This window comes from Pollachius pollachius (genome assembly GCF_949987615.1).
Source record: "Pollachius pollachius genome assembly, chromosome: 12".
Taxonomy (NCBI): domain Eukaryota; kingdom Metazoa; phylum Chordata; class Actinopteri; order Gadiformes; family Gadidae; genus Pollachius; species Pollachius pollachius.
Window position 1 is genome coordinate 12,141,672 of NC_136945.1, and position 60,948 is coordinate 12,202,619.

Consider the following 60,948-nt stretch of genomic DNA (forward strand, 5'->3'; position numbering starts at 1 on the left):
GAAATAGTAATATGACAGTATGTCAGTCTTAAGTACACCTGGGCTATACTACTATATGACCAACACTAGATGGATCAAGTTGTGGATGACCCACATATGAAGTTATTTGAACCTATAAATCTTCACGTCTACAAAAGACAGGCTTGCATAGTCCTATTCGTTACTTTTTGTTCTGTGGTACGGTCGATGTAAGCGGATCTTAAATGATATACGCGCATTTGAAATGTAACAATCTTTTTTGTGTGTGTGTGCAAAGCCTCAGAATCAAAACACACCTATGGCCAAAAACAAACGCTTACCTTCTCTGCACAAGCGCATGGCTTCTCGGTTCCTCCCGAAGTCTTTTAAACTTTCCTCCGAATCTGCACCTGAATCAAGTCAATCCGATGCACACAAATAAATAGTTGCACTTGCTTGCTTGCTCATGCTGTTGCTACCAGTAGCGTTTCTTCATATTCCCCAAACTGCATGCAATCGGCCAAAAACACTGGCAGCCGTCATGTTAATATTTCGCCGATACGCCCATTCTGGACGGCCCGCGACTTACCGTCGTTGACGTGAAGTTTGGAAGCATCGACCCAGTTGCTCCAAGGCTGTCCGAACATTATTTCTGGACTAGGCAGGGATCTCCGCTCCGCAACAGTCGCCATTGCTGTGGAGCTTTCTCCCCGCTGGATATGCTGCTGCTGTTGCTGCTTCAGCTGCCTGGCCACTCTGCGCTGTTCGCCCCTGACGTCATCATCGGCCCTTTCCGACATTCTTTCCGCTACAATGTAACAAACCAGGAGTCATCTTAACGTACATCGTCGCTCGTGAGAGAATTCTATAGCCCGCTGATGGACACCAGCGAAAGTGGCTTTGTGCATACATCTTCTAATTCCGGTTAGGCAGCGTGTTGTTTTGGTCCCTTTCGCGTAGTACTTATGCTCGCTGAGCCCCTGTGGTTCGAACTCGGTTGTTTCCGTGTACATCTATACATCTTAAGGCAGACATGTATTGACGTAAAAGTTGTCCGGCGGGCAATTCAACTTCTCACTTCTCTGAGTTTAAATTAGGAAAGCTCTAAAAAACATGTTCAATTGAATAGGCTGCTACGGTCTTTCAATGAACAGCACATTGCCCGAGATATTAGTCGTTACTCGGTAGATGGCCCGTCTATTATGGCACGACGCCTAGGGGACAGCCTGATTATTGGGGCCCTCAACCCGGTGGACCCCCTAACATGCACAGAAAATACACGAAATAAAAATAATTATAATAACGTAAAAATTCCAACCTCGCTCAGAAATACAAAAGTATCTATATACGTTTCTCTTTTATCAGCATTTCTCTTAAGCCTCCCATTTTTTTCAATGTGACATGGACATGAATTAACTGTTTAACATGATGGTGCTGGGTCAGTAGAACAGGAGAGGTACGAAGGGGGGCATACATTTACGTTTAAGCCCTTCAATTTATTTAATACCTGAAAATGCCCTACCTGCATTCTAGAGACTGCATGAAATGGCTGAATGGAAGTTATTGCTAATAATTAAAAAATATTATGCAATTATATATTATCTAATTTAATTGTATTCTTGCTTAAAAGGTGAAGTGTGTAGAATTGAGTGAAATCTTTCAGAACGGGCTTAGCAGAATGGTAGCATAATATTAAACCCGCATTTTCCAAGTGTATAATTCCATGAAAATAAGAATCGTTATCCTGGAAAGGCACCTTTACATATTGATATTAACGTCTCCTCTTACAATGCCCGCCATGTTGCACGGCCATGTTTCTACAGTAGCCAAGGATTGACGGCTCTGCAACCTCACCACTAAATCCAACACAATGCACTTTTACAGATACAGTACTGCCATTTTCTTTTGTTGCATACATGGATAATGTTTGCATCATATATATCAAACAATAAGCAATACGATAGTTCTCTGTATTGCCTTGACCTTACCAGTTACATTCGGTTTTTTAATTACATTTTGAATAATTTGAGAATATTGCTGCAGTAATATTTTGTTTGATTAACAGGTCTACTTTTATAGATAGTTTTGCTCGCCTTATCCTTTTCATTCAATATTTCTTCCAAGCTGAGGTCCATTTATTGACACATTTAATACAGCTTTTGTAACATCACAGTTAAATCCTTGTTGTCCCAGCTCCAAATGGTATAGTATGTAAAGTAATAATAGGCCTAGTAGTCCCAATTTCCACCACTAGAGGGAGCTATATGGTTGGCGATTTAGCTGGGAATTGATGAAGTACAATTATTTCAGTGAGGGGGGGGGCATCAAGATATCACCTAGGGCCAAAAAGACCTATGGCCATACTCTGATATAATAGAGAATCATGTTTAAAGCGTCTTGATTTAGTAGTTTGAGACTTGTATGCCCCTCAAATGGTATTCGAAGAAATTATCAGTCATCACATAGCAAGTGAAAATGTGACGTTGAAGATCCAATATCGACGACTGAGTAGCTGCTTTCAGTCGTGGGATCTCCTCCGATTACTAGACTAGGCACGACTTTCAGTTTCTAGATGAGCGGAATTCTGTGTAAGGTTTCTCTTCCGGGAAATAAATACATAAATTAAAACAATTAAAGAGACAGTGCCCTCTGGTACCTTGCCAAAGCACTGCAGAGTAGTAATGTGGGAGATATTGTCAGAATTATGCAAAACTAATGACGATCAGGTTTCATGCTGACATTACACAGAAACTACCCTGAAATCATTAATTGTGGATACAAACATTAGTTGTAATTTTTTAAAGATGAATACAACTTATTGTCTATGAGAATATAATAATAATCCAAATAATTATATTATCACCAGTATATTTATCCCGTTGTAGCATAGGGGACTGTCGTCATGGGAACACACACATTGCATCTTAGATCGGCTAGGGAACTGGCCTATTCTCTATGGACAAGAAAATTAATCAGCACCCTTGTGGTGGTTCTAAATCTTCAACGATAAAAGTGTTTAATTATTATTTATTTTTCTGTATTGACAGGTAGTTCTCCATATGGGCAGGATTAGCCCCTTATGCGCCCCCTGCGCTGTCTGAACCATTTAACAAACGGCGCTACAGTCACAATATTGATTATAGTGCTGGACCCACAGCCCAAACGCAATATCGCCATATAGATTCACTGTAAATTATTCAATAATCAGTTAAATCACCACGTAGGATTAAAACGTTGTTGTGTGTGGCCTCTCTTCTATAATTTGCTGTGCCCTGTAATGAACTCAAATATTTTTTGATTTAATATTTATGATTTCAAAGGTCTTCATACATGTCAGATGCAGACTCTCACATGTTTAGCCTTCCTCAATCCCTCTGTGGATTAATGTGATAACCTCTGAGAGGTGAGACATTGTACCTAGAAGACCTTGTGTTACCTAACCATCACTTAGTGGCCGCACTGGGCTTCCAGAGCAGGTCTCTTATTTCTTTAAGCTTGTGACAGCATCAAAACTATACTTAAAACCACAGCATTGCTTTTCAGCTCTTCATTGTTTGGGAGTGATGCTAATTGTCTCCATTCAGTTGAACAGTCAACTCAGTGGTAGCTTGTTTACTGCAGCTAACTGATAAATGGCTTGATCGCCCCCACTATGATACACCTTGTTGTACCTCACCATGTATCACCTCTGCCTGTCACTTTTGGGCTGTGTGGTGTGCATGAGTTGACCTTCCTTGCCGTCTCAGGCTGACACCTATTGTCCTTGACTGTAGCCTAAGAACATTGAAAACACTTATATGAAGAGCAAAGACACAACACTAGTGTGCAGAGCCCCCTCGAGAAAAGGGTAAAAAAAATACAACATCATTTGTCATCCATCACATTTCACTACACTGGGATTAAAGCATGCCAGAGGTGGTTTTCAAAACACATTCCAAGGAAGCGGGTCCAGGTTAACACATGCATGTGCTCCACAACATGAAAACAATGCTCTGATAAATTCAACAGAAATTTCGAGAGAAAGTAAAAGTATGAACACTTTTACTCACTTCCCCATCACCACATAAACACCAGTAAGCATATTCAAGACATGATGTGAAGGGAATATTGTATCTTATGTAACGGATGGAACTGCACTATATTATAGTTGAAGGCATGAGTAACTCAGAGCATGTGTTGATACTCAGATTCCATCATTGATTTTAAATCTCTGCATCTTCAGGCCACAATGTTAAAACATCCATGTGTCTGGTTGTTGTGTCAAAAGACTTCTAAAATCTTTTTTTCAACATTGTGTTTTTCATAGCATCCATATCCTTCAGACTCAATCTATTTTTCCATTAAGCTGACACTATCAACTGAGGTCAAAACATACAAAGAAATATTATATAGTAACAAAAGTATAATATATTACAATATTACTTAATTTACCTATATATTTTGCTAATTGTAGGATTACAACATTTCATATAAGGTTCACAGTTTCATATAGTTGGCTTTGGTTGAAAATAAATGCTTACCGTGTCAAACGTGAAAAAGTTTCTCCGTCTTAATTGAACTAGTGGATCGTCATTAGTTTTGGTGATTGTTGCCTTCCACAAGGACTGAAAAGGAAATAGTGAATATTTGAATTTTTTTTAAGATTAATTGTTTATTACCTTCTTTTGACTAGTTGACGGGAACTTATTATTGGTTAGGGAATTATAAAAGCGCCTGGCAGGAAGATAACAATGTAGAACTTCTGTATCTTGATGAGCTGCTTCTCTGCTCACTACTTAAGAAGTTACTTGCCACTGCAGAGTAATGCAATAAATTTTTTCCTTGATTTGACAATTTCTTTGCCTCAAACTAATCAATTGATGAGATTAGAAATTGAACCAGCATTACATGTAGGCTTATTTGTTATTCAATACATAAGTTCTCATTTGGTTTTTAGGGTAGAGGTTCCCAGTGAGTAAAGGTTCCCAATGATTCATATTTTCTGTAATACTATCTTCTATATGCCTGGTATAGACATACTTTCTTCACAGTAAATGGAAAACACAGGAATGTCCACTATGAATGTAATTGACCAAATCAATGTGCATTTAGATATCCAAGCTCACTTGCATATCTCGATTTACTTAACACTTAGCAACATTTATGTGAAAATCTTAATCTCAATCGCAGCTTTCAAATATTTTCAACAATAACAAACAGAATACTTACAAAACTCTGGGTTTAGTCCTGAGTCAAAGCCTTTGCCAGATAGGCCGAATACCCATAAAAAAGAAATGCATACATGTTAATATGAAGTAGATTGAAACTTGATTAAAACTCTACACACACACATACATACTGATGTTTTTCTCACAGCTACTAGACACAAATAAATGTAATTCAAGCGATTCCATCTATTAGACACAGGAATACGCATACTCAAACGCATGTTCTATTAATTAAGACTGGTGCATAGAGTTTAAAGTTCACTTCAAACTGTGAGTACACAATCACTACAAAATATATTTTAGTGTCACCAATACATCCAATTTCGCTAGTCAATGTTGCTGTCATACATTGTTCTAATTTACAATATCGACATCTGTTAGTAAGCCAACGACCACTAATGAAGAGTAAGTCAACTTCACCACAAGCACTTTGAAACCATATACACAGCTTGACAGAAATAACAAACATGAACTATTCAGCAGTTGTTATCCTAGCATCCACAGTAAAAGTTTCATTGCCATAACTGTCGCCACCCATACACCACGACGTTGTCAGGAAAACAGTACATCGTGTCGAAATGTAAATCGATTGAAGCAATTAGAAATCACTGATAGCCCAAATTTACATAAACACAGTGACATGAGTCAAGGCTCCTTCTAGTCTGGCCAAAACATTACCAGGTCTCCTACAAGTACTCCTTGAGAGGAGTGGCTAAATTAGCTCGCTAGCTCAAGCTTGTGGCCAGCCATGACTAGCCTTAGCAATAAAGCTGGCAAAAGCTTGGCAACACAGCAGAAGTCATTGCTAACCGTCTTCGACTAACAACCACTTTAGTCTTACCGAGGCTATACACGCTGTATATGCAAGCGTGACTTCGGACTGACGCAAATCAGCTGGATGTATGAAGTAAAGAAGAAGGAAGATCGTGAAAAAGAGCGAATGCAGTGTTCACTGCTGGCTGTGGAGGTCTTCACCAGGTGCTTCCATGTCTGTTTACCAGACTGCATTCTGGGGGACGAACGTCACCGTTCGACTACAACGCATGTTATCAATAACTGCTGACACATACACAACCTCACCTCTAATTATAAAAGTAAAAGTAAAATAATTGCATTAATCCCAATAACTGTACTTTAATACCCGACAAGCAGATAATCAGAAGCACCCCCTATGCTGTCAGGTTAAAAAGAAACACGTTTCCCACCGGCCAATCGCTACTGTCCCTTTTAGAGGTGGAGCGCATTGTTCGTTTCCGGTTTAATAAAGTTTGATTTGATGCGAGTAGACATGGGTGCTGTAACAGACGGTAAGCCTCCGCTCTTTTTTACTTATTTATTTTCTAACCACACATTTCAAATAAATGTTTTGCTCACCCGACAGTGTGTTGTTCGGAAATTAAGTTATAGTACAGGGTAGTAACGGTAGTGCAAAAGCATTTAGATATACCATTCATAAATAAGCGTTGGTCGGGGGGCTTAAAGGCTAGCTAGCAACATCACAAGGATTTTGCATCGTGCTGAACCCTTTTTTTCCTTAACCTTAGATGAAGTGATTCGGAAACGTCTTCTTATTGACGGGGACGGAGCCGGGGATGATCGGCGTATCAATGTACTCCTGAAGAGTTTTACTAAATGGTGCAACTCCCCTGCTACACCGGAGGAGGGGTAAGCAAGTGATTGGATGTTTTAATGGAGTTGTTCACAACAATGATACACGTTATGATCATGATCCTAAGATTTACTCGGACTTGTCTTCCCCCTTGCAGGTTTACACAGCACCAGAGGATGCATGGAACATTGGCACAGTGTGAATTCTCAATGCTAAAAACATTGATGGTTTATGACATGAATATTCGGGAGATGGAGAATTATGAGAAGATATACTCCAACATAGGTATGCAGATTAACCAACCCCTTTTTAATTGAAAATTGTGACAATGCAATGTTTTCGAAAATAAATGTTTTGACCATCTTCACTTTCACAATGTAGAAGAAAACATAACATCTGCCCACGAGAAGATATCCGAATGTAAAAAGGAGATTCAGCGGGCAAAGAGAATACGTAAAAATCGACAAGGTATGTTATATTCTGTCCCTTTTCCACTTCAGTATCCATTCAAGCATGGGCGTCAGTTTGGTTTGAAATGTGCTGGGGACAGAGACGCATTCGGAAGTGCATTTTCAGAAGTGCTGGGTACAATGAGGATGCACTTTTTTTTCTCTCTATAGTGCAGGAAATGAAAGGTTCTGAAAGACGGCATACCCATGTAGCTAATTACTAAGGAATAAAATGTATACAAAATCTGTCTGGCACGTTTAATGAAGAAAACGTTTCCAAAAAAGCATCGGACATATGACCCACTATGTTCTGCTCCATGTATCCAATGTTGACAACGTGACATGACATGGCTAAGCTACCAACATAAACAAGAGGCGCTAGGAAAGGAAATTAACTGCGTGTTTAAGTTCAGAAGGGGCAAACATGTGGCTACACACAGCACTACAAAAGTCGTCAAGATTGAAAAAGAAAAAAAATATTTGTTGCACAGCTGAACGCTGTATCACATCATGAGCTGGCTGTTCTCAATTCACAACACGCATTCCCTCCAATCTAGCCTACATCAGGCATTCTGACCAAAACTCATGCACTCCCCCCACACAATTATTCCAGAATTCAAGCAAAGCAAGAATGACCAAAAGTCACCTTGTGTCAACAAGAGACTGACTCCACCGACTATCTATTGCAAGTTAAAACAGCCGACCACTTGAGTGCAAAAAACACAAAAGACCTTGTCACAGCACCAGCAAATCTTAAGCAATAAATATCGCGTCTCACCTTTATTTATGTGGCAGTGGTCATAAACAGACATTAGTTCAAGTAAGTATGTTTGCTAACAATGCTATGCTGGACAGCAGCTCCACAGCAGGGGTGGATTATGTACAATATGAGTGCACAATGTGGATTCTGCGCTGCTTAAGCAAATACTTACTTAATTACTGAACTGTTGTTATATCAATACTGCATTGGTTGCTGTCGAACTCATTCTATATTTATTTTTTTGCAGAGTATGATGCTCTGGCCAAAGTTATCCAGCAACACCCAGATCGACATGAAACACTAAAGTGAGTTGACCGTGTGCGTGTGGATTGCGTGTTTGTGTGGATCTTATGTGTGTGTGAATGGATCGCGTGAGTGTGGAGCGTGCGCGTGTGTGTGTGTGTGTGTCGCTTGTGTGTGGGTGGATCGTGTGTGTGTGTGGGGGGGTTAATCGGCTGTAGGGGTGTGTGTGCGCAATGAAAGTGACACTACATATCTTTCTGCTTTTCAGGCAGTTGGAGGCGCTCGACAAAGAACTTCAACAGCTGTCTGACATAAAGGAAAATGTGGATGCAAAGGTAAAGTGTGGCATCCATTTCATATTTTTCATTTATGATCAGAATTCTAATTGTACATATATTGAGGTATGATGTATCCCCAATTAGCTCGAACTGAGGAAGAAGCAGTTTCATGTTCTTCTTAGCACCATCCAGGAACTACAGCAGACACTTGATAGTAAGTGGAACAACAAAGAGGTCACTATACGGGCTACCCAACAGAATCATTATTTTCATCGCAACTATTTTGTATATAATGGATTAAAGTAAGTAATTGAATGATGTCATTTTCCCATAGATGACGATAAATTGGAGACTGATGGAAACAACCAGGAGAGCCCCATGGAGAACGGAGAATGATTTAGTTTTTCTGAATTTGTATAATTTGTTTTGTTATTACGTGATTCTTTTTGTTTCTTTTTCTATTTGATTAAAGCTACCAATTGACAAGGTTATAGTCATTCATATTTTTGTAACTTCATCTACAGCACACGTTTTTATAACTGTTTTACCTATGAATAGTACAAAAAATGTGTACAAGAATTACTAAACCAAGAATACGTTACAAATTAAATTTACTGGAGACCTGGATAAAAAGGTCACCAAGATGTCATGACTGATTATCTTTGCAAAGGAGTGACACACTGGAGGTACAAGATGTAATCTGAAAGTGAAATATAATCTATTCATATTACATAATTACACATCAAATGGGTTCAAACGTGAACAAACACTTTAATAAAGTTACCGTTAATGACTACATCCGCCAGGTATGTTGTTACTGACGTCAAGTCAGAAGTTAGGTAAGCTCAGAAAGTATACTTTACCTATCTTTAGGCTATTTGATTCAGCATGACCGAATATATATATAGCGAATATACCAAAGGTCTTTAGGGTTCAAATCCCATTCCATTTGTGGTTCAAACAGTAGTCATACATTTTATCCACAAGAGGGCCTCATCACACCAGTTATGTAAAGTAATGTCAATACTAACTGAAAATGCAGATTATAGGCAATTTTTATTATATGCGATGTCTACGTCCTTAATAAGACTACGATAATGATGAATAACATTAAGCGAACCAAGGAAGTTAGCAACTATTTTGTATATAATGGATTATTAAATTGATTAGAGTAATATGAAGTTCACTTTTTGTGAAAATATGTATAAAGCTTGTCTGTTGAAGACCGAAGAAAAAGGGTTTGTTTTCTTTAAATGCATGAGTCAAAACACTGCACAATATTATCCACACAGTAGGTTAGTTGTTAGAAGTCCCATTTAATCGACATGTCCACATATTCCTGTTACACGCTTAGGAAAGGCGTAAATATAAATCCATGAAATCCTTTTTAATCATAAAGTTCATATTTTATACCAGCCACATGCTTAAAGGAAGTCAAAAAACAAGGTTACAAGGTATTGTTGTACAAAAACCAAAGTTTATCAAACTCAAATAAATAAAGTACCCAGAGCCACAATATATACAGATAATTGTTATGCATGGAGATCGTATTATGATACGTAAATTTTGTCTTTATTCTATAAAAATGTAAATGTCTTATTGGCTACACTTAAGGTTTTAAGTTTGCCCTCTGGACATGTGGTAGCATTTCATTATAAAGTTATAAGCTAGTGTTATGTATGAATAGGAAATAAACAGATATTAACATAAAAAAAACTGACAAAATATGACTTAATATCCACTTTAGAATATCTGTTTGAAAAAGACTTGAGTTCAGTGATACATTGCTGTCTTTTTTTAAACTTGCAATTAGAGAGCACACTATCGCCAACAAGTCATGCATGTGGTCAACACATCCCATTAAATATTATCAAAAAATGAAGGGGGAAACGCACCAAGCACTGAAAGGTAGATTAAAACACATTTCTACAGAATACAATCACTACAACAATTAACAACTCAAACTAAAATACTGTTTGTGACCATGTTTGGTTCAAGATAGCTATCAATACCTTTACTGTCACAATAGGGACAACTTTAACTTCACGTTAGTATTCTGCATAACGCTTTTCTCTTCAACACAGGCCACTCAGAAAAGGATGAACCAAATTGAGGGGTCTGCATTATTTGGATTAGTACTCTTCCTTTTTATTTTCTTAACTCTTATCCTGAATAGCCTTTAGATTATAGTACAGCGTTTCTGTTAGCTGAAGTATAGAGATGCACCTACATTGGATTGGGGTATAAGGTGGAGCCCCCAACCTGGCTATATTCAGAGGGTGGGGATTGGTCTCCCTGGGCACCATAGCCCCCTGATTGGTCAAAGCTGCTCGGGTTGTAGGCCTGCTGACCGAAAGAGCAGGGCTGTATCTCTGGTGGGCCTCCTTGCTGCTTCACAGCTCCTTTGTGCCACCCTGTCTCCTTGAACACAAACCAGATGTTGCCAGCCCATAGCACAAAGTTGAGGAATCCAAACACCTATAACATCAAAGAGAGACAGAACCAGAATGGTACATGGAAATGGAAAATGAAACAAAAAAAGTCCACCGATCTCAGCATTGCACCACACCTGACAAGAAATAAATATCTAAAACAGCACAGCAACCTACCACAGAGGTGTTGAGGCCAGACCAGCGCGGGCCTTGCACAGAGCCACAGGTGTTTCTTTGATCTTTACAGGCGGAGACGATTAGCTGCACCTCGTCAGGGTCTGTGGCCATCTTGACGTCAGACAGAGCCTTGGCCCAGGCGGACGAACTCACCAGCCACAGGAAGGAGAACACTACCGTCACAATGAAGTCCTGGTGGTAAAGCAGAAGGGATCATTTTAAAACATTCCAACACACACATGTAATACATGCCATGTGGTGGATCCAAAGTGTCAACCATACCATTATACATTCTTACATCCATACACTCTAATGCCCCATTCGGAATCAAACCCCTAACCCTGGTAGTGACGCAATCCCCTACCGGTTGAGTCAGACAGGACCAAACAAATATCATATATTTGAATAGACTTTCACTTTATAGATATGCATTATTTTTCCTATTTTCCATTTTTATATAGCATTTCTCTGATTATATCTTTTACTTCAATTGTTATTATTTTGAGAAGAAATAATAATTCCCCTTTGGGGGATTAAAGTACCCTGAATCTGAATGGACTGCTCTCAGCAGGTCAAAGGTCACAGAGGACTCTGGCAGACTCACGATAAGGGGCCCTCGGTTGTTCTCGCAGTACTTGTTGTGGTAGAAGATGTACACGACGGTGGCCATGAGGGAGTAGAGGAAGGCGAAGACCGATATGGTGACGAAGAACTCGGCAGAGGAGGAGTAGTCTCCAGACAGGAAAAGGCGCTCGCTCCTCATTTCTTCGCACAGCGGGGCTTCAAAGGACACCTGGTGCAGCCTGACACACACAGACGAGGTCCAGGGGGTCGCGGTCAAGCAGTTTCCCCGCCACCGTATGTCATCGGAATTCAAACGCTATCCGGATATCTCGATATGGACTATTTGTATCGGTTGAAGGTACAATAAATAGCTCCCTGCATGCATATTGTCTATTTTAAAAATATCAAGGCTCAAAATCCATATGGAATATGGAATAGTGAAGAAAGAAGATTGCATTGGCTTTAAAAGGAGTAACACTTGTTAACATTGGTTGTGTTTTGAATGGCAAAGGCGCTGTTAAGTGTCCAATTCAAGTTGTGCTTTTTTCAAGTAAGGTATCATTGTTAAAACTTGTCTAAAGTTCAACACGAACGCTTACCTGAAAGGATAGGAGAAGTCTATGGCGATGCTGAGGTTGCTGCTGGCCTTCTCCATGCAGTCAACACTAACCCTCAGCTGCCCTGTGTAGCCACCGCATGTGGCAAACGCAAAAATGGCAAAGAGCTGTATGGACACAGAAGCACGCATTACTTTGGTTACTGTCAAAACACAGTCAAGCAATTCACTCTCTTTTTCTCAAAGCGACAATGACAAGATACTTTACAGGTGATAATTGCTATAAGAACTCCCTCTTCCATTCTCTCTGCCTGTGAAAAGCTACAGATATTGTTGACAGGGGCCTCATGCGAGAGCATCCACTTTAAGGAATTGCATTAGTGTAGCCTTCAGAGCAGAACTGACGGTTGCACGGAGGTGAAGAAAGCATATTGAGTCTCTCTCTCTATTTCTCTCCCACAATCTGATTACTATCTGCATCATGAGTCTGACTCAATGCTCCATTATCAAGCCATAATCTGCAGCATCGGTACCATTCTATACAGAGTAATAGGCAATGCTAAACACAAAACATGGCCGCATACCTGTAGCATTGTTTTAGTCCACATTGTTTTTGTCTTTTTAATTGGGGAATACATATCTGAGGTACTTGATGGTGTTTGATGATTCCAAAGTATTTTTTTATTATAACACAATAATGATTTTATAGAGGACTTTGATGGCTTAATAAAATAGTCCATTAGTCCCAGCATCAATAAGATTAGAGAGCCATTAAGCCAACCAAAGAGTTTCTGAATGTCTACAATGCATCCACATGTAAACACATTTCCCCCCTCCAGGATTATTGCTCCAATCACAGATCTGTGTTAAGTGTTAAAATAGGATTACCTCATCAGCTCTGAGCCCATCTGCTCATCAAGCTCAGTAAACCTGGTCTGTCCAGTTATGGATAAAGGTATCGATGGAACATAAGTTAATCTTGCAATTCACAGTAATGTTCTCTGTAATTCACAGGAATCTGAGGGTCCCTATAAGTTAACTTTGGGATAGGTTAAAGGGATATTGCATGCAATAGTATGCAATATTGTCAAACAATGACAACATATTTGATGACAGGTTAAGCTCCAATACAACTGACTGCATTGTGTTTGGTAGCACTTTGATTGGCAGGTTAGTTAAAAATAGTTATAGGTTAGTCATTGTTTTTGTTCACACCAAGTTCATATTGTTTTTGTTTGGGATGTCCATTGCCCAGGATACCAAAACCCTTGGACAAATGGTCTCTCATTCTAACTAATCAAATGAATGAGGTTTCAGCCGTGTTTCCCAATACATATCTGTTGACATCGTACTGACCACGAGTCCTATCTTCACAATGGAACAATGGCAGAGTCATGGTCTGAAATGGTGTTCATATTAGCCAGACCGCAAACATTCATGAGAGCCATCCTTTTGCCAGTAGTTGATTCTGACTTCTCCACTACATTCACAAATCTCCTCATTGATCCTGTGTGCTCAACCCGCTAGTAGAATCACATCAGTGGTGAGGTCCTATAACAACATGAAATTAATGGTATCAATATGGTTTCATCATGTTATATCAGGGCAGAGCTATTGCCTTGTCTAGGCCGCTGAACTGTGTTATAAACCATTATTCAGCTAGATGTAGATTTTCCAGCATTCAATAAACACAGGATCCATATGACCAAATATTTATTCAGTCTTTGGAATTCTACTTTCACAATAAATAATTCAACTGTAATCTGCAATAAACCGTACAATTAAATAACTACTTATTATGCTTTATGAAGGAAGATTTGGATAAAGTAACACATTAAAGAAATATTATGGGATAATTATAAGTATGTTTTAAATTAAATGTGAACCTTTGTGACAATACTAAAATCCAAATTCTGTAACTTTATAACATGACCCTCAACTGCCATCTCTTCACATATTATCTGTATATAAACATCAGCAATCGTAGAACTTACCGGTGCAAATATGACCATACACATTGAAGAAAATAATATCCGATCTGGCCTCTATGCATCAGTGCTGCCAGAAACCTTAACTCCCATTCTCACACTGAGCTCCTACAATCTAAAGGGGACTGACCAAGGAAAACCATGAGGTGTGTGTTTAAGTGGGTGCGGGTGTTTTGTTTGTGTGTCCGTATGTCTGTCTGTGCGTTACTAGTTCTGTCCATTCCTCTTTTCCCACATGTTCTCCTGCTACCTTAGTCTGCATGAAATGGGTAGAACAGGAGAGACGCATGAGAGAGATTAATTGGGAGAAACAGTTACACAGGGGGTGAGCTAGAGATATAGCCATGGGGATTTGACAAAGCAGGAGGCATACTCAAAAACCCACAATTTGAATTGTGATCAGTATCTTTGTGGTGCACATAAAAGTCTCAATTGACATTAGGATGGCAACTACGGAATAAGCATTTTTAACCTAAAGGTGTTGACTTCTTATCAATATGTCTTTTACATACCCCTATTAAAACAGAGGAAATATTGAATGGAATAACTGAAATGTCACTCTGCGTGAAATGTAAAGCTTTTTATTAATGTTTAATATTGTCTAATTATTCTGGTGACCCAGAAAACCAGTAACTAGAAATGTATTGTTATACACTAGTTTGTAAGGCTTACAGATGTGTAAATATATATATATATATATATATATATATATATATATATATATATATATATATATATATATATATATTTATAATTTAATAATAATCAAAATAATATTTTTTGAAAGGGTTTTGTATTACAAAAATAATGTTCTTTGAGGGATTAACAGGAATATCTAAAAAAGGATTTCAAATGTTTCATCACAGAGTCTAGCTAAATGTGCAAATGGGATCGATTTTCCGTTTGAAAGTGCTGGATAAAAATGTGGGACTAGGGCTGAAATAAAACCCCCAAAATGTAATTTTCTTGTAACATCCTTGGTCAGGTTTGCAAAACTTTTATCATGTATTAGCTAAAAGAAATGATCCCACTTTTTTGCCGGCATTCATCAACGCCAAGAGCAGCTGCTCTCAGACCCAATATCATTACAGACCCAGGGTCTGTAATGATATTGGGGGGCTGGGGACTATGGCATGGCAGAAATGGGGTCATTTATTAGGGCATTCAGGTCTGAGAAGCAAATCTGAGGTGAAAGCAATTTGTACAGTCACACGTCTACTCTCTTCAAGCTTAATGTTACCATATAAAGTTGCCTCACCCTCCAGAGGTAACCAAATCAGGTACCCTATCATCACCCTAACCAGAACTGACCTCTGCTTAGAAAAAAAAACACCTCCCACTCTCTGTAATCCAAGCAGCGGAGTATGTGATTGGCTAACAGAAGGAGAGTACACGGCTGTGCTTTCAGTGGTCCTCCAGGCCACTAGGAGCCTAATTCACTGTAGTTATCCATTATTATCTGCCATCAGTCCGCCTCACAACACACACTTATCCTGCTAAGATGTGTTTGGGAAAGGAAGTGGAACAGATGCCCAAGGGGTGCATGTGTACAATGAATCCATAAAGTACAGTTTTATGTCTGTGTTGATATTCAATATTATCAAGTCTCACTATTAAATACAAAAAGTAAGCAAAGGGTTATTATAGTGGGGACTATGCTTTGGTTAAGTCTTAATTGTAGACTTTGCCGCTTGGCTATCTGTAACTACAGATTCATTATTTCTTTCCGAAAAGTTTAATTAAAGAGGGCATTACAACTCTTCTGTATTTCCCATCTCACAAAGCATCAAAGGCAGCTTTTATTCTTTATTGACGTCACTGAACAGGACACCAAGAAGATCGATAACGATATGAAAAGGATGCTCTTAAACCAAATAGTCCAGAACACACTAAACTTCTATAGCTAGAATTGTCGCAACTTCTCAGTTAAGTTACAGAAAAAAGCTGTGAAATAGGATTAAGGCAGCCATTAGATAATCATTCTAGGCTACAATTTGTGGACTCTGATCATCAAAACTAAACAAACAAAAGCTTTGGAATATAAAAATGACCATGATCATGATCCATTGGAGTTTAGGAACCTGATCAGGTTTTGTATGCCACCTAGTGGATAAAAGCAACTACAGCAAGTTCTATCACGCATGGTTCACCATACACTCAATCAATTAAATAAAATGCAGAAATGCAAAACACAGAAGTGTTTCAGGACTGTAAAGTAAACATTTTATTGAAAATATTGAACTGTATATTAAAAGTATTTACATAACACCAATATTAATCGAATAGGCATTAAAATAGGGAATGCCTGGCTTTCTTCGGCCTCTCTTCTTTGGCCACCAATAGAACTGTCACAGTGATCACAGTCAAAGTTAGCATATATCTCAAGTCCAAACAAAATGTCACCACTGGTACAACATATTGTTTGTCGTAGGCCGTCACTGTTAGTGGAGCTAAGAATTAGGATAGCCATGTCACGGTGCTGAGTAAAACCATACACAGACAGGCTCTCCCTCTCTCTTTTTTTCTCTCTCTCTCTCTCTCTCTCTCTCTCGCTCTCTCTCACACACAAACATCATTTTGAGGTACTACTAGGGAGAGTTTCCCAACAAATGATTCAGAATTCAGAAGGACACATGCATGCTCCAGAGTGCCGTCATTACTAGACACAGAGTATGGCATCAAGCCATGCTCAGCACCCGTACTCTGGCTTGGTGGGGGTAATCTAGGTCACAGTGGACCCGACAGGTGTGGACAGCGTGGGGTAGCCCTCATCAAAGCCATCATGGTGAATGATGCTGAAGTTACACCATCATGGTGATGGCAATGGATGTCTTTTTCTCATGGCAGTCCCTCTGACTCTGGTGTGTGTTTTTTTGTAGGGAAAATGCAGACACAAATCTATTAACATACCAATGAATACACAATGACAGACAAATAAAAAAACACAATATTGCACCCACAGAGAACCACAAACACACACAAACATTCTCTACATTTTCCATCCTATGCCCTCTCTCTCACTCACTATCTCTTTCTCTCTTGCTCCCCCCCCCCCCCCGTCTCGGGTTAAGTGGTGTTTGTGGCCGTGGTGGTGGAAAGGCAAAAGGGAAGTGGGGGGATTTGGTTTTTTTGGCCGGGAGTCAAGCACACAAACCACTACACCATCATGTCCCCTCGTCTCTTGAGGGGCATAAAGAGATGAAGAACATTGTGTTTCATGGCTGGTTAGGTGCTGCTCTCTAGGTTAGCACAGTGGGCACGGACCAAACCTCTAAACGTTGATTAATACCATGCAGGAATACGCAGGGATCAGAGATCATTTGATGATGAAGCTGGAGATGAGAACCGTTCCAACCACAACCTGTTGAAAATGATTACAGCTGAGGAGGAGGTTGTGTCAAAGAGCAGCAGGACACCGAATAAAGGGCACCCTTCTCTGAAGAGCTACACTTGTTTTCCTTTTCAGAATACATCTCCTGCACACCTTCCTGCCCTTTTAGAGATCAGTGAAGTGTCAAGGTGGCAGTACTTGCCTACAACAATGTGCTGTGATTTGACATCAGGGGGTGAAGAGTAGCGTGAAGGCGTCTCAGACACATCTCTCCACACTGTTCTGTTAGTTTCCAATGGTGGAAGAACTGCTGAAAAGTCTGGTGTCACTCGCAAGTGAGCAGAAATGATTAATCTGTTATGGATGACTTTTTTACAAAAAAACTGCTGCACAGCAAAAACCACCATAAGAAACAGAACACAAGGTGGATCCATGTGCTTTTTATTGAATTCTTGTATATGAATTGGTTACTGTGTATGTTCTATTTTAATATGTATGACTGTATACATATGCATGTCTCATTTCAGTTTATATAGCTATGCGAGTGTTTGTGTATGTGTGTGTTTATAGGGTGAAAATATTCCTCTCTCTCTCTCTCTCTCTCTCTCTCTCTCTCTCTCTCTCTCTCTCTCTCTCTCTCTCTCTCTCTCTCTCTCTCTCTCTCTCTCTCTCTCTCTCTCTCTCTCTCTCTCTCTCTCTCTCTCTCTCTCTCTCTCTCTCTCTCTCTCTCTCTCTACTCAAGCAGAAGTGTTTGCCAGTATCAACACACAAACAGCATGTTACTTTCTGCCACTGCAATTCTCCCGCCAGCTAGTTATGATAGCAGAAAACCAAATGCAAAGGGACCATTAGGGACCATTTGAGAGGAGCAGCAGGGGCCAATAATACTAGAAGCCCAGGAAGATCAGCCAGTAAAACAGTGTTATATTCAACGTTTAGACAACTGAATAACAGAATAGAATGTAAAAGTGGTTAAGCATTGACAACAATGATAATGATAATCAGTTATAGAGAAATACATCTGTCATCTGAAATGTACCTCACTGAATATATTTTGCCAGCGATGCAAGGGGGTGAAATAGGAAATGATGTTCTTGGTCGTCCCCCTTCTCTGCCATAGGTAGATTGTATGGCTAAATGGTCATGTGAGGATAGTTAACTAGCATTAAAGTCCTGGGTTTTGGGACAGGTGGCCTTTCCTCTGATTCACAGATGGTTATTACATTGTTTTTGACAAGCTCTAAAACACTACCTGCATGGCAAAAGGAAGCTTCTAAGACTTGACTTTCGATATTAAAGCTGCAGGATAGGGTAGCCCCAAACCTTCTTTTATTAGCTGGATGTGTAAAAAAAATGCCTCCCATCTAGTGATGTTGATGATGACTCCTGAGCAATGTGTGCTACACAACAGGCTCCTCCTGTGTGTAGAAGCCAGACACACAGCAGGGCCGATTCATTGAGTTTGTACTCTTGAGCTTCATGGAGCAGTGCTCCTGTGTGTGACGACAAACAGTTGACACACATACAGTACATGTACATAAATTGCATCATATGCTCAATCTACCATGCAATTTCTAGCCCTCTCTCGCGCTCTCTCTCTTGCCCTCTCTCCCAGACACACGTACATAGAAACATATGAAAGCACATACACACAGTGAAGAGTTTAGGCGTATCTCGAAGGACAGCTTCCGCCTCACTTGTCTAAAAGAGGAGATTGGCAGACCTTACAGCTGTGTGTGTGTGTGTGTGGGTGTGTGTCTGTGTGTCTGTCTGTGTGTGTGTCTGTGTCTGTGTGCATGCGTGTGTCATATCATGTGATCATTAAATCATGATCAAATATGGATTGACTTGGATAAAGTGCCTTTAACACCTAAACATACCTCATTGGTAAGCATATGTTTTGAAGTGTATCTCACAAAGCGACTCCTGCAACAGTAGAAATAAATGGCAGTTTGACCAAAAAATAGCCAGACTAGACAGAATCTAATTATTATTCTCCAATCTCATGTTGATCATTACATCCTCCATCCTCAGTCTCCTCAAGCTGAGACGAAGCCGACCGCACTCAAAGATGGACGGAGAGTTGAACAGTTCCTGTTACCTTGTGTCCCTGATGTCATCCTTTTCTCCAATGGCTTTTTTTTTCTATTATCATTGTCATTTGATGTTGATATGTGTTAGTCACCAAGCAAGAACATTTGAGTTACCACACCTAGCTTTTAATAAGATATATTAGTTATTTTTTTGATATTATGTGTTTGTTTTTTTTTTGGAAAAAAGCTTAGTAAATCAGGAATGAACTCTCTGGCAATCTCGAATCCTTGTTCCTGCCTGGGTCAAGACTGCCATTACTGACAGGACTCAGGAGATATAACATATAAATATAAATATACCATATATATCATTATTGCAGAGAACTACAAAATGACGCATACAGACTCAACCAATATGTTGAACATATTTGACACACACACACACACACACACACACACACACACACACACACACACACACACACACACAAACAGACACTATCACGTAGCACACATAAATGCAGGGGTGTTATCTATACCATGCAGCTGGTGGTTTGGTTAATCAGCCGTTTGAGGTCTGACCCACCAAATTTCCATGTGCATCTAAATAACATGACAGACATCAGCCTTATCACCATTGTGTTCTTTCAGAGCTGAAGAAAGATTCGCTCCTTTAGAAATGCTTTGATTTAGGCTAATATCTCTAGACTTGGACTTAATTAGGAAATACAAACACGTGATCTGAACACATACATACACACTTCACAACATCTGTAAATAAGCCTGAATGCCCTATGTTTAGAGCAATTTCTTTAAACTCACATCAAAGCATACCACTTATCTCTTCCCCTTAGGCTATTTTGAACTGTAATATGAATGACACTAAAAAATAAAACAGCTACATTTTAAATGTAAGGATGCATTTACGGAGTAACGGATACATGTATAGGATAATTTTTCAAGTGAATTTTCAAATGAAAAACCATCTAGTGAAAAAAAAAATACAATAGCCATTTAGTTATGATGTTTAACACGGCGCTAATATAGTCTAGAGTCCATCACCAAAGATGCAAAAATAAAACCTTTTTTTTTTTTCAAAACAAACTTTGTACTTACCCATTCCAACACACGAATAAACCCCAGAGGTGATTTTAGGATCTGAAATGTTGCCACCGATGCAAGCTGCAGAAAACAAACGGAATAAGTAGCCTATTCATCTCATGGAATGTTCTTGCTAAATAGGAAAGATTATTGAAATTGTGTTTCTTGATTTTGACTAACCTTGTTAGCGGTGTCCATTTCACGTCCAATTTTAAATAAAAATCGAAAATTAAAGCAACCCAATGTCAATTGATGTACACCGCGTCCGTCCTTTTCCCTTTTGGACAGTCTCTCCTAATTACTCGTGCATACGGAAAACACCGAGCCCCGTCCACATCATCTCGGATCGGTCCCAGCCGTGCTCTTCTCACAACGGAACGCCTAGAACGGGATGCTCAAAATGAGCGTTATTGACAAAAAAAGAAAGGGCGGGACTTTCAGTTACGCCAAGAGTTGAGAAAAGGGAGGGAACTCGGGCTATCAGTTACGGTTGCATGTTTCGGATATTGCTTTTTCAAAATATTCGTCAAAACCCCATATTTATGTCTCGTTGCTCTAATTTTTGTCATCTTATTATTATTCTCACTCCCAAGACTGTTAACTGGTGTACATAGTTCATAGGAATTAATTAACCGGAAGTTGCATTGCTGTAGACCAGCAAAACGCAAACATTCAGGACCCTCTCTCGGACTAGGTTCCACAAGGAAACATGCCAGGGGGATGTTCAGTGATTGGCTCTACGAAGAGCGACGATCTGTTCCCATTTCTTATTTTATTTTTTGAGATTGAATATCAGTTTGCTTTCCAAATGACAATAAACGAGAATAAACTTGTGCGTTGCCGAACAGACACAAATTAAATTCAAAACCTAAATGTTTAAATTAAAAGACTAACAATTCTTAATGTTTTAGGCCTTTGTTATATTATTTTTCATATTTAACAATGTTAAATATTCTTTCTAATTGAATCACAGCAAATGGGAATTCCGCCTTATTAATGCCTGTTGTTCCATGCTATAGTCTTTCCTTTCTGCGGAAAAGGTAACCAACACGCTGAAGGCACAATGGGTTTGGAAAGCTCGAGTAGCATGCTGTTATTATTAGGCAATTCTTTATTTATATATCGGCTCATGCAAGAGGGAAAGAGAGGCTAACCGCTCTGACAGCGTGGCTAATTTCACAACATCCTCCTCCATCGTTCGGTTGCTTTTGCCCATCCCCTCCTCTATCTGTCTCTCTCACTTTCGCTCTCTACTCCCAACACGCAGCCTGAAGGGCTCTGTCCGTGCGATTAGGAACTTATTGATGTGATTGGCTGATTTTGTCGCCACACCAAACCCAGGGCAATATCTTGCCTCCACTTAGTTAGGATGCGATTTGTTTAAACATTTTAATCTACACAAAAAATAGTTGTATTCTCTTGAATAGTGCGCTCAAAGAAGTGACATTAGGGGAGCAGTCTTAAGTATCCAAAGATGGATTTTCAGAAATATTCATTACGAACAACAACCGTAGGCTACAAAGATATAGCCTTTGAACACTGCTGCTTTAACAACATCAACAACGTTAAACTGTCCCAGCTCTCTGTAACTAAGAAATAATCCAGAGTTAGAATGTAAAGCACCTGCAGGTTCACCAGGTGGGTCCAATGGTCCATATGTCAGTATGTACTGTTGTCAGTATAGTAGTGGGTAATGATTGGGTGCAGAAGGTGTTTTTATGTTGATCTGTAGCGATGGCTGCAACAGGGGAGAGAGAGAGAGAGATTGTGTGTGTGTGTGTGTGTGTGTGTGTGTGTGTGTGTGTGTGTGTGTGTGTGTGTGTATGTGTGTGTGTGTGTTCATTCAGTGTCCTCCTCAAAAGGCAGGGTTGACACCCAATTAACTTGTGCATCATGCATCATCTATAACAGTGTGTTTGCGCAATGGAGTGACATGCCCTTAATGACAATAAATATAGGTCAACTGGTGAGGAAGATAGAAAAGAGAGGAGGAATTGAGGAAATGGGCAGCAGCACAACGCCAACAAACTATTCTCCTCCCCTGGTCTAAGCTTCTGCATTGCTGCACAGTCAGGAATTACAGCACAGACCGGGTCAGCCCCTTATCTATTTCATCCAACAGTGAGACATGCCACAATTCTCACAGCAATTACTGCTCACTTGGAGATTGTGATGGGGAGTACATCTGTATAGTGGCGAGGTCCCCAGAGTGCTCTTTGACATTTTGGAGTACAGTAATAGATGCAGGGTTATCTTGAAAGATGAATGCAAGTCATAACACTCCGCTGTGAATTTGAATGTATTTGTTAAACATGTAGCAGTGGAGTAAACTAAAAAGATAACCAAAGCCTCAACCTTTTCTTCCAAGTAAAAGAAAAACACAAGGTTAAATTGCAAGTGCTTTGTCACGTCATGTTTTGTAACGTGCTTTGTCCCGTTACTTTCCTCCTCAGCAGCATTGGAGAGTCACAGGAGGTGTTTAGGATTAAATCATATATTACAGTCCGTTAATGAGACCTTTTGCACAAGCCTCTGATGGCACAAAGAAGCAATGCAACGTGATCAGACATTGAAACTAAAATAATCCATTGGGAAATGGTTCTTCTTAAGAAAGCATGAGCCCTAGTCCTGCCCATTTTGCAGCAGTTAGGCAGCGTATATAATTTGGATTAACTTTAGTATGATGGAGAGAGTGGCAAAAGAGAGGGGGGAGGTGGAGACAAAGGGATCACAGGGATTGAGGGTCACAGGGAAAAAGAAGATACAACTTTAAAGCGTAGAGCCATTCATTCTGAAAGGTTTAATGTGAGGCACGTTGGTGCTTCAGTTGACAATGCTATACATTCTTATTGTTTTTCTCCTCTAAGCCTCTCTTTCTTTTCTAAGCAAGAAATGTGAAAAAACTCTCAGAATGCACATCACGTCATGCACCGATTGGCTTGTCAAGGATGCACTAATTGCTGATATGCTGTTGAATTATTGGCAGATTAATTACTCATTTAAGGAACGAATTGAATGGCACATAGATCACACGCATGCTCTTCCATTATGAGGTCAATATTTTTTGTCTGGAAGCAGTGCCAGTATGGATCACAAACCAGAAGCCTTTATACTTTAAGCAACTTATTCCAGCTTTCTCTAAACACCCCCATAGCACTCCAGCATGCTAGGAATCACTTCAGAGTGTACAGGGGTCTGCCCTGGGGGTTCATCTGAGCTTGTCACAGTTCAAGAGGAATATGTGCTGCTTCACTTACTTAGTGCACTCACACATCTCTGGATGACTGGGGGTTCTCTCTGTGAACTGCCGCTCTTATTTTGGCTTCCTTTAGCTTAGTATAAGGACATTTTTGAATCAGCATTGGACCACTATAAAAGGTCATATATGAAAACACACTCCACATTGATCATGTCTGTTGTCAAAAGAAATGCATAAGCTCTTCTAACCACAATCCTTCTCCCTCACATCACAACTAACAAGTAAACAGAAGAAAGAGAAGAGAAGAAAGGAATACTACAAAAACAGTTGCTAGGCAACTAATCCATTGACACAAAATACCAGCTTGGATGTTGACACCACAAATGTCAATAATTAGCCAGTTAACTGGCCAAGAGTCCATTTGTTCTCATTGACCTGTAAATATAACATAAGCACTCACGTTAGCTGGGAGCTTTCACTACAGTATTAATGCACATCTCACAATACTCTATTAGACATGTCTTAACATTTTAAAATTCTACATTGTAGCCCCCTCTGTAGGATAACTGACAGCATAAATAAATGTTCTTAAATAAGATTTCCTGCTAGGGTTTAAAACCACTGTGTGCAGAGGCCACCAACAGTACCCTTGTCCATAGTACATTTGAGCAATAGTCTATTTCAAATAAAGCACTGAAATCTATTTGAGATCATTTATTGATAACCAAGCATAATCAATTTTGTGTACAAAATACCTGAGCAATATATGAAATTGATGTGGTGTTTAAAACAAACAGTGGTAAATAAACAAATAGTGGTAGTTGATTAATGCAGGGAATCAATTTTTAGGTTAAGGTTTGATTTAGGATTACATTTATTAGAATAGATCAATCTAGTTTCATCACTAAACTGTTCCACGTGTAAAATCAAAGTCTTACAACAGCCCTCATGTGTCTCGGGTGCATACATTGTGTTGCGTGGGGATCAGCAGATGTCCTGCACGGTGTATTCTGTATATGCATCGTGTTCGGTGCTCTTTAGAACGTGCTCCAGTCCCTCACGGCTCCATGTCATTGTCATTCTGCAGAGTCTTCATAGCCAGGCCCCATAAGGTCAAGCTGGAGATTAACTGACCCTCCCCTGCCCTGTAGGTGCCGCTAGCGGCCTTAGTGGACGCTGTGAGCGGACTGTGACTGTCTGTTGGATGGAGGTAGGCCCTCCCTACAATACCGCCACCCTCCTCCATCGCCACCACGCCGCCCTCCACATAGGGGCCATAGAGGGCCTCCGGCGGCAGGGCAGCTTTGGCCAGCTTAAGGTGGTCGGTGGCAGGAGGCGGCGGTGGACACTTCTCCGTGTGGTTGGGGGCAAGGAGGTGGTGCGGGACGAGCGAGCGCAGCTCAGGGAGGCAGGTGGTAGCAGAGTGGAGGTGACCGCTGGGAGACGGAGTCCCCACAACTCTGGATTGATGCGGAGATGAAGACTTCACTCCCCCCGTGTGGGGCATTAGGCCGGAGAAGGGCTGACCCACGGAGGACGGAGGCGCAGGGGGTTTGGACAACGCGCTGCCGGATCCGTCGGAGGTGCAGGGCCGCTCCGGGGTTTCGGATTCGGGGCTGGTCTCTCGGGCTCCCTTGCAGTGCATGCGGCTGTGTCTTCTCACCAGGGCGGAGCGGGTGAAACTCTTGCCGCACCCGTCGCAGACGTAGGGTCTCTCCCCCGTGTGGGACCGCATGTGGCGGCGCAGGTCCCCTGAGCCGATGAAGGACTTCCCTACACAGACATGTATCCTCGGTCACATTTTAAGGAACATTGTGAGTAGTACATGGAAACGTTATTTGTAAACATCCAGGGAACGCAAGATGGATCCATTTGTATACCATTTACAACAGACCCAAATCCCAGAGGTAGAGTAGGACATAAGTGAAGAGGGCGTATTGACGTATGGACTTCTCCGTTGTCACTCATCCGTAAGAGGACTGAATATACGAGAGTGCAACTACCAGTGTTCAATAGTGCATGCACGGGAGGGCCAACCCCTTGAGGACGCCCCCCCCCAACCCCCCAATCAGGGTCTCCTCTTTTCCATCGTTATCGTTTACTTTACAGAGGTGTGCTGAAAGTGTTCATTTATTTTTTATAGTTTCTCTTATTCTATTTTCTCTTTCCTTGACTGTCTTGGACATTGGGCTAACAATAAAGTTAATCTCAAACTGTGTCTTGCATTTGGAAGTTTCTAAGCATTATATCAGGACACATCCGTTAGGATCAGAACTAAAAGTCACATAATCTAGCGAGAGAATGGCTATATTGTGTTTAATGTTTGAGGGGTTAACAAAGGTAAGACTACATTTAGTTAGGCTATTTTAGGGTTAGGGACAATGACATTAACCTATAATTAATTACTTTAATCATATAATTATAGGAATGAACGAATAGTAAGCTGTGGAGAACTTTAGCACTACTCTACATGGCGATTCCTCTTAACACATAAAAAACTCATGTTAATGTATTTAGTATTAGGAAAATATATAATTTATGTGTATAATTTGTCCAAATCTCGTTTGTTACATTCATAATACTGCCAATGCATGAGAATTCATCAGTGGGCCATAGGCTAAATCACCATGGTGTTACCTTAGTGGGGGAAAGATTAACTGACATCTATTTAAATTACATCTTTAGCGATCTTCGAGATTGGCACTTTAATATATTGTTAATATAAATGCAAACAGCATTCTTTCTATCCGGCAAGGCTGGGTTGGATGGCGGTTCTGCTGGCCTATGTTCCCAGAACTACAGGTTTCCTCCTCACGGACATCTTGAGTCTTTTTTATCTCCCACGGACTCTATGACCTTTCCGAACTTGAAGACAGGAAGCTTCTTACCGCAGGTGTCACAGTGGTGCGTTTTGTCCCCAGCGTGGCGGACCTTGTGCTTCAGCAGCTTCCTCTGCATGTTGAAAGACTTTCCACACTGGTCACAGGTGAATGTCTTGTCTGTGGCGTGGGTCTTTTTGTGATCTTTGAGATTGCTGAAGTTGCTGAAACCTAGTAAATAAAAGTAAAGGAAATCTCACCGAGGTAAAACTACAGTCAGGGGTTGTGTTGCCTTTGTCGATTTAGATCTGGTTTGGTTATGATCTCAACATATAGTGCCAAGTAAAGTTACTATAGGTAAGAGTGTTATAGTTTTTGGCCTCTGTGTCTATGGTTAAAAAATTTTGTTGTGATTTGTGTTATTTAATTAAAATGCTTATGAAAGAAAAACGTTACCTACCTCTCCCACATATATCGCACAGGTGTGGCTTCTGGCCGGTGTGGACCACAATATGTCGCTGGACGTCTCCTGCTGCAGCAAAGCTGTGATGCAGAAGACAGCGGTTTAAGTACTATGCATGTCATTGACGATTCTTGACAATGCACCAATGCAACCTCTTGTCAGTTAGCCTACCTCTTCCCGCATAGCTCACAGATGTACGGCTTCTCTCCAGAGTGTCGGCGCAAGTGTGTCTGTAAGTTTCCAGCCTGGATTTAAAGGGGAAAGGAGAGCAGTAGTCTGTGTTTTGCGAGGGTTCCACATGGAAAGTAAACAAATACTTAACAATACATTGAAGAATGCAGTGTCACGTTACCTGTGAAAAGTTTTTGCCGCAAACGTTACACTGGAAGGGCTTTTCACCTGGAGAGGAAAAATGTGTAGTTAATAAAAGATACAACTCTTTAACACTTCCGCCATTTGTGATTTTCCATCTGTGGAAACAATTTGTATAGCTCAATGTATTTGGTCTACATACACAATACATTGATTTCAACATAGTGTAAAAATCATTGCATTGTGTATGGAGTATAAAAAAAACATACATTGATTTCAAAATATTATGTGAAAATCAATGCATTGTGTATGGAGTATAAATACCGGTATGGGAGCGTTTGTGAAGCTCCAGGTTGCTGGGGTGTTTGAAGATCTTTCCACACACGGTGCAGCAGTACTGCTTGTGTCCCGTCTGCTTCAGGGGGTCCGAGGTCTTCTTTGGGTCGTCTTCCTCATGGTCCGCAGGGGGGGGACTGGGTAGCTGGATGTCGGGCGCTGCCTCCTGAAGCTCCTCTGTGTCCCGTGATGGGCCATCTGTGGGGAGAACCTCTGGCTCTTGGCTCTGAGTGGGAGGCTCCTCCCGGTGGATCTCTCGACTGGGAAAGCAAAGCACCGGCTCGCTGACCGACTCGGCATACATCTCTTCCAACGCCTTCTGAGACAGCAGGTAGTAGTACTTCTTCAGGTACAGAGCCTTCTTGGGGCGCACCAACTTGTTCTTGTCTTCTAACTCAGGGGCTGAACTGGGGGCTGCTGCAGCCAACGGTGCCGTGGATGGTGACGATGTGTCAGTGGTATTCTTTTCCACCATCGTTGCCCCACATGTAGGGCTTTGATGGGCTGTGCTAGCGGAGCACACAGGGGTGAGACTATGGGTGCCTTGGCTGATCACAAGTGGTTGACTCTGCTGTTGCTGATCTCCCACGTCCAGCAAAGGACTGGGGCCTTGATTCGATTCTTGGTTGTTCTGTGCTGCTTTCTCTTTAAAGTACTGCTTGCTATAGAAGTTGCGAAGTTTGTAGCCATGGACCAACTGCTTCTCCACAGGAGCCTGTGTGCCATCACAATTTGAGCTGCTATGGCGCGCTGGAAGGTGCAGACCTTTAGGGTCTGAGTTGTTGTTGCAGCCTGATCTTTGAGCTTCAGATGTAGGGCAGTGGAGGTCGATGTGATGGGGAAGCCCCCCTCCCAAGAGGCAGTCATGTTCAGAGTTCAGAAGAGAGAATGATGTGGTATCTGCTGGTGGCGGACATGGCTTGAGGAGAGCATTGCACATGCTCAGGAGGTTTGGGACCTGCAAACACTGGGCGATGTCCAGAAGAGCCTGGACATTATCCTGGTTGATGTCCAGATGGGAGGTGTACATATAGTCCAGGACTTGTCCGATGCCACTGACATCTTGAATAACCAGGTGAAACACATCATTCTTCTGACTGGGGGAGTTTTGGAACAAGGACCTAGAAATATTAATTTATCATTATCATTTAGGTTTGAAACATGTTATCAATGTATCATATAAATAATGCAAATAAGGCACCTGAAATAAGAACTGAAGGCAGCCAAGACATTCTTGTGAGCTTTGAAGCAGACACCTTTGACCACAAGCATGCAGTCACAGAGCAGACCCTGGATCCTCTGCTCTTGGAGTTGCTGAAGAAGGTGAGAACTGTGACTGGACAGCGTATCCATGGTCGCTCAACTGTTGAACGACGGTGCCATCAAAACAACTAATGGATGAGTGCCAACAACATGTAAAAGATAATAAGAAACTTAAAATTATGACGATAAATACTTTGTTGAATACATCGGCGTTTACATGAATTAAAATATGAGATCCGGTCGGAAACCCGTTTCGGATTGCTCAGAGACCAATCATGAAGAAATTGGAAAATACCTCCAAAGCTACTAGGATTTGAATGCTTTAAGATTGTGCATGGTTTAAAGGGATTTTAAATCACACCATTTATTTGGATAGGATAGCGGAACTGTACTTCACCCCAATTGAATGAAGCTACTACAAAGCCTCATACTTAAAAAATAGATACATAAACCAATGTGTGTCCGCCACTTACCTTTCATTTGCTTGAGTGGTCACTTTTTTTTTACGTACCTCACTTCCGGGTCCATCATGTAATTCGCACTATTTACATATAACTGTTTATATCTCTAATATTATTGACAAGTAACATAAACAGCTCGAAAATTTGAATCAGTTCTATAATATTTAAAAACACGGATCGACGTAATTTCCAAAGCCAAACGATTAAATTCGTATTTTCCACAAGCAGGAACCATCAACCTCGGAACGTTTGATTAGGCTATTTTGTCTTACAGAGCAATGTAATGTGTAGCAACCGCTCCGGCCTCACTGTGGTCACGTGTGTTATGGAAAGTTTTTCCCAACTGGAGTATTCTCACTGCACGTCCCCTAACTGCAGATAACAAATGTTTTACGCTTTATTCCGATTTAATATATTTGCATTCAGCAGTTGTTTGTGTTACTGCTAAGTGTTAGCATCATGTCAGCGTCGGCTTGCCAACTTAAGCTTTCTTTGTAGAGACGAGGTCGATGTGATTTTATCTGCTGTTATACATTCCCTACGGTACCTTAATTAGTTCATTGTATTAAGGGGAGTTAGTTATCAACATGGTATTTTTCACATGCAATGCGTGTGGCGAATCGCTGAAGAAAGTCCAAGTTGAGAAACACGTGAATATGTGTAGAGGATGCGAAGTTCTCTCTTGTATAGACTGCGGGAAAGACTTTTGGTAAGTTAAATATCAATGTATATATCGACACTATGCACTATTTTAATGTCACTAGCTTCCCTTATATTAACATCGCCGTGCACTATGATCGTCTGCTTATATTGTGTTTGTTACAATTGGTTGACAACAGGGGCAATGACTACAGAAATCATTTAAAATGCATCACTGAAGACCAGAAGTATGGAGGGAAGGGCTTTGAGGCGAAGTCTAACAAAGGCGAAGTTAAACAGCAGCAGTGGATCCAGGTAATCGACAACGCAGATGGATGTCTTAACGACACCCACATTTTATATTTATTATATATAAAAAAAAAACGTATGGCATGCTGTTGGACAATAATCACTAGTTCTGATAATCAAAGATAAATAAAAAGCATGCAAATAAAACATTTTAATTTGGTATTTTTTATCTTAACAGAGGATTCATGATGCCATGAACAAACCAGGAGTAAGTCAAAAGATGAAGGACATCCTCAGTCAAGTCAGTTCATATGATAACGTCCCAAGAAAGAAAGCCAAGTTTCAGGTTGGTGAAAAGTATATATTTGTATTGATATTGTATGCTGAAGGCTTGTAGGAGGTAACTCAGTTTGTTGTCCTATTCCCATATGGCTGCTCATCAGAACTGGATGAAAAACAGTTTGAGAATGACCAATCCGAATCTACAGGACGAAGTCTGGGAAATCTTTTCTGCAGCTACAACCAATGTAAGACATTGTGTCCATTCAACAAACATGCTACTGGATTTTACTAAACTACTCTAAACAATCTTTATCAATGGTAACGCGTTATTTTATATTGAACAGACATTGTTGTTTGAATTGCATTGGAAGCTTTGCATATTTTTCCTTGTGACGAATACTATGTGTATGTGTTCACATCAATCTGCCCTGTGTCCATTTATGATTTGAAAGGGAGCCGAAGCCTCCAAGCTGAATTCCACAGCTGAAGATACTCCAGCTGAGGTGAAGGTGCAGAATGAATCATCAGAGGAGCTGGCTCCTAACGAGGAGAAGAAGAAGCTGAACAAGAGGGAGCGTAAAGAGGCCAGGCAGCAGAAGAACGGGAAGACGAAGAAGGGTGCTGAAAATGCCCCTGCCGTCGAACATGGAGAAAAGGTGAAGAAAAGAAAACATGCCTCAGAAGACACAAATGGAGAAGAGAATGGAGACGAGACGTCTACAAAGAAAAGGAAGAAAAGCAAAGACTGCTCTGAAGGTAAGACCATGCACGTGTTTCTGCGTCTATCTAATCTGAATGGAGACTCAAACATCACACATCTATAAAAATGTTTTATTTTGTGCAGCTCAGGAGCATTAAGACTGGCTGCAGATGAGATACAGTTTAATAACATGTTCTACTTGGAGTAATCTTTCTTGCTATTAAAGTTTTAAGGATTGGGTGGCCTGTCTGTCTACTTACTTACTGAGCTTTGTGCACGCACTCTGCCTGTGCACTAATTGCGCATGACCGGAGTCTCAAGGCTCAATGACAAGGCTTGGCAGACCTATTGCTACAGTTGGCAAGCTAGTCATGTGTTTTTGCAGGAGTTGCTTTTGAGGGAGTCCTGAAGCGATGGATGGAGTTTTTTCAGCTTGATATTTTCAAAACTAGCTTACTTTTTTTGGCTGGTTCCTCCAAATTGCCTATCCTAGCTTTAATAAAATTCATTTCTCATGTTTGGATTTTTCCTAGATGACCAAGATGAAAGCCAATCGGCAGATGAGGTTGAGGAGCGAGAAGCTTCCAAAGGTAACCGATTTCATGAAAGTATTTTATATGCCTTTTTTATGATTTGGTATATGTATTGGAGGAAAGAGTCACTAGGTGTCAGTGTTGGGATTTCAAGTCATTTTATTTGTATATTAATCTATTACTTGTTTAATGTGATATTCAAATTGGTGGTAGCTGGATGCCTGGTTACTTTAGAACCTTGTATTGATTGATAGTTAAATGATTGTTCTCGGACTCTAGGCAAATTCAACTGGAAGGGAACAATTAAGGCTGTCATCAGACAATCAACTGACCAAGAGATTTCGGTGAAAAAACTCAAAAAGAAGGTGAGACATTTTATTTCAGAGATGCCATATAGTCTGTCAACGACCTCAAACCCAATGGCCTTGTAACATAACATGGAAAATATATATTTGTAAGTAGGCTTAATCTGATGTTTTGTTTATACAGGTTTTGGCAGCATACTACACCTTCAGCGGTGAGAGCAATTTCAAATCAGAGGAGCAGTTGATGGCGCTTTTCAACAAGAAGATCAAGGGAAATCCAAAATTCAAGGTTTTGAAAGACAAAGTTAAACTTGTAAATTAATATCCACATCACTTATGCTATTCCAAAACGATCTATTTCTACATCCTGGTTTCTCCTGGTCTCTATGATCCTGATGCCTTTGTTAAGCGTCTCAAAGATTAAATACTTTTATTAAGTTGTTGTTGTATGTCATTATTGTTATCTAGGACAAATATTACATACCATTTTAATAGATATAGATCTATTAAAATGATCTATTCGTAATTATCCACCAGTGGATTTGGTGGTTTTAAAGTGGTTTTGAAATGTAATGATTTAAAAAAAACTTTTAATTGATATCGTATGGCCTCATTTTGTTTACCTATTTGTCGTCAATGCCATTCATGTTTTTATTAAAGATGGTAATTTTATATCATTCAGCCTCATTTATTTAACTTGTGTGTAATAAGTGGATGAAGTCCATGTTTTTTTTAATCTATAAGTGAGTTTGCCCAGATTGCTTTATACACCGATGTATATAGATAATATTTTAGACGCTCTGTTGTGCATTCCGAGGCCCAAGGTAAGGCTAGGGAAAGCCACCTTATCTGTGGGATTGGATGTTGGATTGGGGAAAGGAAAGGGGGATAGGTGCACCTGAGGTGAATTTGACTCTCACACGGAACAGAGCTAATGCACATTCCTCGGCACCCCGAACGGGGTTCACTTGGCCAGGCACACAGAAGCTCCATAGAAGGTGGATGCCTGGTGTCAGCCTCAGGTGAGGTTTTAATGCTGTCTGATTTCCCACTACTAGAATGAGCAGCCTCTCTACCATGTATGTGTGACACACACACAACACACACACAAAACACACACACACACTTCTGCCCGGCTTTATGAAGCTCTGCTAATCCTTGCAAGTTTAACACTGATACTCATTCATCACTCTGCTTACTTGTAATAGTATATTGCATACTTAGGTATTAGTGAAACTGTTACTCAAGTTGGCTAGTATTAAAACGGGGTTTGCTGGCCCACAGTAGATGTCTAGTTATTTTTTTGGGGGACTCGACTATTTAAAAAAAAAAAGACTTGCTCTGTTGAAACTTGCAGACAATACAACATTGTTTAGATTGCATTGGAAGTTATACAGATTACTCCTTCGTATGATAATACATGCAATGCATGTGATTGTGTTATTTACTCAGACTAGTGTTTAAAAGGTTTTTGTTTAATTACTCAAATTGAAACATGGTTAACTATATGCTGAACTACGGACCAGAACAAAAAAGTATTAATAATTTATTTGATATGAGTTGTAAAAATAATTTGAATTGCATCTAAAAGTATATTCCTGCTAAATGTTAATATTGAGAGCAATAGTAAAAAATATAGGCCTGCTCTATCGAGCCCTATATCTTATATGCAGTACACATATATACATTAACAAAATGCCTTCCGAGTAATTAGTATAATTACTCGCCTTTCCAGTCCAATCTCCAGGTGTACTGTTGCACTTTATGAATACGTTTGATCATTTTGCTGTATTTCCACAACAATAGACTATTATAGCCTATTGTTATGGAAATATTTTTTACGTAGCAATTCAATATTAAGGCCTTCTTTTCTTACAGCCAATTCTTGCTCTTCATTAAAGAGCCCTGATACCACCATGGTTACTATTTTTCAGTAATTGATGGCTAACTAAAAATTTCGTCTTAATGTAATTAATGCAATGATTCATTCAAATTCTGCGTGAACCTTAAGCCACACAATGCAACCAACTGGGGATGAAGTGGTTTCCAAAAATCTAAACGTTGCGTTTAACGCTACGTCACCAACCAGGAAGTAGTGGAGAAACTAGGTGCTAAGACAGAACTGTCCAAAAAAAAGGTCTCTGTATCTAGCAATTCAATTTAAAAAAAAAGACATGCTCGACAACAGTGAACTTGCAACTTTACGAAACAGATTCAGGAGAGATGCCGAACTTCTTCTGCAAGGATCTACATTGGATGAAAATGAGGAAAAGGGTAAGGCAAGCGTCATAAGTGTTAGCTGTAACTTATGTATGGGTGATCAAGTGTTGAATATCAGCATTATATTGTACTTCAGATTCAACACTAATACGCAGCAGATACCACATATATAAATTATCGATTGGTAGGCCTATCTATAATCGATATCCTAAACTTCTAGCAGTTCATGTTCGTAGAAGTCACAATTTCAGCCGGAATATACGTGTAACGTTATATCTGTTGATAACACAGCACGACGCTTAGCTGGCATTTGAATGCATACCGTTTCATTCGAAAGTTTTCGATTGTTTTTTTATTTGAAAATTAAGATAAGCGTACATATCTACATTGTTAAGCTTTTAAGTTTTCAAACAGAGGACTCTTGGTGAGCGGATGGGCAGTGGTCTAAACTCAATGCCCTGTGGAAGGGCTCCAGCAATTCTTAATTGTTTTGATTGGAGGCAGACTGTCAGCACTGGGATGCAACATGATAAGACATCTACCATGTCCCGCCTTAACGGTTAATTAATATAGATAAAAGAAAGAGCAAAACCGCTCACCCCTCGTTTGACTCCTGGATGATTCATGTTGCAATGATTTTGCCAAATGGAGTCAGGTATTGTGTGTGGTTCTTCACCAGGGTCTGAGGTCTTGCTTCTTGCATGCCCAGCAGTTTTTTCTTCTGCACATAGGAATGCGTAAGGCTGACTCTACTAGTATCTGTTCAGGGCATGGATTTCGTACTGGACATTTCAGGGCACACTTGCCTTGATACTTCTACAGCTGATTTTGATACATTTAATCAGCCACTAAAGTATGGCCTTCCTTTAAAAGCCCTCCTTATCTAAAAGATGCCTATCTGTTTCGCCAGAAAAAAATGTGTGACCTAGACTGAGATGATTCTCATATTCTGGAGGAAATCCAATACTTTACTGTAACTTTTTTTTTGAGGATCCTTTTAACGTGGTACGACTTTCGAGGAAGTTCTTTTAAGGTCACGGTCGTAGTTAAAATTGACCATAGCAGGAATATATATATATATATATATATAATTTTTTTTAACATGGCTTTTAATTAAGTGAGATGAGTTTGTTTATTTGATTTGTCATTTCTTCTTTTTTGGAGAAAAGTATCATGTCTACACCAAAAGATGTCTGCCTACATAACGCAAGATTTCGTAGACACATTAATATATTATATTTCACTATCATGGAAAATACAACATGTAGGTCTAGGTCTACAATACAAAATTAGTATAAAAGTGCACAAGGGTTGCTGAGGGTCCTTTGGTACGAGGGGAGTGTGGCTTTGAATGAGCGAAGGAGCCTAGAGGTCTTTGTAACCCCTCTTTGTCTGTGAATCATAGAAGGGGCTTAATGGTTCATGGCCTACACGGCAGCTCTTATAGTCCTATGCTTATGGTGGTTTAATACAGGCTTATATGAAGGATTTGAAAACCACACTTACTAACTTAATGTAATTGATTTATCTATTATTTTTAAACAATGCTGGTCTGCGATCAAAACATCATAACCGTCACTACGTTCTGTACTTAAACATCAGTTTCCAATATATTTAGTAAGGACTTCATGGTACTGATTCTGCAAAAGAGCATTTAGTGTCTGTATGCCTGCCACAAATTTAAGCAATAGCTTTTCAATGTGTGTTGCATCCAAAAACAAAACACGGTATCACCACCCAGGTACACAATGTTATCAAAAATACCAAATTGCTACTGCTTTTGTTTTGCCACCTTTGTGGCCGGTGCGTTCTCGTGACTGCTCTGCATCGAAATCAGCACAACAAAGTGATATTTACAAATTATATTGACGACAGAAGTTTTAAGGAAGAAGGTTATGATGGTTTCTTCACAGGGCGGTATTGTCCATTTAAAGGCATTGTTCCCTAACTCACTCGGAAGTGGCTGAAAAGCATAAAAAGTGTCATTGGAGAGGAGGGCTTTTTACTGGAACCTTGTGTTGCCACGCAGGTTCCCACTGGTCCTTGGTTCACACACAGGGCCCTTTCTCTGTGTAGAGTTCACATGTTCTCCCTGTATTCATGCATGTTCCTCTGGGGACTCCTACCTCTCCACACATGCAGGATAGGGGACAAGCTTGTTAAGAGACCAAAGGATGAATATCTAAGGAACTAGGCAAGGGAGTGAAGTCAAGTATGACGTAAAGAAGTAAAAGCTTGTGTTCTTTCTCAGTGTAGGGTATGGGAATAAAACGCGATGAAATAGGCTTAAGTGAGTGCATTCATGCTAAAATCGACTAAATGCTTGATACAAGTTATATAACGCAATTGAGGCTACCAAATTAAAAAAAATTGTCTTGGACACCAAAGAAGTGAAAAAGGACGTATTGGCAGACTATTAAACAGTCTTGTTTCTTTATCTTTTAAGGTAAAAAGGAAGAAGAGGCTAAGTCTCTCCCACGCTTTAACAGACATTCTGTCTTTTGGATAATGGCGTCCGTGGCTGTCACATATTATGTCGACTTCCTGAGCGTTCTCATGCAGAGCGAAGACATCAAAAGGTGAGGATTGCAGTTTGAGTACATTCCCATTCATTCACATCAAACATTTCTTTCAACAATAATTGTAACACTTATGTGCATTCATAAAATGATTATGTAAGAAACCTGTAGTCAGTGTTTTTATTCCCTCTCCCTCTCTTTTATAGTTGGTGGTTTAATGTGGGTTTGACACTTCTTGGTATCTGCCTTACCCTGGCTGGGTTTTGCATTGTGTACCTGGAGTGGTATAAGGGCATCACACACTATGACCAGGAATACCCTGCCATCCCCCCCCTTACCACAGCAGCCTTCATTGCAGCCTCTTGCAGGTAAAATCACCAGTTAAAGGAATCATAAATGAATCTGTTAAACTGTTAAAAAGGTCTCATGTCCATAAACAGTTGAACCATAAACTTATTGTTGAGTCTTTCATGAATGGATTACAATGAAATGATTACCGGTGACGTTCCTTTGACTCATATTTCTTTCTTAATTGGAAACGGTTGCAGCAACAAAGTGCAAATATTATAATAAATACAAATATTTTTCTGTTTTTCTTTACAGTTTGAACATAGCACTGTGGCCAGTTTGGTCGTTCTTCACACCGCTCATCCTGTTCACTCAGTTCATGGGCATAGTGATGCTCATCTCGCTACTTGGCTAAGATAACCGGTGAGATCTGTAAAAGGAAACTGCACAAAATCAACAAGTTCTGAATAGAGTGCTGTAAAATGTACTCAATGATTTAAAATCCACTCCTATGGTTTTAGTATGTTAGCCTTTTTAAAGTCAGTCCAGAGTTTTGTTTGTTCTTTGACATTCTTATGATTTTTAAGGGATTTCATAATTGTATATTTGTACCAGAGCTGTACAGAGGGGTTATAAATCCAAAGCTAAAACCAAACGAGCAAATTGATATGCCAAAGAAGGGGTCTGGAATTTTGAGACTTTTCTTTCTTTGAAAGATCTATGAATATCACTCGAGAAGAGAGCAGAGACTGAGAAAAAAATATATAGATAAACATATAATTGATTGATTTCTAAAATGCACTAATGCATTACATTTGTAAAAGTGTTCACTACCTGCTCTATGCTGCAAGATAACGCAATGAAAATATTTGAAATACATTGATTTTAAGTAACAAAACACCAAATAGGCAGTTTGTTTTATTTAAAAAGCGAATAATTTATTTATGTAGCATATAAATCTTCCACAAAAGAAAACATTGTTTGAATGGATAGAAATGTTCTTGCTACAACTAAATTGCACACTTGACTTATGTTTTACAGTCTGACTAAATTAACCTACACCTTAACTATTTAACTATTTGATATTGAAGAGGAACTTTGCCATTAGATTATGATGTTTCTTTGTTGTGTATTAACACTCCATTCGACTACATGTGTCATATTTTTTGTTGAAACGTTACATTGATTAATAATCACAATTTGATACGTTCTGATTTTCCATTAGTGTGGGCAACGTCATTGAGTGGACTGATTAACGTTGACTTTTTTTTAATCTAATAATTTGTTTGATTTGTATATATTAAGTTTAATTTTGTGGTTGCTTTTACAAAGTCGGAATAATGACCGTATACAATATTTGTGTAACTTTTTTAAGTGTTCCTTTTTGCTATATTATTTGATTAAAATGTATTTAATTCTAACCACTGGATTTGTCCAACTTGATAATGATATTTCATCACAATGTATCGTGAATTTCTACATTCAACTATCACTTATATTATTATACAATGGGTGAATATGACACATTCTCTTACTTTGTATTTTTTGAGTGGATTTTAAGATCCCTGATGGGATCGTAAAATGCTTGTCAGGTAAAACAAAGTAAGAGTATCTGATTTGGTGGGTCATACAGTGACTTAAGTGGAAAATGGTAGAAATGGCTTTCAATCTAAAACAGATTCAACTTGTAAGGAGATAACCTGAGATTGAGGGAAATTTATAAAACCACTTTTAGTTTTCTCAATTCTAAACGAACAGGCCAGTGACCAGACTAGGGTCACCCCATTTTGCAAAAGAGCACATCGCCACATCCCTTGTTGAAGCTGGACTGCTAGGTCCTATAGCCAGATACCTTTGATTATCTGGCTGGATCCTCAATTATGGATCTGACTAATGTCCTTACAGCAAAATAAACATCCTATACTGACACTCCTAGGTGTTGCCTATCGACCGTATCTGGTAGCGCCTTTCGACTACATGTTGAACCTTCTTACAGTTTATCTATGGTTGAGCCTCACTTTGGTTGGCCCATACATCCAGGAGAAGTTTCTTACTTGCAGAAAGACGAATTACAGGGACATCAATGGCTAATGCTGACGTCAATGTGCTAAAAAAAATTCCAATCCAATCAACGTGTTTATTGGATGATCAAACCCTTATTAGGATGCTTTGATGGCGGGATGATAGGTCTATAACTATTTTAATGATCATGCAAACACGAATTGATTGACAAATCGATACTATGCGGATGGTCTGGTAAGGGAAGACCTCCGAACCACAAAGATGCCTAAAACGCTTAATCACCTTTGAATATTCTTGAATCCATTGTTGTCTTTTTCCTTGCACACATTAATCATGACAAGCAAGAACAACCAAATAAAGGCATTTCTTCAACGGTAGCAAGCGACATGTGTCTTCATTAAGGCACATCCAAGGAGGGCGACCTATGTATGAGGGGTCAAATGCAAAGTCGTACTCGTTAAGTTCCACTATATCTATATATGTACGACGTCAATCACAAATTGATTAATTATTCTTTTTTTACCAACCCCAAAATGTGTTGTAGCTCCATAATCCAAAGAAGGCCCAAAGCATATCGCAAAACTGGAATCTTATGCGAGGATCTGTAATCGGGTGGACGGATCTTTCCTTGTTACGATATTTTCACAACCCCCAATTTGATTCGTGGTTAACTGGTTAGTAAGAAGCGTTCGTCTTTATCAGGTTCAAACAAATAAGACATGTTCCATTGCATTGCATTGATGCGCACCTTTCGACCGGCCACCAACTCACACCTGTAAGGAGTCTCACCTTTCTCTAAGTTATTTCTCCATGTGGTCGGCCTGACACCCGATATCCACACTGAACGGACTTTAACAGAGATTTAAAAGGACGGTGGTCGCGTTTCCATTAGACTGAATGGCAAATTTCTGAACAGAATTAACTCGTTTTTATTCGGAATCATCCGGCGTTCTATGCATGTTATTTTTTTTATCAACAGTTGGCAAGGAAAACAGATGGGGGTTTGAAGAGAGGATCTTTCATTACATCTCACATTTTGTATTTTCTTCGAATCAGATAGTCCTCATTTGAAGAGGTAAAGTGATTCAAATATGAAAACAACAAGTGCATCCATTCTATGGCTGGACATTGAATCTATGTGTGACCACTGAACCGGCCCATGAAGATTGAATGAGCGTGTTTGGCACGGTGGCTGTGGCTCTGAATCATCACATTGTAACAGCGCGTTACGCACTCGGCCTCCCCTGGACGCACTTATAGCGCACAGGATCGACTCTGCTCTTCTCTCGAGACTGACGGTGTCGTAGCCTACTATTTTGCCCACCATGGTGGAACACAGTGGCCTGGATATCATGTGTTTGAACAAGTATTGCAACAGCTCGTCCTCGTCGTCCAGCTCCGAGCACGAGAAGAAGACATTCACCAAGATCAAGCTCAACTTGTCGGCGGACTATCCGAGGAAGAGCTCGGAGATCCTCAGTGGCCAATACGGCACCAACGTGCTCCTGATCGGGTTGGCGCTGATGCTGGCCATTGCCCACCATGGACCCTCTGTTACGGAGGAGAACCTGTTGTCGTTCATCACATGCCTTATGATCATCCAGTTGATGTGGATGATGTGGTACATCTGGATCAGGGACAGGAAGAGTGAGCTCCAGACGGAGAAAGATGTGCACGCCACGACCTGCTGGATAAGAGGTAAGTCTAAATGTTTAAGGTGAGTACAATTATAAACAGAAAAATGCCATTCATATATAGGCCTACATATTTTCAAAATAGTTCCGTTTGCTTACTAGAGGAAACTCTACTTACTGCGTTGAAGGGAAACCACTTCTAACTATGATGGTTCTTTGCTGATAGGTGGTTTGACTCTTCTTGCACTGCTATCATTGATCATGGACGCGTTCCGTATTGGTCATTACGTGGGCTTCAATTCCTGTGTGTCGCATGTGCTTGGAGTCTACCCTGTTGTCCATGCAACCCACACAATAGCACAGGTAGGCATGCGTTTAATGATGACTCTTTTAAAACTATTCTTTGTTGATTTAAAGAATTTCTGCCATTTCATGGCGGGAAAGGTTCTTGTGATTTTTTGATGTTCGATTTTTTTCTCATCATCAATTATTTCTTAATTTCTATCTATGTTAAATATATTCAGCATTTCATGTTGGACTTACTCACAGGCCTCATTCATCTCAATAATTGTTGCGTTCATGTCTTTTGGGTTATATTGCTTAAGGTGCATTTTCTATGGTTTCACATCAAGGATGTCATCAAGAACTTTGAAACATTTGAGAGGTAAGCACAAAGTGTTTAGAAACTTGACAGAAATGTAAACTCAAAGTCCTATGTTTACCCTGTTTAACATAATGTTATAACCTCGATTGGACCTTTCCATTCACTACAGTCATCTATTCCTCCCCTATACATGTTCCCCTTTCTCTTTAGATTCGGTGTAATCCACGCCGTATTCACCAACCTGCTCCTGTGGTGCAACGGAGTGATGTCAGAAGCGGAACACTTCCTGGACAACCACAAGAGAAGACTGTATGCACTAGGCTATGGAAACCTCACCATAGGTAAGGGCCAAGGGGTCGATTGCTGGCTTGTACCTCCAAGGAAAATACAATAGTCCACTTGAGAGCTCACCTCAATGGATACACGAACGGGGAGGGAGGGGAGGGTTACGGCAGGGGAGGGGGGGCGGGTCAGACATCCCCAACAGGTCTTGTTTGTGTTGAGCACCTCTCTATTAGGTTTCAAGAGGGACACAGCAACCCTTTCCCCACACCCCAACCTTCGCTACCCTCCTCCCTCGCCCCCCCACCCACCCATCTCCCCCGCCCCTCCCGCTTGACCTCAGACGGCTTTGTCTCAGGAAAGCTACTCCCAAGGGTGCTGCAATTACAGTAACTGATACATCTAAGCCAAGGGTTGGGGGATCCGACTGCTGCTCCTCATATCCGGCTGACTGTGAGGCTGGCTGCACTCGGGCTGTTGTTCCATTTTTAATTAAAGAGTGCAGGAGCATGGTGGTGGCTTTTCTTCCCTTCGGGGTCAGAAGGGTTGGGGGTGGTTGTTTTGGATATAGAAGATGAAGTAGAATACAGCAGTTTCACTCTAGTGCATTTGCTGCAGTGGTCACAAAAAGCTGTTCTTGGGTATACGCTTTCGTAATGGCTGGCCTCCAACATGGCCAGCCGCCAAAACATCAGGGAATTAGTCTGGGTATTATTAACTTATGAAGAAAGAGAAATAGGTGTAATGGGTCCTGTTAACAAGTAAGCCCTGTTATTTCCTTTTCTTGCTAACAAGACAAACACAAATGTTTATACATTATATATATATATATATATATATATTATTAGGAAGTGATTCAACCAGGTCATTGTTTGATGCTCATAACTCCTTGTCGGTTGTCTTAAGAGTTATGTACGATATCCCATGGTATTACACACTTACTGCCTGGGTGTATAAAGAACAATAATAAAAAACTGGGCACAATTTTGTATAATAATAAGTATGATTATATAAAAGGAGGGTTTGGATTTAGTTGGCAAAACCTTCAGTTGTGCCAACTAAAGTTGGAGTTTTGTAAGGCTGGACATTTTTGGAATTTGCTGTCTTTTGCTGGAGCTGTTTCACTGCCATCTAACTGTATTTGTTTCCCCATCTGTGTTGCAGTTCACTCAGAGCCTAACTGTAACTGCACCACCAGCGCTTGCTCCATGTTCTCCAACAGCCTCTACTATCTGTATCCCTTCAACATCGAGTATCACATCTTTGTCTCCGCCATGCTCTATGTCATGTGGAAGAACATCGGAAGGGTGATCGACCTCACCTCCAACCGCAAGAGGTCGGCTACCAAGAACCAGGGTCTGATCCTCGGCCCCATCTTGGGTCTGGTGGCCTTGGCCAGCACCATCGGAGTGCTGGTGGTCTACGTGATCCACGTGGAGGAATCCCTGCAGATGCGCCAGTCAGCCATCTCCATGTTCTACTGTTACGGTATAATCATGCTGGTTTTCATGTGTTCAGCCGGAGCCTCTGGTCTGCTCATCTACCGCACCGACCACATGCCGACTGACACCTCTGAGAACCCATCCAGGCAGCTTGACACAGAGCTCCTGTTTGGCTCCTCTGTGGGCTCCTGGCTGATGTCCTGGTGCAGTGTGGTGGCGGTGCTGGGCTCCACCAGCAGCCCGCCGTACCGCTGGACTAACCTCATCTACTCTCTCTTCATCGTCCTGGAGAAGTGCGTCCAGAACCTGTTCATCATCGAGTCCCTGTACCGCCATCGAGATGACAGGGAGGATCCCGATCTGCCAGCCACGCCCAAGATCTTCTCTGTGACGTCATCCCTTGCTCCGCCGTATAACGGCATCCTCAACAGAGCCTATGAGACGCCAGAAAGGGACTGTGTGACCATGGACAGTGAGCAGGTGGAAAGTGGACAGGTGTACAGAAGTCCTAGGAAGCCTTCCAAGGTGCCCCTGACCGAGGGGACAGTGGTGGAACCGCCGTGCACCAAGAGGCAGATCCTGAAGAACATTGCTATATTCCTTCTGATGTGCAATATCTCGGTAAGGTTTTCTAGCATGCTCAGTGTTGAAGCAATTGAAGTATACAATCCATTGTAGGGTATGCCTGAGTTCCATCTAATTGCATGGTCATGAATGGATACATACAAGAAAAACATACATAAGGATTTGTTTCGTACAAGGTTCACCAAAGTTTTTAACCCTTTGATCATTCTTTCCCTAAGCTGTGGATCCTTCCCGCCTTTGGCTGCCGACCACAGTACGACAACGGACTGGAGCAGGAGGCCTTCGGCTTCAGCATATGGACCACAGTTCTCAATTTCGCCGTACCCATGAACCTTTTCTACCGCATGCACTCAGTGGCTTCCCTCTTCGAGGTGTTCCGCAGGGCTTGATGGATCCCATTGAGCACTGACAATGATGGACCGCATGCACCGAACATCCCGCCACCTGCGGGAAAGCAGAAAGAAGCTCCTCACAGCACTGGTCCACGGCTGTGGCGGCGCTCCGAGGGCATTACTGAACGGATGTGACAGAAAGCCATGGGGAGCCACAACATACACACCCCTCCGCGGAGGGGTTTGATAGGCCAATCAATCGTCATTAGCAATGTGTTTTCTAAAGAATTACCTTGGGTTCACGACGAAACAATATGAGGAACTGGATTGACAAAACAACCCTTTGGTGTGTCCTAGTCTAAGAAAACCCTTCCAAACATTTGCACTCAATGGCTTTTGTCCAGCAAACAGGTGCCACATGAATGTATGCACACATGACATGTCAGCCATTGTTTCTCTAAGGGCAGCAGCATGGCTATGCTGGAACTAGTCCACCAAACAATCCACTGAGACACCTCTAAGATCCACTTCCCTGAATAGAGATGTGTGCTGTACTTTGTGAAGTAATTCATGCAGCGAAACATATGTTAATTTCTTTCACTTATTTTCTTTGCATTTTTTATTTGTTAAAAAATGTGCATACCGTAAATGGATAATGTTCTCATCTGTTGCTATTAACCAAGGTACTCTCAAGTAATCGAATGCTACTACTACACTATAGATCTTGCTATGCACTCTCTTTGTTATATTCATAATGAGTTGGATAATCGTTCTCAGACCTGTACTTATGGAGTATGGACTTCTCAAGTGATTACATGTTGCCAAAATTGCCACAGTCTTTATTTTCTTTAATAGGAGATAAAAAAAATTAGATTTTTTATCTCCTATTGCGCCTAATCATTTTTTTTCCCTTTGCTCAGAAAGACAACGGTCTAACTGGCCTAAAGGTTCCCTTCTCCATATGGCACACTGATACTACTAATTTAGTCAATGGGGAATTAATCATTTAATAGGTGTATGACATACTGTGTCTAATAGACTGTAAGACTGTAATCAATTTTCTTCATTACCCAATTATGAGAACTAAGTGAATGGCAGATTAGGAGGGTTAATAGACTGTTCATCAAAGCAATGGCTTTGTGTACGCACATTACTGAAAAGACTGTTGATGACTCCCAGTCCTCAGACAAATGGCACTTTGTCAGTTTACATCTCAAACATACAATTCGATAAATGGGTCCTATTCTGTGAACATGAAATAAATTTTGTTACATTAGTTGCATAGTTGTACTATACAATTGTATTTTCAATCAATGTGTTTTTATAAGTTAATTTGATATTATTACATTTCTCAACCAGGTGCTATTTACTTTTTTTTATCTTCCCAGTATTTGCCAACTTGTGGTCAATGCTTTCGTTAGTTACTCAATGCGATAGTATAACATTTATGTACATACTGCAATACAGACCAAAAATCATAATTAAAACACTGTGACAAGATCGTTCTGAAATTCTAATGAAGGTGGTGCTAAAAACGAGTTCATCTAGTTTCTTAAGTCCTCACAAATGTATTTAAATATACATATTGCAACAAAATAAAGCAAAAACTAACTTCCTTTTGCATCAAAGGTGGATTTTAGATGTAAAAAATACACAGGGAAATATTGCATAGCATAGGACACTTTCCAAAGCATATGAATTTATATAGTATAAAGTTAGCTCTGTTTGGTGTTTCTGGTGTTGCAGAAACCACATGATGGCGCTAGGGTGTTATTAAGTGAGAGTGGTCTGAGCCGCTCTTCATCCTGCAACCCATAAGAATTGTTCTTAAGAGAACCATACTGGTAGGCATCGCACATGGTCAGATAAGAAAATAAGTGGTGGGTATCGAATCAATCCTTGCATGGATTAGCCATATAAAGTAATTGTATAATAGATAGTAGATAGATACTAAATGAGATAGTCAATTGCAAACAATTAGTATACCTTTAGATTACTTCATTAATTAGAAGAACGAATAAATAAACATATTTTAGTTGAATAACCAAATATATACTGTATATATGCAATGTATATGCAAATATGACAATGAAAGACATTTTTCATTGGAGTATTATCTTTATTTAATGGAATGCATATTCCTCCTTTATTATTTATTTTTTCTATTCTAATGCTGTACCTCTGCTATGTAATTCTTTTTTAATGAACACACATTAATAGCATTAGGCTAAGATAAGCAATAGGCTACACTCTTGACTTTTCAAGATTAATATCCGTCTGATACAACTCCTTCCTAAACCCTGAAATCAACACACCCGAGAGGATCAGGCACAAGGTGCTTTCAGATTACTGTGACGGAATGTCAAACCGATTTGACAGGCGTTTTGGACAATTCTAAAAATATCAACGATGTCAGAAAAGCGGAACCATGCAGATGTTGCAGCGTGCGTAAAGTACACGCGCTACAACTGGCTTGTAAATTGAATACCCTGACAGTACAAGATATTGCCGCGATGTCCCGCAGCAGCAATCTATTCTGCTGCTTGCCGTGCGCCGATGAAGTCTGTCGGAAGCAGCCTTCAATAAAAAATAAGTTAAGAGATGTTCCCCCCCCCCCACACACACACACACATCGTCATGGATATGGGTGGATTAAGTTTCCCGGAAACTATATCCAAGCGTTCCCTCGGTTTCAGCACCTTGGAGAGCACCCTCGTATAACGCTCAGATGGGAATGCATGCCCTTTATTCATTTATTTCTAAAACTCTGCTTTAGATACTCCGGCTACAGCAATAACGATGGATCGACAAGGACTTGCGCTCTAATGCATTGTGGAAGTGCTTTGGCATGTGTGACATTACATCGTGAAATGAAATGTCTGCGTACATTCCTGGAAGGCATGTGCGTGTGTCTTTCGTGCGCTGATGGAGCTGTGTGCTCTTGTCTCTAGGGAGGGACTCCCCTCCGCCTCCCTCACTCGCAGAAAGATCACCAACTCCACAGCTCGGATTTACATATCCTGCGCGGGGTGGATCATAGACCACTCCACTGGCGAGGCTGCACCATGATGCCCATCGCGCACCTCAAGACCCTCCGCGCACCGAACGCGTCGTTCAGCTCAGACGCAACGTTCGCCGACGACTCGTTCCTTCACTCTATGTTCCCGTCCAGTTCAGTACCGCGTCCGGTGAGGATGGTAGCTCTACAACGCGGTGGACATTGCAGTGAGACGCCTTGCACTGCGCTCATCCACGGCGCGCATGGAGCACTGGACTGCAGTTACACTTGAACGACAAATGGATGATATGGATAACCCCGGGAAGTACCTTCCTTCGGTGCACGAGGGTGATCCCGGGGAAGCACCTCTCGGAGAGACGATGTGGAACGTCACCGAAACGAAGGTAACATCCCACGGCCGAAAGGAGTTACTCTCCCGGACAGTGACGGGTTGCTTGCTTGCACTGCTGATCCTGTGGACACTGTTGGGTAACATTATGGTTTGCTCCGCGGTGCTGCGTTTTCGCCACCTTCGGACCAAAGTCACCAATATTTTCATCGTGTCCTTGGCGTTATCGGATTTATTTGTGGCGGTCCTGGTGATGCCGTGGAAGGCCGTGGCCGAGGTGGCGGGGTATTGGCCTTTTGGTACTTTCTGTAACGTGTGGGTGGCTTTTGACATTATGTGCTCCACGGCGTCGATCCTTAACCTCTGCATCATCAGCGTGGATAGATACTGGGCCATCTCGAGTCCCTTCCGATACGAGAGGAAAATGACCCAGCGAGTGGCCTTCGTGATGATCAGCGTCACGTGGACGTTGTCTGTCATCATCTCATTCATACCCGTCCAACTTAACTGGCACAAAGCCAGCGATGACGAAACGACCGGGACGCACAGCAACTCTTCCGTTGTTGAACCAAAAGAGGAGAACTGCGACTCGAGTCTTAACAGAGAATACGCGATATCGTCGTCGTTGATCAGTTTCTACATCCCCGTGGCGATCATGATTGTGACTTACACCCGAATTTACCGGATCGCCCAGATCCAGATCCGGAGGATCGCGTCCCTGGAGCGGGCGGCCGAGCACGCACAGAGCTGCAGGAGCAATAGGTTAGAGTGCCAACACCACAACACCTTGAAAACATCCATTAAAAGGGAAACCAAAGTTCTAAAAACCCTGTCCGTGATCATGGGTGTCTTCGTGTGCTGCTGGCTGCCCTTCTTTATCCTCAACTGCATGGTCCCCTTCTGCGAGAAGCCCACCGCAGAGCACCCGACCCCGGGGCTGCCGTGCGTCAGCGAGACCACCTTCGATGTGTTTGTGTGGTTCGGGTGGACCAACTCCTCGCTCAACCCCATCATTTACGCGTTCAACGCAGAGTTCAGGAAGGCTTTCGCGAGTCTCCTGGGCTGTCGCAACTTCTGCTCCAACACGCCAGTAGAAACGGTTAATATTAGCAACGAGCTGGTCTCATACAATCAGGACACCCTGACCCACAAGGAAATAGTGAACGCGTACGTGAATATGATTCCAAACGTTGTGGAATGTATTGACCACGAGGAGACGTTCGACCGAATATCACAGCTTTCCCATAATAATGAAATCGCCACTGACTCGGTTTGCGACCTGGACGACTGTGAGGCAGATATCAGTCTTGACAGAATGTCATCGTTTACACCTAATGGGATACACTGATTCCAACTGCACCATCATCCCGTGCGTAAAAGGATGTATCGCTTCGTGTTTAAGATGTATTGATGTTATCCCATACAAAAAAAGTGATGTAATAGGTATTCAATAACATAACACGTGGAGTTCTGTGTTCATTTGTCAAATGGTTGTGGCTGCCACATATTTCGAGCACTTCAAAATGGTGGGGGAAACAAATGCTTGAGCTGCGAGGATGTTTTTCCAGTTGTTTGGTTTCATTCTACTTGCCACATTGAATGGAAATGTTTGTAAAGTTTTGCTGCTCAATGACCTACCCACCCTTTCCATGAGTAACACAACCTTAAAGTGAAAATGCAGTCGTTCCAAAGCCTTATAAATGGCCTTGCTTGAGTGAGGACACTATGGAATGTGTCTTGTGTAGTTGAAACGACACGATGCCAAAATGCAGTATTAGTATACATTTGTGTTGCGTTCAACCTCTCTGTATGCTGTATTGGGTGCCAACATGTGTGCCCCAGGTTTAATGCAGTGAAACACATGTGTTGATGCAGACCAAGACAGGCTTTGATGATCTGTTGATGCTGAACATACGTACACCAAAATACAGTATCTTTGTTAATTGTTACAAATAATGGTGGAGATTTCTATAAATAATACAACAAATGCCAAAGCCTAGTCAATTAGGTCTGGTTTTACTTTATAACAATGTTGAAATGTTGAAATACACTGGCATGTTTCAATCAATATCTAACCATATTCTGGGAATTACTAAAACAGTGGAATCATCAGGAACTATTGCTGCAGAAAGGCCTACACGTGAAGCAATTCCAAGAAAATGGATGTTATCTTTAGACTTTCCTGCAACCTTTATTGTACAGATAACCTAACCTGAATGTATACTGTCTTAAAAACAGTCAAGTGTGTCATCGTTGTCTAATAAAATCTTTCATGATGAGAAAGACTTCATTCTTGGATTATTTCACTGCTGGGAATTCGATTAGCCCGTTAGCCAATTTAGCACCCTCATGAAATAATGATTTGGGCAGTGATGCATGGCGTTGTAGAGGCTACGCCCTGACTGCTCCCACGGGCATCTCCATAAGCGACAGAGAACCAAATGGTCACGCCTACCCACGTCTGATAGGAGGTCAAGATTAAATTACATTCAAATGACAGTGCCTGCTACTTGCAATTCAAGTACAAAGAACACCTGGCCACATTTTGTTGTGGAAGTCCTGTCTGTTTGGAGCGATGCCTAGAGTTTGCCAACAAACAGCATACATTACGGGCTCAGTAAGTGCGCCTTTCTGCAAGGTGTTATTACTATTTAAATTGCTATTCCAAATAGGTCCATCCACAAGATTGCCAAAGCCAAATCTCATTGTTGCTTTTGGTTTTTGGTGCAAAGTCATTCAAGGATCAAATTCAAAGGAAAAACAAGTTTATATTAATGGGCTATCATATGATCTGAAAAAAATCCTCCTCTTTGTTCAGTATTTCCAGTCAGCAAATGTTGAACATAATACCTAGGCAGCCATACTCATGCAATGGCTCAGTTCTCAACTGAGCATTTCCACCGACAAAGACAACAGGTTGTTTGGCTAAAATATGACAACGAGGGAATCCCTTCAGAATTGCAGTTTGGCATGTCCTTGAATGGTCAGTTTGCTTCCCTCCTCTAAAACTAGGCAGGCTATAGTGTCAGGCCCTTCATTTGTGTTTGAATAGAAGCAAGACGGCCAGGGAATCTGATGAGATAGAAGTGGGCTAGGAGCTTGTTAGATGAACCCCCAACGCAGGGACTTTGTTGATGCTATTGTCTTTCCTGTTCTCCTTCTCCTGTTATTTGCAATTGTCCACTTCCTTGTGTCCTCTCAGCACTGAACAGACATGAAAGGTAGTTGGACCCTGGTGGAAGCAAGCTTCAGGGGGTTATGCCATCTGTCAGGACACATCCATCAAAACACAACAGGAAAGAGAATAAATATCTCTTTCTCTCGCTCTCTCATCTCTTTTGTGTCTCATCTTTCTATTTCGTGCTTGCTGCACCCTTCCTGAAAACACACCAAATCACACACACACAAACACACACACACAAAAACACAAACAACACAAACCTCTACGAGTCAAACATTCAATATCTCCTGCACTAATGGCATCATACTTTTTTTAACTCTTATTGAGCGCTTTAGGTGCGTATAGCGTCCATAAATGTCCTCTCTTTATCTCTCTGTTTGTCTCGCTCTGCCTCTCTCTCTCCATCCCTTTGTCACTTGCACGCACACACAGACACAGAGTAACAGAGTAACAGTGCAGCTCACATAGATTTAGACAGCCGTCCCCCCCCCACACACACAGACACAGAGTAACAGTGCAGCTCACATAGATTTAGACAGCCGTCCCCCCCCCCACACACACAAGCCACACACAATCATTTCCGTGTCAGTTGTTGTTGAGTTTGTGCTTTGTCAGTTAGATATCCCTGAAGAATTCAAAGTATACCGCCCTTGGACGCGTTTGTTTGTTTAGTTCTGTCCTCCTCCCCCCACCCTCCCGTACTGCACCCCCCTGCCCTAAAATAAAGGTGTGAGATCAGCCACCATCTTGGAAGAGGAAATGGAGGGTGGAGGGGATGGGAGGTAGGGGCGGGGGGAGGGTCGGAGATGGGTGGGCTTTCAGTTGGAAGCATTGGTTTCGGTGTGGCTACGCGAACAAGCCACCGTGAAGCACCATGTGCATCATCACAAGAAGGCAATTAGGGGCCTGCATGCTTTAGTGGGACATGGACCCTCGGATGCTTTTTCCGGTAGGTTCACCTCAGACGCTCATTATTACAGCCCCCCCCTTTCCCTAAACTGTGTTTAATCACACGACTGATTGTGCAGCAATCAAATAGCCTTATTTCTTGCCATTATTAACACCAATGCAGGTCATAATCCTAGTCATGAAGAATGTGTTAGGCGCAACACACCCGCAGTAGAATATATAATGCTCTTTGATGATTCTCACTTAGAATTGATAACTAGGAACTAACTCCTTGGAAATAGTTTTCCTTGGATTGAAGTATAATGACACACTGTAGTGGTTAATTCAGACCAATCATTTTTTTGGTAAAATATGTGTTCAACACAATTTTTCATGTATCTTTTCTATCGTGATATTAGGGTTATATTGTGAATGGGTTGTCCTGATTCTCTCTCATTTCATTTTATCTGTATGATTTGATTCCAGTTGAATATGCGTAAAACGCCTCAACCATATGTATACAATTTAATAGAGAGATTAGTGTGCCCACATTTAATTAATAAACGTTCTATGTCTAATGAGGCATAAACTCTTCCAAACATCCAATTCACCAAAGAAATATCGGCATTATATAAATGAGAAATAAAGAAATATATAAACTAATTTCACACTCAATTTAAGCGCATGCAAGATAAGTGAACTGAATGTTCACGCTTTGTTTAATACATTTACGCATAAAACAAAGTTGTAATAATCACTATTGCATGTTCCTGGCTTGTTGTCCAATGCAGCTCCCAATTGTTCATTGTAGCTGTGGAAAACACGTGGTTGGAGAGTTGAATCGTTACACTAAGCTCTATAAAAATAGTCTTGTAATGGCCCTCTATCATCCCATGTCGGCCCAATCCTCCTGTTCATATTTCTCGTGATAGAGACATTCATTTAGGATGTTTTTTTTTTATCCCAAAGGGATAGGCTGATTGGTCGATCAGAGTAATCTCTGCATTTGCCTGTTCAGAGGAACAAACCTTGGACAAGGACATCATTAATTACAACACATCTGGATTAAGGACTGTGTGTTTTGTTAGCCTTGCTGTTGAATTCGAAGGCCTTCTCCTAAAACACGGCGATGGACTGGAAAGGTTATCGTTTGTTGTTGATGAGATTGCTCTATAGAACGTGAAAGTGAGAGGGACTCTAAAACTTTCATTGGTAGAGTAGTGCGTTGTTGATTGCCTGCCTTGGTCCTGCTGCCATTTTCGATACCCTCCCAGATCCGCCAGCTGCTGCACCTACCTCTTGTCTGCCTGTGTGTATTCATGGCGGATAGGGATGGGCTGATTGCTGATTTCCGACACACACCTCCATTGTTATGCACTCCAAGGGACACTTCCAGCTCTCTTAATTATGAGTAATCGGCACCAATGCATTCAACCTATGCCCTTTTATGTATCTTTTTGCAAATCTGAGAACTAGTCATTATAGGGAGCCACTTTCTTGTTTGGGCCATGCCCATTATGAACACATATCAAAGTCAATTACAATGTGATTACCGGCAATCAACTCATTGGTATGTATAGGTTATATCATCAGAGGCACTATAGGTTCCATGGGGAAAGGACATTTGCATTTCCGGAAACTAAAGTAGTAATTTGTAACAAACCCCTTAAGTATGACGTGGACATTATGCAGCTTCTAACCCTGAGAGAACCAAGCACAGAAATAAAAAAAGAAAACATTGTTGTTGCTGCGAATGATTTCACAATAGACGTAGTTCATGGAGAACCCAGCTCTGTGTTTACCCTTCTCAACGAGCTGGATTAAAAGAAGAAAATAAATGTTGATGATGGCACATGGAAGTCCATTATGTAATGGTTGACCCATTCTACTCACAGGTCAAGTGAAATGCATTCAATTTGGCAAATATTGCTGCAAAATTCCTTGAAGAATCAAATGTTCAATCCCTAGTGTTGAATAATGTATTAAATTCTGTATATGTGGGGGGGAGGTGGTTGAGCACAACGGAAAGGTTGCTTCCCCCCTATCTCTCTCTCTCTCTCTCTCTCTCTCTCTATGTATGTATATATATATATATATATATATATATATATATATATATATATATATATATATATATATATATATATATATATCTGTGCCCACTTCCACATATCTCTCTCAAGCTCCCTACCATCCTCCTTTTCTCCCTCCCCCTCTATAACTCTCTCTCTGTCTCTCTCATGGCCCTCCCGCTCTCTCAAATTCAAATTCAAAGTGCTTTATTAGCATGACAGTATTTGAATACAGTATTGCCAAGCATATTCAAGTTACACAAGAATAATTGTACAACTAACAGATAATAATAATAATAATAATAATAATAATAATAATAATAACAACAATAATAAAGTAAATAAAAAGTCAGACTGAATCTCTCAGGTTATGACATTTCAGGATATATGGTGCTGCCAGGGCAGCAGAAGGACCTTCACCAAGAAGAATTGCAATTTTTTCCTTTTGTTCCATGTCTGCAAAATCTGGAATATAGATTTGTAATTTGGTGAAGTATATCTGTCTTAAAATGTCATATTTTTTACAGTGTAAAAGGAAGTGGTCCTCTGTCTCAACCTTCTCTGCCTGACATTGACCACACACTCTGTGTTCCCTCGGCAGCCAGGTCTTTCTGTGTCTACCTGTTCCACTGCAACTCTCTCTCTCTCTCTCACCACCTACGTCACTTGCTCGCCCTATCGCACAATTTCACACGTGCATGTCTGTGTGAAAGGTGCATGTCTGTGTGTCCTTGTTTGTGGATGTGGGGGTGAGACAGACAGACAGAGACGACTGAGAGAAAAAGAATATAGGTCTGATTAAGCTTTGTTTGAAAGAGAATGATTGTAATTGGGAAATCATCATGGTCGGACACTAGACAAAGAACTGAGGCAGACAGGTCCATACACTCATACACATCTATGCACTCACATATGCACATAACACGCACGCACGCGAACACACACACACACAGACACACACACACACACACACACACACACACACACACACACACACACACAGACACACAAACACACAGAGGAACACAGAGTCAGCTAGAGGTGGGACCTTGTCGTTATGCAATCTTAACAAAAGAGTACCTTACACATCATGGGAAAAGTTATTTAGTCATACATAATTGAATGTGAAATTTCCACCGAAAGTCATTGTTGGTTATCTCTGAGTAGATATGAGGTTGACATTGTACATGATCGATAATTCCCTAAAGGTGCTGTTCAAACTGCAGCGCTCTAGATATCATCAAAGTCAATGCAAGTGGTTGACAGTGGGTGAATGCTTGTCCCACTGATTCAGCAGCTCCAGCTTATCTGCTACAAGTTATCGGCTTCATTGATTTAAGTCAAATTATTTGTCAGGGTATATAACCAATCAAGAGGCCATTTCCATAATGGTGTGTGTGTGTGGCTGAACAGATGAACAACTACTGGTGTCAAAGGTAAAATGTCCATTGGATGTTCCTGAAGGGCATGAACGACCAAACGGTTTAAGAGTATTGATTTGGTTTGCAATTTTATTGAAAGGAATACGCCATAAGTTCAGATAAACAACCTCATCATGTAATACTGTTAAACTGAAATGTATAAATTACATTTGTGGGCCTTTGTCAAAGGTTTATCAAAAGGTAGGTCAGCCTTGGAGTGATGTGATGAAAAAAATTTCACACACTGAAAAATACAAAAGAAAAATGGCTAAATATTTGATGGGGACAGTTTATCCTCCTCTGAGGCACCGGCCCTTTCGACAGTTTGGATGTCCAAACCAGCAAGGCTGCGACTTGTTGTGAGCAGCCCTGACTGAGGTGAGTGTCAGAACGTCCCCTCTCATTGGCGAACACTTAGAAGGAACAGGCTTTGACTAGGAAACTCAGTACCATGCCATGGCTGGTTGTTATGAAACCCCAAAGTACTTTTTTCCTCATTTTTTGGGGGTGCCTTCCTTTATTTGCCACCTTATAAAGAGTGGCATTTTTTCAGGGGGGTTTGCAGACTTTTTTATGCAGACTATTCACCTCATCCTGACAACATGTCAACCAACTGATATGGAAATGTAAAATATTTTTTTCCCTTATGCAACTGCCACCATCAGACTGTTGCCAAAGCTCCATTGATAAACCGAGGGGCATTGTAATTTATATGTAAGTTTATAACACTGCTTGAATACTAGATTCTGATTGGTCAGTTATGGCACATCTGTTATTTCTGTATCCTAGGCCGTGAATAATGTATAACAGACTGTTGCTCTGGACGCTATTTCCAACCATAGAATCGAACAGACAATTCTTTTGTAGCAGATGTGACGAAATCTCTTTTAAATCGTTAAAACTTTTTTGGGGTTATTTTTTGCGTCAAATGATTTATTTAGAAAGTAGCTGTGTAACAAGTGGGATAATGGGACGCAAGCTTGTCTTTATTGCAAAAAATAACCCCCCCCCCCCCCAAGGTGATTCAAGACCCCTCCGCATCGTGTCAGGTTTTCTTCATCAACCTGTCGGGTATTTCCCGATAATGTCCAGCTCACTCTTACTCAACAGTACTCAAACTTACTCAAGCGATCTCTGGATGGTTAACGTAAAGTTTGTGACATCATCATCATGCATCATGCTCTGACGAGAGGCCCCCTGAGCATAGGGGGGGGGCGGGCAGGGGCCCAGTGCGAGTGATAAGTAATCCGTCATCCAGAGGAGTCGAGCCCCCCTCCCCCCACACCACACCACCACCACCACCTCACTGGCCCCTCTCTGGCTGTGTGTTTGTTGTACGTTTTACTTAGCAAATACAAGCCAATTCTTGCCACGGGGCACATATTTTATTGACCGAGATGAAATGATACTGGCCAAGCAATCCCAGCAAGTTGCCAGAATCCTCTGAGCTGGAGCCCAACACCCTTCATTTTTAATGAAACGCTGCTGTATTGACGTTTTGAACATTTCTCTCAAAAAAAGACATGTTTCCCTCATGGCTGTTTTGGCTTACTGTCTTTTAGTGGGGAGTGTCATCAGATTCCTAAATTACTTCTGAGCCTCTGGCAGTTTGAATTCTTTGTGATCCTTCTGATTGTCTTTTAGCTTGCCATATTTGTGATTCTCCTAGGATTTTTCCTGAGAGAGAACACATGTGAAAGCCCCGGGTGACATCTAAACTGATTAAACGTAAGCATAAGAGAAGAAAACAATTGAACAACTACACATCTAAACACTCATATTTACGCTGCCTTTCGCTGTTGTTGTTTCTTGCTGAGTCGACCCATTCGGTTAACTGAAGCTCTCTGAAGTGACACTGAGCCAACATTGGATTGGGTTAGATAACCCCACATGTAACCACGCTCCTGCCGTCTGTGTGTTCGCACGGTCAAACTCCCAAGCAGCACGTGTGCGGGGATGCATGCCAGGAAGTGCTTGTATAAACCAAGCAGATCCTTTTTCCACCAACCAGTAATTATATTACTGCGCCGCACTCCAGTGACTGTTGGCACGCGGGGAGGGAGAATCGGGGAGCAACATGAATGATTGATCCACGCGGTGCTAATCGTGGGTCTGTGACGCAACACATTTACTTCATCAGCTGAATGTTTACTGACATCATGTCAAGGTCCTTGCAATAGTGCTGCTGCTGTGTTACTTTCTATTGCTCATTCACACAATAGGGATGATTGTCCTCAGTTCAATATGCGCAAATATGATTGTCATTACTTCTTGCCTCATGATGATGTAATAGCCTATTTTGTGTTCATTAAGAGGCAAGGCAGGGGGATGTGTTATGCTCAACCAGGAAGTGTTGTTTGACCTTGAATTATTGGAAGCCTATACCCTGGTTTGAAATGTATACATATGCAGCTAAATAAATTGCAAGGATACAAATCAACATATTCCCTATTCCAACAACAGTTATTTCACCCGGTTTGACTTCTGTTTGCCCTTAATTTTCCAACATTTTAATTCAAGCACCCGAATACCAACCAATTCTTGGTACACTGTATAATCTTTCTCTCATCAAGTCCACAGGCCCCAATTAGTCTTACATTTTGATTGACTGACTCTTTGAAGAGAAAATAATAATCTCCCATTGATGATTCTTACTCAAGCTGAATAACATGCGGTAGCCGAACTTCAGGGAGTAACGTTTATGCATCTTGTCATTATATCTACTGCAAAAATAGCTTAAATCAAAACTAAATTATCATCATCGGAATCATCATTTCAATCATAATGAAACTCCTATTGTAAGTGCCGTTGCCATGGCGCTCTAGGTATATACTTCCTCAGCTGGACTTTTGAGGTTCTCAGTCTCTGTCTATCTAGGTTCCCCGGATCTGCTTTTCCTCCACCTCTTAAAGTTAGGCTCATTGGAGACAAGAGATTGAACTGCTTAAGATAAAGGTGGAATTAGTCTAAAGTTAAGATTTCACATCAAGACATTATGTGAACATTGTCAGGAAAATATTAATTAAACAAAGCTATATGACTTAAAGTGGTGTACGAAGTACAGACTATGTACTTGTGTAAAAGTTGAAATACCTAGTGTAAAATAATACTCCAGTAAAAGTGGAAGTACTCCATTTAAACGTCGACTTGAGCAAAAGTATAAAAGTACTTGGCTTTAAATGTACTTAAGTATCAAAAGTAAAAGTAATTTGGTGTAATGTAATTCCAATGTTTTGCTATGTCATTTATATACTTATTTAAGGTTAAAGAAACCCCACCAACACCACTCTAAATACAATTCTTTTTGTGATATCTGGTACTGATATAATTTGAAATTATCATAATTACCTCTATGTGTTACTTTAGAATGGATGGCGAATTCTTGAAAGAGGAAATCGTATGCTTCTTAAGCAGACAGAGAAGGCACATAAAAATGAACGAGTCGTTCTTCCTTTCCACTACTTCAAATAGTTTGCTTAAATATGGCCATGGGGGCTCAATTTCAATATCTGGTGCTTCTTCCGTTATTTTACTATACGAACACCGAAGCAAAGTTGGGAGAAACCCGCCCAAACTGCACGAATCACGATGTGTTCTGATTGGTACACTTGCGGTGCACGCGCACTCATTTGGATCTGTCACTTTATTGTCTATGGTCACGCATGCTGCACACAGACAGAGACTCACGCACACACACACACACACACACACACACACACACACACACACACAAACACCCTCGCATGCAGGGGCCAAGCGCAGACAGACACACACGTGCACAGACACAGGCAACGCGCAGACAGACACACGCACACGCACACACACACACACACACACACACACACACACACACACACACAAACACCCTCGCACGTAGGGGCCAAGCGCAGACAGACACACACGTGCACACAATCACATTCACGCGTGCAGGCGGCACGCGCAGGCACACACACACACACACACACACACACACACACACACACACACACACACACAGCATGCATGTCTCGGAAAGGAACGTTGAAAGGAACGAAATTGTGCGACGTTTTTCAAATGGAGTGGAGTAAAAAGTAGTATTTTCTCCACCGAAATGGTGTTGAGTAAAAGTACAAAATCTCACAAAATAATGAGAAGTACAGATACGCTAAAAAGTTACGGTAACATATTACTTGTACTTCGTTACTGCCACTGACTTGTACTTGTTGAATATCAACCCTGTGGGATCGTAGGTCTGCCTCTGCTCTTCTCATGTGTGAAGCGACAGATTTGATTAGGGCCTTAGCTTCAAACTTTGTTGATGCATTTCCATTTCAAATCACTTGGTGCCGAAGGATTCCTGAATATCAATCATCCATTGACAGACCAGAGGGGAGGGGAGAAGCTGAAGACTCTTTGGGAAGTTACTTAATCTGTGCTTCCTGAAGCCTTACAGGGTTACCTGTAGCAAGATACTGGGAAACACACTGCTCAGATTTCACCAGCACAGGCCTACTATTTCCCCTGATCGTCGCTGTACAAATCAAGTACGTCATTCCATCCAGGGAACCACAGCCAAATAAGTGCCCTCGCCCACATAAGCGCTACAATACTGGGGGGATTGATGAGTGGCAACAGCCTCTAGGCTCCACGGGAGAATCGATGCTCCAAGTTAAAAAGAACGACCCTGAGGCGGACAATCAATGCAATGGCAGAGATAGAGAACCACATTCTATCTATGTATATATATATATATATAAATACAATTATAATCGATTGCATTTAAATACCACTTTTAAAGACCTCCCAAGTGCTTAACATAGAGAGTGAGTCGGGATATGACACATCATCTACGTGTGTGTAATATAAATGAATTTTCTTGTAATGCAATTTACAATCTTAGTTTCAACCGTAATCCTGTTCACAACAAAGGTATTGATTTTCTTTACTACTGGGGCTGTAAAGCCTTCCCTTAAGGCACTTCACAGTGAGGAAAAATATGAATAAACAAGCAGCTATAACAGGCCCAATAATTCATGCTTTAATAAGCCTATATTAGCAGATCTCCACTGGGTTTGTGGTCCAGAGGCTCTTTCCCACAAATTCTGTCGCCTTGTGTGCTGGGTGGGCAGTAGGTAAGGATGTAGCTATGGAAAACATGTGCATGGAGGAGGAGAAGGAGGATGTAAAAGTGACATGGGTCCACTGTCCTGGGAAGTCAGTGATAGGGTCAAGGGTGGTGCAGGGTAGGCTTAGCTCAGAAGGTATGGAGGGTTAGTGAGTGTCAAGGTTTCCCTGAGCAAGTCATCTAAAACTTATGCTAAAGACACCTTATTTTAGCACCAAACCATCAAACTCTGCAAATCCAGTCCCAATAAATCAATGGACTGGAATACAGAGGGAAACCCAGGTTCCCTACATTAGTAGGGGCAAATGTAGCATCTATTGATGGTCATGGAAGATCCCCAACCCAGCAGAACAGTGTATTGTGAGCAACAAACATAATCTCTGAAGTAAAGCTGGGTGTTATCTGCATAATACGACAGTTGATATGACAGGTAGTGCTAGTGGATCATCTCACCAAGAGTGAGTTGATTATGGAAGTGGGGTCCAAACATAGAGGTTATGCTGTGGTTGACTCAGGGGCTGGATCTATCAGGTTGAGTCTATAGGCCCCAGGGGAGAGCTCTTCCAACAACAAATAGGTAACTAAACATGCGGTCTAGGAAGTGCAGCAGAGAGGTCAAGAAGGACTGAGGCTATTAATGTGATATTAATGAGCTGTGATGAGGTTATTTGTGTCTGTGATGAAGGCAGTCTCTCTCTGCTTTGGTCTGACACAGAGGTCGGGCAGACAAACATTGTGTTGACATCTAGACAGGGTCTGA

General features: G+C 41.0%; 8 protein-coding genes across 11 annotated transcripts in view; 5 read left to right on the forward strand and 3 right to left on the reverse strand.

Moving 5' to 3' along the window:
- atxn7 (ataxin 7) overlaps positions 1-6,211 on the reverse strand; it is a 28,837-nt gene extending 22,626 nt beyond the window's left edge. The window contains exons 1-5 of one of the 2 annotated variants that reach the window (XM_079747837.1): positions 6,007-6,211; positions 5,167-5,196; positions 4,479-4,562; positions 548-766; positions 300-368 (exon numbers count right to left, since the gene is read on the reverse strand). In XM_079747837.1, coding sequence (XP_079603963.1) covers positions 300-368; positions 548-758 — 280 coding nt within the window. In that variant the 5' untranslated portion in view covers positions 759-766; positions 4,479-4,562; positions 5,167-5,196; positions 6,007-6,211. Of the gene's footprint in view, positions 1-299; positions 369-547; positions 767-3,634; positions 3,715-4,478; positions 4,563-5,166; positions 5,197-6,006 lie in introns of those variants that run through there. The other variant, XM_079747838.1, reaches the window with a different exon arrangement.
- On the forward strand, positions 6,107-9,055 carry thoc7 (THO complex 7). Its single transcript, XM_079747853.1, has 9 exons — positions 6,107-6,143; positions 6,318-6,472; positions 6,710-6,830; positions 6,932-7,059; positions 7,156-7,242; positions 8,231-8,288; positions 8,495-8,561; positions 8,649-8,718; positions 8,839-9,055. The coding sequence occupies exons 2-9, from the start codon at positions 6,442-6,444 to the stop codon at positions 8,898-8,900; spliced, it is 624 nt and encodes a 207-aa protein (XP_079603979.1). The 5' UTR covers positions 6,107-6,143; positions 6,318-6,441; the 3' UTR covers positions 8,901-9,055.
- Positions 9,056-10,730: 1,675 nt separating this feature from the next.
- Positions 10,731-20,884, reverse strand: synpra (synaptoporin a; the record flags this gene model as incomplete). Its single annotated transcript, XM_079747852.1, has 6 exons — positions 10,731-10,982; positions 11,114-11,305; positions 11,718-11,916; positions 12,277-12,401; positions 20,702-20,767; positions 20,867-20,884. The coding sequence occupies 6 exons, from the start codon at positions 20,882-20,884 to the stop codon at positions 10,731-10,733; spliced, it is 852 nt and encodes a 283-aa protein (XP_079603978.1).
- A 3,751-nt stretch (positions 20,885-24,635) lies between these two features.
- Positions 24,636-29,563, reverse strand: zbtb49 (zinc finger and BTB domain containing 49). 3 transcript variants are annotated; one of them, XM_079747845.1, is made up of 8 exons: positions 29,552-29,563; positions 29,017-29,206; positions 27,804-28,912; positions 27,520-27,566; positions 27,339-27,412; positions 27,165-27,247; positions 26,774-26,935; positions 24,636-25,658 (listed from the first exon to the last, which is right to left on the reverse strand). In XM_079747845.1, exons 2-8 carry the CDS (start codon positions 29,166-29,168, stop codon positions 24,943-24,945), a joined length of 2,343 nt encoding a protein of 780 aa, XP_079603971.1. In that variant the 5' UTR covers positions 29,169-29,206; positions 29,552-29,563; the 3' UTR covers positions 24,636-24,942. The 3 variants fall into 3 exon arrangements, with proteins under 3 accessions (XP_079603971.1, XP_079603969.1, XP_079603970.1); XM_079747843.1 differs by having other exon boundaries at positions 27,804-28,936; XM_079747844.1 differs by lacking the exon at positions 29,552-29,563 and having other exon boundaries at positions 27,804-28,936; positions 29,017-29,405.
- A 294-nt stretch (positions 29,564-29,857) lies between these two features.
- On the forward strand, positions 29,858-32,913 carry lyar (Ly1 antibody reactive homolog (mouse)). Its single transcript, XM_079747851.1, has 8 exons — positions 29,858-30,248; positions 30,379-30,493; positions 30,666-30,773; positions 30,871-30,954; positions 31,162-31,465; positions 31,943-31,999; positions 32,222-32,307; positions 32,432-32,913. The coding sequence occupies exons 1-8, from the start codon at positions 30,127-30,129 to the stop codon at positions 32,567-32,569; spliced, it is 1,014 nt and encodes a 337-aa protein (XP_079603977.1). The 5' UTR covers positions 29,858-30,126; the 3' UTR covers positions 32,570-32,913.
- A 1,437-nt stretch (positions 32,914-34,350) lies between these two features.
- tmem128 (transmembrane protein 128) lies at positions 34,351-38,695 on the forward strand. The gene is made up of 4 exons (XM_079747854.1): positions 34,351-34,521; positions 36,914-37,046; positions 37,193-37,354; positions 37,590-38,695. Exons 1-4 carry the CDS (start codon positions 34,422-34,424, stop codon positions 37,687-37,689), a joined length of 495 nt encoding a protein of 164 aa, XP_079603980.1. The 5' UTR covers positions 34,351-34,421; the 3' UTR covers positions 37,690-38,695.
- A 1,926-nt stretch (positions 38,696-40,621) lies between these two features.
- Positions 40,622-44,232, forward strand: otop1 (otopetrin 1; the record flags this gene model as incomplete). The annotated part of the gene is made up of 6 exons (XM_079747846.1): positions 40,622-40,994; positions 41,157-41,293; positions 41,536-41,594; positions 41,745-41,875; positions 42,981-43,879; positions 44,062-44,232. 6 exons carry the CDS (start codon positions 40,622-40,624, stop codon positions 44,230-44,232), a joined length of 1,770 nt encoding a protein of 589 aa, XP_079603972.1.
- Positions 44,233-47,436: 3,204 nt separating this feature from the next.
- drd5a (dopamine receptor D5a) lies at positions 47,437-48,870 on the forward strand (the record flags this gene model as incomplete). Its single annotated transcript, XM_079747847.1, has 1 exon — positions 47,437-48,870. The coding sequence occupies one exon, from the start codon at positions 47,437-47,439 to the stop codon at positions 48,868-48,870; it is 1,434 nt and encodes a 477-aa protein (XP_079603973.1).
- Between the last annotated feature and the right edge of the window lie 12,078 nt (positions 48,871-60,948).

What these genes read in the sequence shown, in the direction of transcription:
- thoc7 (XM_079747853.1), top strand. Translation starts at nt 6,442, where the DNA reads ATGCGAGTAGACATGGGTGCTGTAACAGACG. An exon ending in AATACGTAAAAATCGACAAG is followed by an intron (nt 7,243 to 8,230) that starts GTATGTTATATT and finishes ATTTTTTTGCAG; the next exon opens with AGTATGATGCTCTGGCCAAA. An exon ending in ACTACAGCAGACACTTGATA is followed by an intron (nt 8,719 to 8,838) that starts GTAAGTGGAACA and finishes ATTTTCCCATAG; the next exon opens with ATGACGATAAATTGGAGACT.
- zbtb49 (XM_079747843.1), bottom strand. Translation starts at nt 29,168, where the DNA reads ATGGATACGCTGTCCAGTCACAGTTCTCACCTTCTTCAGCAACTCCAA. An exon ending in GCCTTCAGTTCTTATTTCAG is followed by an intron (nt 28,937 to 29,016) that starts GTGCCTTATTTG and finishes TAATATTTCTAG; the next exon opens with GTCCTTGTTCCAAAACTCCC. An exon ending in TCACAAACGCTCCCATACCG is followed by an intron (nt 27,567 to 27,803) that starts GTATTTATACTC and finishes TTTCCTCTCCAG; the next exon opens with GTGAAAAGCCCTTCCAGTGT.
- lyar (XM_079747851.1), top strand. Translation starts at nt 30,127, where the DNA reads ATGGTATTTTTCACATGCAATGCGTGTGGCGAATCGCTGAAGAAAGTC. An exon ending in AAGCAAAGACTGCTCTGAAG is followed by an intron (nt 31,466 to 31,942) that starts GTAAGACCATGC and finishes GATTTTTCCTAG; the next exon opens with ATGACCAAGATGAAAGCCAA. An exon ending in TGAAAAAACTCAAAAAGAAG is followed by an intron (nt 32,308 to 32,431) that starts GTGAGACATTTT and finishes TTGTTTATACAG; the next exon opens with GTTTTGGCAGCATACTACAC.
- tmem128 (XM_079747854.1), top strand. Translation starts at nt 34,422, where the DNA reads ATGCTCGACAACAGTGAACTTGCAACTTTACGAAACAGATTCAGGAGA. An exon ending in GGATGAAAATGAGGAAAAGG is followed by an intron (nt 34,522 to 36,913) that starts GTAAGGCAAGCG and finishes TTATCTTTTAAG; the next exon opens with GTAAAAAGGAAGAAGAGGCT. An exon ending in TTCATTGCAGCCTCTTGCAG is followed by an intron (nt 37,355 to 37,589) that starts GTAAAATCACCA and finishes TTTTCTTTACAG; the next exon opens with TTTGAACATAGCACTGTGGC.